The following is a 72089-nucleotide window of genomic DNA, read 5'->3' on the forward strand; positions in this document are numbered from 1 at the left end:
AGCACCAGGAACCAGAGCACAGCAGAGTAGCACAGCAGAGTAGCACAGAGTGTCAGGACCTCAGCAAGGCGAGAGGATGTCTCTGGGCAGGGCTGGCTGGCCTCGTGCGAGAACATCCAAGCAGAGTGGGGAAGACGTCAATGCAGGGGGCAGGGGGTCAGAGCCCAACCAGGGAGAGGAGGGCCTCTGAGTGGGGGGCAGTGCCGCAAAGACGGGGGTCGGTAGCATCCAGGAGATGGGTCAAGTAAGCAAATTAGTTAAAGATAATGAAAACAGGTTTCCTATTGTCACAGAAGGGAGTTAGAAATGTGGTGTGTTCATCTGTTCTTGTGTTGTTATAATGGAATACCCGAGGCAGCATAATTCATAAAGAAAAGGGGTTTCTTTGGCTCATGATTCTGGGGCAGCTGAATCTGGAAGGGTCTCAGGCTGATTCTACTCATGGAGGAAAGTGGCAGGGCAGCCTGCGGGTGCAAGACCACATGGCGAGAGAGAAAGCAAGAGAGAAAGGGGAGGTGCCAGGCTCTTTTTAACAGCCCCCTCTCATGGGAACGAATCCATTTCTACCATTTCACTCACTCCCCAGGGAGGGCCTTAATCTATTCATAAGGGATCCACCCCCATGCCCCGAACACCTCCCACTAGGCTACCTTTCAACACGGCTACATCGAGGATCAGATTTCCACATGAGCTTTTGGGGAACAACATGTCTAAACTATATCATGTGAAGAGTGAGAAAATTAGAATAAAACAGGTGGGGTTAGATTGGAATTAGAGGTATTAGTGTGAACTCATGGTTTTCAATATGTTTAGATACAGAAATAGATATAGAAATAAAGAAATATAGAAGTAAAGGTAGAGGTAAGTATGTAGGGTGCGTGTGTGCGTGTGTGTGCGTGCGTGCGTGTGCGCGTGTGCGTGCGTGCGTGTGTGTGTGCGTGCGTGTGCGCGCGCGTGTGCGTGTGTGTGCGTGCGTGCGTGTGTGTGTGTGTGCGTGCGTGCGTGTGTGCGTGCGTGTGTGCGTGCGTGCGTGCGCGCGTGTGTGTGCGTGCGTGCGTGCGTGTGTGTGCTATGCAGGAGAAAAAGGAGTTTGGGGGATATTAAAAGAAGGAGGATCATTCAGGAAGAGCTGAGGGCAGAACATCTGAGTGTGAGCTGGGAACAAGTCTGTGGAAAGATTCTTTATGAAGGATTTAGATTTTGGAGTGTTTTCCTCTTGGCTTTTGGAAAAAGTCATATTTAGCACTCAGTTCAACTTTATCCCTTTCTACACTGTGATTTCATTTTCCCTAACTGTGAAAACATAGTCATGTGTACCTGGATGGCCTTTTGTCGAGGTGGTGTGGAGATCAAAGGACTAGAGAGGTGTGGGGTGAAGACTAGCCTCCTCCTGCAGCATCCAGTAAAGAGAGCTGCTTCCAGGGGTTCTGCTGGTGACTGGTAGCAAAATGAATGGAGATTCATGAGGAAGTTAGTTACGATGAACAGGGAAAAGCAGAGAGCATGGAGAGCATCTTCAGAAAGCGTCAGATTTACTCGTGCTTTTACTAGAGGACTCTGACTCTTGAAAACGGGAGGCCGATGTGAGTTTGGTGTCAATGAGTCTCTTAGAATGTTGTGCCAAGAAGTTACCTGATCAGCAAAAAATGATGAGATGAATGCGATGTGAATGAGTGTTTGCTTAGGTTGCCTGGTTTTTTAACAATTATGTTTGCATGTGGAAGTGCGTGAGTTTTATATTTGCTGGTGAGTTCAGAGAACACGGTTCTCAGAAAAGACTTCCCCAATTGTTTGGTTCCTCTTTTCCTTTCCTTCCCCCTTCTTTCCTCCACCCTTTGAGTTCCCCCTTTTATGACCTTTGCTAGCATATGTTTAAAGCCGTGATTCTCACTTTGTTCCTCCTGGGGCTTGAACCTCTTTCTGTGGACTGAGTGGCTCTGCATTGCAGTTTTTAGTTCTCATGAGATACCTCTCAGAGTACTTGTCTATTCGTTGCCTCTGTTTTCATCCAGTTGAGTGATAGAAAGTAGACAATTTACCACATGCTTGGTTATCATTCATAAGATATTTTAAGGAGGGGATAAAACGATTTTCTGAAGAAGGCAGAAGGTATCTTCTGAATATGGCTTTGGAAATCACTTATGCTGAAGTGACGTTCAAAAATGAATCCAAGTCCTCAGGCATCAACTCAGACTCTGCTGCAGGTAAAATACATTTTCTGATGGTCAGAGTTAGTGATGAAGGATGAAGAGAGGGTTTACAAACAAGGCGTGGGTGATGTTGGAGACATAGGAGTCTCTCAGAAGGTTGAGCTGCTTGTAGATAACATTGAGGAGTTGTAGAGTTGTACAGTGGGGAAGAAGAGATTTCATGATACTGTTTTTACCCTCAACTCTGCTGAGTATAAGAAAACTGAGGTGTGAGAAATCAACTACTGTCCTGAGCTAAGGAGAGTGCTATGAGGCTGAGAAGTTGTGCTTCTGCGTCTTCCAGGGCTGAGTGAGGCTGGAGTCAAGAGGTTAAGTATGGCTTCTGAAACCTTCAGCCCAGATTCAGGAGTTACGGATGAATTAGCGAGATCTGTTTCTCAATCAGTTAGAGGGGAAGAGTTTGGGTGGAAAGGGTGTATTTGTTAGTACTGGACTGATGTGGAACAAAACACCAACACAGATTAGAGACTAGAAAGTCTTACAGAGAAAGTCCCTTAAATTTCCAGGCAATTTTTCCTGAAAAGAGAAAATCTACTGCATATAGCATCTCTGAGACAGACTCAATTGAATTTGGGAGTGGATAAAAGGTAGTTTGGGGGGCATGTGTGATATCACAGATACAGAGCAAGAGAGAGGAAAAAAGGCATGTAGAATGCAAGAAGTTATGGGGGTTCAAGGGGCAGGACTGCTCACTCTTTTAGAACACCTCTGTGTTAAAGAAAAAGTTAGAAAAAGTGCCCCCCCCCTTTAAAAGCTGTATGTAATTTCTTTATTATACGAGTAGTAATGCTCATTAGAGAAAAATTTAAATTATACTTGCTCTTACCATCTACAGAAAAATCATAATTTGTATTTTTGTGTATATGGTTCCATATATAAATATACATAAATGTGTTTATGTATTTTTTTCTAAAAATGAAATTGTATTATATAATACTGAGGGCTTTGTCCCTCTGTGACAATATATCATAACTTAAAGACATGATTCCTAATCATGAGATAGTGACTAAAAAAACTGATCTTATCTTAAAGAGAGATAATTATAAAGATTTATCTGCCATAGTATTGCTTAAAGTAAAGCTGGAAACAATCTGGAAGATTATTTAAATATATAATAAACTACTATAAACCGTAATAAAGAGTATTAAAAAATGTGATGGTATGAAAAATTTTCATGATATAGTGTAAAAGAAAACAGTAGGTCAGAAATTAGTATTTATGGTATGTCAGTCATGTGGGAAAATGTACATATATGTAATATTCACTTTTAAAATTGCTGGAATGATACATACCAAAATAAAAGTTATCCTCAATGGTAGGAATTTGTGCTTGTATGTACTTGTATTTCCTAAGCTTGTAAAGTAAAAATTATTATTTTCTCTCTACTTCTATTTTGGTATTTGATGGAGTTTGGATGTGTCGTCCCCTCCAAAACTCATGTAGAAATTTGATCCCCAAAGTGGCAGTGTTGGAAACTGATTGAGTCATGGGGGTGGATCCCTCATGAATGGATTAATGCTCTCCCTGGGGGAGGGGGGATTAATGAGTGAGTTCTCGCTCAATTAGTTCCCGTGAGAGCTCGTTGCTTAAAAAGACCCTGGCACCTTCTCTCTCTCTCTCTCTCTCTCTCTCTCTCTCTCTTCCTCTCTCGCCATGTGATCTGCTTGTACCTGCTGGCTGCCTGCCACTTTCCACCATGAGTAGAAGCAGCCTGAGGCCCATGCCAGATGCAGCTGTCCCAGAATCATAAGCCAAATAAATCTCTCTTCTTTATAAATTACCCAGTCTCAGGTAATTCTGTTATAGCAACACAAAATGGACTAAAACAGAAAATTGGTACTGAGGAGTGGGTGTTGCTAAACAGATTCCTGAAAATGTGGATGCATCTTTGGAGCTGGGTAATGGGCAAAGGTTGGAAGAGTTTGGAGAACTTAAAAGAAGAGAAAAAGATGAGGGAAAGTTTGGAATGTCTTAGAGACTTATGTGGTTGTGAGCAGAATGCTGATAGAAATGTGGACAGTAAAGGCCATGCAGATGATGAGGTCTCAGATAGGAATGAGGAACTTACTGGGAATTGGACAAAAGATCACCCTTGCTACACCATAGCAGGGAACCTGGCTTGCACTTTGTTGAAGTTGGAACTTAAGAGTTGTGAACCAGAACATTTGGCCAAAGAAATTTCTAAGCAGCAAAGCATTAAGGAAGCTGCATGGTTACTTTTAAGAGCCTACTCTGAGTTGGCAGCAAAACCATGATGTAAAGCCAGAATTTAAAAGAGAATCAGAGCATGAAGATTTGGAAAATTTGCAGCGTGGCCATGTGGTAAAGAAGCAGAGAGCCAGTAAAAAATGCAATGGCGAAGCAGATAAACTGGTTGCTAAAGACATTACCTTGGCACTGAGGCAGCTAGATGCTAATAGAGCAGAAAATGAGAGGAGAGCCCTGCAGGCATTTCAGAAGTCTGGAAGGGGGCCCTACCCATCACAGACCCTGAGGCCTAGAAGGTGAGTTATCCTGGAGGAGAGACTTGGAGCACAGCTGCCTTCAGGATCCTGCTCCCTGCATCCCAGCTACTCCGGCTGGAGTGGCCCCAAGTGTGCTTCATGCAGCAGCCCTGGAGAGTAGAGGCCTGAAACCTCAGTGGCATCCATGTTGTGTTAAGTCTGCAGGCTGGCCGGACACGAGAACAGTGGAGGTGTGGCAGCGTCCACCTAGTTTCCAGGGTCTGTGTGGAAAAGCCTGGGGGCCCAGGCAGAGACTTGCTGCAGGGGTGTAGCCACTGCAGAGACCATCTATTAGAGCAATGCTGAGCAGGCAAGTGGGGTCAGAGCCCCCACAGAGAGCTGCCACCAGGGAAATGTCTAGTATAGCCAATGCAGCAGGGCTGCCACCAGGACCCCAGAACTTCGGGGCCACTGGTAACATGCAACACAGGCCTGGAAAAGCCACAGGCACCAGTGTGGCCCACTGAGCTGTGCCTGGCAGAGCTGTGGGAACAAGGCTGCCTGATGCTTTGGGGGCCCAAATGCCCCATTGTGTCCAGGACACAGGACTTGAAATCCAAAAAGATTATTTTGGAGCTTTAAAATTTAATGTCTGTCCTGCTGGGTTTTGGACTTGTTTGGGGCCTGTTTCTCCTTTCATCGGCCTATTCCTCCCTTTTGGAATGGGAATGTGTACCCAATGTCTGCTCCACCATTATTTCACAGCTGGAAGGACTTTTGGTTTTGGTCTCAGAGGAGACTTTGGACTTTGAATTTTTAAGTTGGTGCTGGAACAAGCTAAGACTTTTGGGACTGTTGGGATAGAATTTTGGGATTGAATTTTGTATGTGAGAATGACATGAGTTTGGGGGGCCAGGGGTGGAATGATTGAGTTTGCATGTGCTGTCCCCTCCAAAACTCATGTGGAAATTTGATCTCCAGTGTGACAGTGTTGGAAACTGATTGAGTCATGGGGGCGGATCCCTCATGAATGGATTAATGCTCTCCCTGGGGGAGGGGGGATTAATGAGTGAGTTCTCGCTCGATTAGTTCCCGCGAGAGCGTGTTGCTTAAAAAGACTCTGGCACCTCCTCTCCCTCTTGCTTCTCTCTCTCGCTTCTTCTCGCCATGTGATCTGCTTGTACCCGCCGGCTGCCTGCCGCTTTCCACCATGAGGAGAAGCAGCCTGAGGCCTGTGCCAGATGCAGCTGTCCCAGAATCATAAGCCAAATAAACCTCTCTTTATAAATTACCCAGTCTCAGGTAATTCTGTTATAGCAACACAAAATGGACTAAAACAATATTATTTTAAGTGTCAGACCATTAGTAATTGCATGTCATCCAAGACAAGGGAGAAGAGGAGGAAGAGGAAGTCAGGACAGAACTTATTACTGATGAAACTAATTTGGTTTCTCCTTCAGCTCCCAAAGAGAAGACTACCCCTCATGAAAGTAATCACAGCTTTTCTAAGCTGCTTTGTACTTCACTGCTGATATTTCTCCTGCTATCGGCAATCTCATTCTTTACTGCTTTTATCAGTAAGTATTCCAACTGAATCAGTAAGCAGTGTCTGCCTTACACAGAGAGAAGGTATCCATTAGAAACTGACATTTAACAATGGGTTTATCCAGAAATCTGAAAAATAAATTTTCTCTGGGGGATGCCATTTGTGGGAATCCATTGGCAATTTTGCCCTTTATTTGGATTATTCTCCTATAAAAATAATAGAATTCATTTTCTTTAGAGAAGTTGAAGAGTATGAGAGTATGTGAGTATACGTGTTTTTGTCGGAAAGTAAAATCTATGGGGCATTATCTCTATACTAGACATTGTGAACGTGAGGACAAATCTATATTTCCTTAATAGCATTTATAAGGCCTGTCTTATGTGAGTGCACAGGCACTTATATTTTGAGATGAGCAGGTGGACAAGAAGGAGATGGGAAAAAATATTCCAGGAAGAGTTCTCCATTGAATTTCATTCTAATTTTTTCAGTCGTGCTCAGGACTGTGTGAGATATAAAAGCCAATTTAGCAAACAGGTGTATTCTACATATCTTTGGCTTTCAGAATTCAGCAAATTTTTACAAGGCATAAAAAATAGTATATATTTGAGTAGATATTTTATTCATTCATTTGGCTGTTCAATAAATAGTAATGGCCATCTGCTATATGTCAGGCACTGTCCCAGAGAGTCCAGACAGAGCCACAGCCCCTGCCTGGTCTCAGGAAATTGAGAGAATAGTCAAATAACCCACTGGTTACAACATTATATGATAAATCTTGTGCAGGTAAGAAGTAGGCACAGGAGACTGAAGTAGGCTTCTTGGAGGAGGTGACGTCTAGAGCTGTGTGTACTGATAATGACACAGAGATATGACGAAGCATGGAAAAATCGGGGGAAATATAAGTATGCATGACTGGAACATGTACTAACGAAAGAGCTAAGAAATGGAGTTGTAGGTGGTAGAAATAAATAGGACTCAGGTTATGAAGAGTGTTGTGTTTGGACTTTTTCCCCTAAAGTTTATTTTATCAATTATTTTTTGCTGCTTAGTGGATTAAAAAAACCAATTATTTATTTAGCTCATGATTCTGTGGTTTGGCCATTTAGACTGGTCTCAGTTGGGAGTTTCCTCTGGTCCTGACCAAACTTACACACGTGTAGTCAGGTACCAGTCACAGGTAACTCAACTTTTGAGGAACAAGATGTCAGCTGGAAGGACAGGAGCAATTTGGCCACATTTCTCTCAACATTCATCGTCTAGCCTGAGCTCATTCACATAGCAACTTTCAGACTGAGAGCAGAAGTAAGCAAAGCCTCTTGAAGTCTTGATGTGGAACCAGCACAGAGCTGTTTCTGCACATTCTATTGGCCAAAGGAAGCTTTAAAGGCAGCCCAGATTCAACTGGTGGGGAAAAAGACCCTATTCCTTGATTGGAGAAGCTCCAAAGTCACATTGCAGATGAATGTGCATACAGGGAGGCCTGAAAATTGTGGCCATTTTTGCAATATGTCACAGTCATGGAGAGCCACTGAAGAGTTTGAAACAGGAATCATAATAAACTTGACTGACAGAAATATGTTTTTGCAGAGGTGTGGAAAATGGATATATGAGGACAAAACTGGAGGCAAAGAGTCTAGTGTTAGTGAAAAAAGAAGAGGACGTAGCTTTGAGTGATAAAGGAAGCAGAATAAAGAGCCGCTTGATGAAGATTTACATCTGGGGAGTAAGGGACCCAAAGAAATAAAGAGTGACTCCAATATTCTGAGTTGGTTAACTGAGAAATCGTGAAGTTATTTAAAGAGGTAGACAATAGAGGATGGGTAGTAGGTTTGATTTAGAAGATGATTTAAGTTTTGGGCATGTTGAGTTTTTGTATGACTGTGGGAACTTTAAATGCATATGTCTAATGGGAGACATTTGTCTGGATTTCAGAAGAGAGCTCTGGAAGTCATTTACATATAAATAGCAGGTGACACCATGAGATATATGATGCCATTCAGGGGGAAGATTTATTATGAGAAGGAGGGATAAGGATGGAACTCTGGGGAATGTTACATTTTAAAAGAGGTGGATGGAGGAAGAGGAGCATATAAAAGAATATAAGAAGCAGCAGCAAGAAAGATGAGGCCAAACCAGGAAAGAGCAGTGTCCCAAGAGTTGAGAGGAAAGAAACTGGGGTCAAATATTGTAAGAGGTAAACAGGAGGATGACTAATAAGTGGTCCTAGGATATTACTGAGGATCTATTTCAAGGATGGTTTTAGTGAGGTGGTGGAAGCAAAAGCCCAAATGTAGTGGGACAAGGAGCAAATGGGAAGTGAGGAGGAAAGAAAAAAAAAACAGTGTCTACAGGGAAAGGTAGGTTAGTTTTAAACTGGGAGAGACATGAGAGTGTTAGTGTGCTGAGGGGTAAGAGCCAGTTGAGATGGAGCGAGCGAAGGAAAGAAGAGGAAGGGAGTATTGTGCTCTTGATCAATGTTGGGTTTTGTTTTTAAATCCTCCATTCATCAAAGTAACACAGAACTCCTCAGAATTAGCTCATTTCAACCCCCACAAAAGTCCCAGCCTGTGTGCATCATTAAGTGCAAGTATTTATCCACCCTCTACTCTGTCTTCCCAAGGTTTAGCCTCTACATGCATCCTACATTAAGTATTGAAGGGAAATATGGATAAGTCCCTTCAGACTCATTATGATGGACCTGTCATGTCCTCTTTCAACTACTGATCTTTCAGCTATTCCTGGGCGTATTTATGGTTTCAAAATCAGTAGTAGTAAGATTACATTGACTGTGGGGTGATGGGAAATCTTTTCATTCAGGATGAATCTACTCAAATAATTGGACATTTGTAGATTTTGTTTCTATACAGAATGCAAGAAAATAACAATAAAGAGCAAAGTCATAATGCTATCAGGAAAATGAATGGTCTTTATTCTCTTTTCCAGTATTCTTTCAAAAATATTATCAGCTTCTTGAAGAAAAAAAGACTATAGAAGAACTGGTTCACACAGAATTGGAGTGTAAAAAAGAAAATTTGACCACAGAAGGTAAAAATTAATGTGTCTAAAATTCAGTTGTTGATTACACTCTGTAAGGATCCCAAATCAATAGTTATAGTACGATTTCCAGGTAGATCATACTAAGAACTTAAGTCTCATGATCACTTTAAGCTACAAGTGTACAGATATATAGGACATAAAATTCTTATATGTAGAGCCTTAATTTCTCTATGAAAGGAAATAGAGGCTCACTTGTGAAAAAGTCTACATTGCTTTTAGATTTCTTCAGCCTTTGCTTCTTTCTGAACTTTTTGTTTTATTGGCAGCTGGCCAGTTTGGGGGATCCGAACCCTTGACCTTGGTGTTATCAGCATCGTGTTCTAACCGAGTGAACTAACCAGCCTTATTTTCTATTGAACCCTGGACATTTTTGTATTATGTTTTCGGAGTCTGGATCTTGTTTCAACATTGTATTTTAGCCGGTTTTCCTGATACCACTCCAGTAGGCAAAAGAGGAGCTGCATCAGTACTGCTTGCTGGAGGTAGACTTGGCCTCCCTGGCATGTGATGGGCAGGGGCTTCTTGTTACAACTGAGCGGGGATGTGAGTTCCAGCTTCTGTTTTAATAACACACACACTTTTGAAAGTGATTTGCTTATACTGTGCTTTTATGCTCCTCTCCCCAATACAGAGCAAGTCTGGAGCTGTTGCCCCAAAAACTGGAAGCCATTTAGTTCCAACTGCTACTTTATTTCTACTGAATCAAGATCTTGGAACGAGAGCGAGCAGAACTGCTCTGCATTGGAGGCTCATCTGATGGTGATCAACTCCAAGGAAAAGCAGGTGCTTCCTCGCAGACAACGGAGTCGCGAGCCCTGTCTGATTTTGTACATCTCTCTCGGCTAAGGAAATTTTTATTGTTTTGGGATATTGGCGCTATGGTAGGAGGCTTTCATTAAAGTAGATAAACTGTCCCCTAGGCCTTTACATTCCACATCTTCTTCCTGCTTCAATAAAACTAACCCTCCCCAAAAGAAATTGTGGCATTAAAAATATAACATGTGAAGGTTAAGTGGAAAGATGAAAATATTTTGGCCTGAAATATGAGTTTGTCACTTCAACATGCAAATGTTTTATAAATTATTAACTACTTAATAGAGAAGGAGTATTAAGTTGAATGGAAAATCAAGTTAAATCATGAAGAAGCACAATCAATAATCAGGAATGAAATTAAAGAATCTCTGAAGAAAAATGATTAAATCTTCAAAAATTCTTGTACCCAACTTTGAAGAATGCCATCTCTTTGTAATGAGGAAGAGAAGGGAGTCTGAGATGAGAATTCATTACGGTCGTGGGTAGAAATTGCTCCATGTGTGTTGCCTGTGACCTGCTCACAGGCAGAGGAATCTGCCATCTCGCCCTGCTCGGTCAGGGAAGACCTGCCCTCCAGGCTGGGGCCGCCTCCTGGCTGGTCCTCAATCTTCCCCCTTTCTTGTCATTTACCTAAGATTCAAGCTGAGTACTCTAAAGACTGCAACTCTCTTTTCATCCCTCAGGATTTCATCACCAGTCAGCTGCGAAAACAATATGCTTATTATGTGGGGCTGTCAGACCTGCAGGGAAATAGCCAATGGCAATGGGTTGATCAGACGCCATACAACAAAAATGTCACGTGAGTATAGAATTAGGTGAAAAAAATGTGAGTGCTCAATCACGCGGGGCTTTTAGGGTGTTTCAGCTGTCAGTACGAAGCTAAAATAGTTCCTCTTCTTTTTAACTCTTGGGCCCTGGGTTAAATAACTTTAGTTATTATCTCATTTGATCATTACAAGAACCCCATGGTACACATACTAGTTTGCCACTGGAGATGAAAAAAATCGAGTTTGGAGATAGTTCAGTTAAAGTCACCCAACTGTGGCAACACTAGTCTTCAGATCCACGTGGATTTGACACCAAACTCTGTGCTATTAAGCAGTACATTTATATCTCTAAATAGAACAAAAATTCATGTCAATTAACATCATAACCAATTATTAATATTTAATATCTTTCATAAAGCGGAAATGCTAAATTCTGAAAGTCATGATGTAAGTCCTTTAGTACGTTACCAGCACTGATCCTCAGAGCTACTGTGTGAAATATATAGTGACACTGCTGTAGTCCCCATTTTTTAAATAGGAAGACTGAGAATCAGGGAAATGAAATTCCTTGTCCAAGATAACAGGATAAGTAGAAGATCCAGAGATTTTAACTACTTCTTCAGACCCTAAAAGCAGTGCATTAAAAAAGGAGCAAACTGTTGATACGTTGACCGGGGTGAATCTTTTTATTATTTAAGGAAGCCCTACAGGTTGACAGTCCTATCTGCCGGGAGGATATTAAATGCAATAAGGCGAGAGAGTGCCAAGCAATGTGAGCACAGTTTCTAAGGGAAATACATGGCAGAGATGCAGGTGGAGGAGAAACCGCATGAGAAGTGGGCAGAGTTGATTTGGGCACATCTGACCCTGATTTCCACAAAGTTTAACCCCATCCCCCCACTCCTTACTGTCTCTGACCTTATTCAAAGCACTGTTTGAAGAAATACTCTAATCCTTTTTCTTCCTTTCAGATTCTGGCATTCAGGTGAGCCCAGTAATGTTGAAGAGCATTGTGTTATGCTAAATATTCGTTCACAAAGATGGGGCTGGAATGATGTCCATTGTGATGGTAAACAAATGTGGATTTGTGAGATGATGAAGATCTACTTATGAACTGAATTATTCTCTATGGACATGTGGTTGGATTGGCATCCATCATTAAAAAGACAGCTGATGAGCTCTTTTTATTTATGTGTAAGGGGGTGCCCATAGAATTATTAGCAGGCTGTCAGCTATTCTACTTATGATAGAGAGGTCCACACACTATTTATTTATTCATTAATAAAGTGAGCACTTATTGAGTGTTTTTCGTGTGCCGGAGATGATACTGGAGACCCCTTCTGTGCACACATGGAGGGAGCACGAGCCTCCTCTCCTAAGTTCTGTCCGATGGCTCAGGGGTTGTTTCCCAGCATAATTATATGATGTGTTTCCTCCACCTGTCTGGTTTTCATCTCTTCCCCAGCTTTACTGATGCATAATTGATAGATAAAACTGTATATATTTAATGCGAACAATATGATGATTTGATATATGAGGGTACTTCAAAAAATTTGTGTAAAAATTGAATTAAAAGTAATACAAATCCTTCCATGAACTTTTTGAAGACCCCTTATACATATATATTGTGAAATGATACCACCATCAAGTTAGTTAACACATTCGTCACCTCAGTTACCATTCTTGTGAGAACGTTTAAGATATACTCCCAGGAAATTTCTAGTGTACAATATGGTACTATTTGCTGTGGACCCCATGCTGTGCAGCAGATCCCCAGAACTCATTCCTCTTATAATTGAAAGTTTGTGCCCTTTGACCCACATCTCCCACTTATCTGAAGCCCCAGCCCTTGGCAACTACCATCCCACTCTTTGTTTCTACAAGTTTAATTTCTTTTTTAGATTCCAGAAAGAAGTGATATCACACAGTATTTGTTATTCTTCCTGTGACTTATTTCACTTAATATAATACCATGTTTTTGACAATGGCAGGATTTATTTTCTAATGGCTGAGTAATATTTCATTGTGTGCATATACTACATTTTCTTTATCCATTCATGCAGGGGCAGACAGTGTGTTTTTTCATGGCTATAGTGAGTAATACTGCAATGAACATAGGAGTTAAGGGGTTCTAAGGCCCTGATTTCATTTCCTCTGGATACATACCCAGAATTGGGATGGCTGGATCACACTGTAGTTCTATTTTTAGTATTTTGAGAAAACTTCATACTGCTTTTCATAATGGCTGTACCATCTTGCCTTCCCACTAATGGTGTAGGGGATTTCTTTTTCTACACATCCTTGCCCGAAGTTGTTTTCTTTCCTTTTTCTGATATATCTATCCCAAAAGGTGTGAGGTGATGTCTCATTGTGGTTTTGATTTTCATTTTGTCGTGATGATTAGTAATGTTGAGTACTTTCGTGTACCTGTAGGCCATTGTATGTCTTCATTGGAAAAATATCTGTTCAGATCTTTTGCCCATTATTTTTTTTACATTTTTTTTATTGAGTCATCATTGATTGTACATATTTTGGGGGTTCAACATTGATGTATGTTGATCAAGTCAATATTATTACCATACACACTATTACAAATGATACCTATTCTTTTTTTTTTTTTTGGTTTTTGCATATCTTTTTAAAAATTTTACTTCTCAAAATACATTGTAGTTGATTTTCATGCCCCTTTACCCATTCCTCTCCCCACCACACACACACATTGTATCTGTTCACTTGACTTAAATAGTTCAAGGAATTTTTGTGGTTATTCTGTCTTCTTCCACCCCAACACCCTTTATTTGTTTCTATGTTTATTTATTTGTTTGTTTTTAGTTCCCACAAGTAAGTGAGAACATGTGGTATTTCTCTTTCTGTGCCTGACTAGTTTCACTTAATATAATTTTCTCTAAGTCCATCCATGTTGTTGTAAATAGTAGTATTTCATTCTTTTTTATAGCTGAGTAGTATTCCATTGTGTAGATATACCACATTTTCTGTGTCTACTCATCTGATGATGGACATTTGGGCTGGTTCCAACTCTTAGCTATTATAAAGAGTGCTACAGTGAACATTGGGGAACAGGTATACCTTCGACTTGGTGATTTCCATTCCTCTGGGTATATTCCCAGCAGTGGGATAGCTGGGTCGTATGGTAGATCTATTTGCAATTGTTTGAGGAACCTCCATACCATTTTCCATAGAGGCTGCACCATTTTGCAGTCCCACCAACAATGTATGAGAGTTCCTTTTTCTCCGCAACCTCACCAGCATTTATCATTCAGTCTTTTGGATTTTAGCCATCCTAACCGGTGTGAGATGGTATCTCAGTGTGGTTTTGATTTGCATTTCCTGAATGATGAGTGATGTTGAGCATTTTTTCATGTGTCCTCCTTTGAGAAATGCCTATTCAGCTCCTTTGCCCATTTTTTAATTGGGTTATTTGTTTTTTTGCTGTAAAGTTGTTTGAGTCCCTTATGCCCCTTATCAAATCTCTCCCCATCCCCCTTTTCCTCCCCACTCCCACCTCTGATAACCCTAGATGATTTCTTTCCTTCTGAAAGAGTAACAGTTACTCTGTTGATTTGTTGCCTAGATGATCTGTCCAGTGCTGACAAAGGTGTGTTCAGGTCCCCCACTATTATGGTAGAGCAAATGCTTCTTCTATCACTCTGGAATGGGCTTTGTGGAGAGAGACATACACCTCTTTTCTTAGTCTCCACTGGTGACTCTCCTTGTGTCAATGCACTCAGTGGCTGGCAGACCATCTGCATGGTGGTTGTGGCATGTAGCTGCTTTTGTGGCAGCTGTGGTTATTGTGGTGGCTGTGGTGGGCCACCCACATGGAGGTGATGTTTTTGGTGTGCTCCTTGTGGTTTCAGGAGGAGGGGTAGGGCCCCAGATCCATGGCTGAGGATGCTGGGTGGGCCTTGTGGCAGCAATGGCATGCCTGGTTGTGGGCGGAGGGGTTGGTCCCTGGCTCCGTCTGGTTTTACGTTCTCAGTTGTTGTTGTGGAGCAGTTGGGTGGGAGGGCGAGAGGGGAAGGGAGAAGACAGTAGGATGGGAGAAGGAGGAAGGAGGGGTGGTGTGGTTGAGGCCCGTGGCACAACCCTTATTCCTTCAGGGGAGACCAGGGGGCTTCCAGTGGTGGCTTGGTCATTGCATAGCTGAATGCAGATGTCGGGTGGGTCTGTCTGCCAGCACCACACTCAGCCAGTGAGTGAACCGGCCATCCGTATATGGGATCCGAACCCGAGGCCTTGGTGTTCTCAGCACCGCACTCTCCCGAGTGAGCCACGGGCCGGCCCCTGATGTCGGGTGGGTCTGGTTGAAGCCTTTGGACCCCCCACTTCCCTGGCTCAGGAGACCAGGAGGCTTCCAGTGGTGGTTCAGTGGTTGTTGCTGGGCTGGGTGCAGGTGTTGGGGGGGTGCTAAGGCTGGGGCCCTCAGCCCCCCACTTCCCCAGCTTGGGAGCCCAGGGCACTTCCTGCAGCAGCTCAGTGGTCACCACGGGGCTGGTTGTGGGTGTCAGGGGCATGTCTGAGGCCTCCAGTCCACCCACTCCCTGGCTTGGGGGCCCAGGGGGTTTCTGGTGCATCTAGGTTTTATAGGTGTTCTTTGGTGAAGTGAGACCTTTACTAGTTAATATCAAACTTTGTCTCTGGTCTTTGGGTATTTTGTTTTTTCTCAGTTCTGTGTTGGGTTATTTGCTGTTCCCACCATTAAAACTCTGCACTGGAACTAATTTGTTGTCCTTTACTTACTTCTAAAATCGGGGAACTTCCTGTGGGGACCAGCACTTGAGCCTTGTGATTGAGCTAAGTTGCTGCTTTGCTGCTGATTCCCTGGGGAAGGCTTTTTGTGCAGCTCAGGTTTCAATGGTTGACTTTGCAGGTACTTCTGGGTCTCACGAGATCTAGTGTACCTGGGTTATGTAGAAACTCTCCAGCAAACTGCACCCCCTGAAGTTCTATGTTCCTGACCAGTCTAGACAGAGTGGTCCTGTGCTGATTGGGCGTCAGATTAGCTGTCCTTGCTGTGCTCAAGTTCCCTCAGTGGGCCTGACTCCCCCACCACCCACACTCCAAACACTTCCCATGGGACAGACCATGCCCTGGTCCCTTGCAATGGCTCACCTGCCCCCGAGTGGCTCCTTTTTTCCATTGTCTGTGGCCCCTCACTATGTGGGTCCACAGGAGCCCTGTTAGTGGTCTTGCTGGCCTGTGGGCCACCAAGGCCCTCTTCTCCCCTGCTGTCTCCAAGCAACTTCATAGGAAGGGAACAGCTGAAGTTTTGCCATCTCTTTCTCTGTGTGCTCAGCAGCTCCAGCCTTGCAGTGGCTGGGATTTGAAATGGTGGGAGCAATCCTTTCTCTTATTGTGGCTTCTCCTGCCTTCATGCACTCCATAGGTCTCTTCTCTTCCCCAGAGCCCTAGCAGCTCCTGTTTGGCTGTAGTTGCTTTTTAATAGTTGTAAATTGGTTGATTTGTGGGAGACAGTGACTCTGGCAACTGCCTATTCCACCAGCTTGACTGGAAGCCTCTTTTGCCCATTTTAAAATTAGGTTATTTGCTTTTTTTGCTATTGAGTTATAATAGTTTATTACATATTTTGGATATTAACTCTTTATCAGATATATAATTTGCAAATATGTTCTACCATTCTATTTTTTTTGAAACATATTGATTATACATATTTGTGGGGTACAGAGTTGAATATCAATGCATGTATACAATGTGTGATGATCAAATCAGGGTAATTATCATGTTCATCATTATAAAACTTAATCATTTCTTTGAAATGAATTTGCTCAATCTCCTCTCTTCTAGCCATTTGGTAACATGCAGAAAATTATTGTTAATTATAGATGTCCAGCTCTGCTGTACATCTGCAGAACTTGTTTTTCCTATGTGACTGTTACATGTCCATTAGCCAATCTCTCCCTACCCTCCCTCCTGCTTCCTCTTTCCTGCCTCTAGTAACCACAGCTCTGGTCTCTCCCTCTAAAAGCTCGACTTATTATTATCTTCCTTCCTTTTTCCCTCCCTTTCTTCCTTCTGTCCTTCCTCTCTTTCTTTCTCTCCTCCTTTCCCTTTCCTTCCCTCTCCTCTCCTTTTCTTTCCTTCCCTCTCTCTCTTTCAGCTTCCACTTATGGCGTTTCTCTTTCTGTGCCTGGCTTATTTCACTTAACGTAATTTTCTCCAAGCCCATCCACGTTGCTGTGAATGATGGAATTCCATTATTGTTGATAGCTGAGTAGTATTTCATTGGGTATATATACCACATTTTCTTTTTTTTTTTTTTTCCTGACTGGTAAGGGGATCACAGCCCTTAGCATGGTGTTGTCTGCACCATGCTCAGCCAGTGAGCACACTGGCCATCCCTATATAGGATCTGAACTCGCAGCCCTGGCGCTACCAGCACCACACTCTCCCGAGTGAGCCATGGGGCCGGCCCTATACCACATTTTCTTTATGCAGTCATCCATCAGTGGACATTTAGATTGGTTCCAAATTATGGCTATTGTAAATAGTGCTGTGATAGACATGGGAGTGCAGGTGTCCCTTTGATACGATTATTTCCACTCCTTTGGGCATATACCCAGTATTGGAATTGCTGGATCATATGGTAGTTCTATCTGTAGTTGTCTGAGGAATCCTCATACTGTTTTGTGTAATGGCTGTGCTAATTCCCAATGTAAGGGTTCCCCTTTGTACACATTTTCACTAACATTTGTTATTTATTGTCTTTTTGATAATAGCTAGTCTAACTGGGGTGAGATATCTCAATGTAGTTTTGATTTGCATTTCCCTGATGGTTAGTGATGTTGAGCATTTTTTCATAGACCTGTTGGCCATTTGTACATCCTCTTTTGAGAAATGTCTATTGAGTTCCTTTGTTCATTTTTAAATAGAATTATTTGTCTTCTTATTCTTAAGTTGTTTGAGTTCCTTGAATATTCTGGATATTAATCCATGGTCAGATGCAAAGTTTGCAAATATTTTTTCCCATTCTTTAGGTAACCTTTTCACTCTGTTGATTTTTTCCTTTGCTGTGAAGAAGCTTTTTAGATCAATAAAATGCCATTTGTTTATTTTTTCTTTTGTTTTTTGTGTTTTTCAGGTCTTGTTCATAAAGTCTTTGCCAAGTCCTACATCCTGAAGTGTTTTTCCTATGTTTTCTTTTTGGAGTTTTATAGTTTCAGATCTTCTACTTAAGTTTTTAATCCATTTTGAGCTGATTTTGGTATATGGTGAGAGGTATGGGTCTCGTTTCATTCCTCTACATATGGAATTCCAGTTTTCCCAGCACCATTTACTGAAGTGGCAGTCTTTTCCCCAGTGTATGTTCTTATTGCCTTTGTCAAAGACCAGTTGGTTATAAGTACTTGGATTGATTTCTGGGTTCTTTATTCTGTTCCACTGGTCCAAGTGTCTGTTTATATGTCAGTACCATGCTGTTTTGGTTACTATAGTTTTGTAGTATAATTTGAAGTCAGGTAGTGCAATGCCTCCCATTTTATTTATTTATTTATTTTTGCTCAGGGTTGTTTTGGCTATTCAGTGTCTTTTCTCATTCTATATGAATGCTAGGATGTTTTTTTTCCTATTTCTGTGAAGAATGTCTTTGATATTTTGAGGGAGATTGCATTGAATCTGTGGGTTGCTTTGGATAGTATGGACATTTTCACCATGTTAATTCTTCCTATCCATGAACAAGGAATGTCTTTTCATCTTTTGGTGTTCTCTTTAATTTTTTTCAGCAGAATTTTGTTATTCTTATTTTAGAGATCTTTCACCTCTTTGGTGAGATTTCTTCCAAGGTATTTTATTCTTTTGGTGAAATTTCTTCATAGGTATTTTATTCTTTTGGTAGCTATTGTAAATGGGCTTGCTTTCTTGATTTCTTTTTCTGCTTGTTTGTTGTTGGTGTATAAGATCACTACTGATTTTTGTGCATTGATTTTGTATCCTGCAACCTTACTAAATTCATTTATCAGCTCTCACAATTTTTTAGTAGAGGTTATGGTTTTTCTAAATATATGATCACATCATCGTTGAACAGAGACAAGTTGATTTTGTCATTTTCAATTTGGAGGCCCTTTATTTCTTTCTCTTGCCTGATTGCTTTGGCTAATACTTCCAATACTATGTTGAATAAGAGTGGTGAGAATGGGCATTCTTGTCTTATTCCTATGCTTAGAGGAAAGGCTTTTAGTTTTTCCCCATTCAGGATAATGTTGGCAATGGGTTTGTCATATGTGGCTTTTACTCTGCTCAGATATTTTCCTTCTGTTTGTAATTTGTTGAGTCTTTGTCATAAAGGAATGCTGAATTTTGTCAAATGCTTTTCTGCATCTATTGAGATGATCATATGGTTTTTGTCCTTCATTTTTTGGATGTGGAGTACCACATTACTGAGTTGTGTGTGTTGAACCATCCTTGCATCTGTGGAATGCATTCCGCTTGATCATGGTGTATTATTTTTTTGATGTGCTATCGAATTCTCTTTGCTAGTGTTTTGTTGAGAATTTTTGCATCTGTGTTCATCGAGAATATTGGCCTATAGTTTTCTTTTATTGTTGTCTTTGTTTGATTTTGGCTCAGAGTGATGCTGGCCTCATAGAATGTATTTGGGAGAAGGGTCTCTCTTTCAATTTTTGGAATAGTTTGAAATTAAGTGGTATTAATTCTTCTTTAAATGTTTAGTAGAATTCAGCAGTGAAGCCATCCATTCCCGGACTTTTCTTTGTTTGGACTGGTGATTACTGCATCAATCTCATTGCTCATTATAGGTCTATTCAGGTTTTCTATTTCTTCCTGGTTGATTCTTGGTAGTTTTTATGTGCCCAGAAATTTATCCATTTCCTCCAGGTTTTTAAATTTGTTGGTGTACAGTTATTCATAATAGTCTCTAAGGATTCTTTGTATTTCTGTGGTATCAGTTGTAATGTCTCCTTTTATATTTTTGATTTTGTAATTTGGGTCTTCTCACTTTTTAGTCTAGCTAATGGTTTGTCATTTTTGTTTATCTTCTCAAAAACCCACCTTTTTGTTTTGTTAATCTTTTGTGTCACTTTTTGGATCTCTATTTCATTTAGTTCTGTTCTGATCTTTATTATTTTTTTCCAATCCAATTTTGAGATCGGATTGGTCTTGTTTTTCTAGTTCTTTGAATTATAACGTTAGGTCATTCATTAGAAGTCTTTCTATTTTTTTAATGTAGGCACTTATTTTAATAAACTTCCTTCTTAATACTTTTTTTGTAGTATCCCATATGTTTTGGTATGTTGTGCTTTTCTTTTCATTTGTTTCAAGAAATTTTTTGATTTCTCATTTAATTTCTTCTTTGACACAGGTTGTTCAGGAGCATGTTTAATTTTCATGTATTTGAATAGTTTCCAATGTTTCACTTGTTGTTGATTTCTACTTTTATTCCATTGTGCTCTGAAAAGATACTTGAAATGATTTCAGTTTTTAAAAATTTGTTGAGACTTGATTTGTGACCTGATGTGTAATCTATCCTGGAAAATGTTCCCTGTGCTGATGAGAAGAATTTAAACCCTGTAGTTGTTGGATGAAATATTCTGTAAATGTCTGTCAAGTCCAATTGGTCTAAAGTGTAGTTTAAATCCTGCGTTTGTTGATTTGTTGCCTAGATGATCTTTCCTATATTGAGGGAGGAGTGTTTAGGTCCCTAAGTATTATTGTATTTGGGTCTATCTCTCTCTTTAGGTCTAATAATATTTGATTTACATATCTGGGTGCTTCAATTTTGGGTGCATGTATATTTATGATTATTATATCCTCTTGCTGGATTGATCCCTTTATCATTATATAATGGCCTTCTTTGCTTCTTTTTGTAGTTTTTGGTTTAAAGTCTATTTTATCTTATATAAAATAGCTGTTCCTGTTAGTCTTGGGTTTCCATTTATGTGGTGTATCTTTTTCCATTCCTTCACTATTAGTCTATGTGTGTTTTTACAGGTGAAGTGAGTTTCTTGTATACAGAAAATCTGTGTGTGTCTTTGCAGGTGAAGTGGGTCTCTTGTAGACAGCATATAGTTGGGTCTAGCTTTTTAATCCATTCAGCCAGTCTGTGTCTTTTAAGTGGGAATTCAATCCACTTACATTCAGAACTGTTTTTGAAAGGTATTGCCTTACTCCTGCCATTTTATTTATTTATTTATTTATGGATGTTTTATATATCTTTTCTTTCTTCCTTTCCTCTTTATTTTTTGTCTTCAGTGTTTGTTGTTTTTTTTGTAGTGATAATATATAGTTTTTTTTTCTCCTTCTTATTTGTGTATTTGCTCTACTAGTAGGTTTTATTCTTTCTCATGTATTGTTGACAGTGATTATTGTTCTGTTTCCAGATGTAGTACTCCCTTAAGGATTTCTTGCAAGGCTTGTCTTGTGGTGGTGAATTCCTAGAGCTTTTGTTTGTCTGGGAAGGAAACTATTTCTCCTTTGTTTGTGAAATATAGCTTTTCTGGGTGTATTAGTCTTTTTTTGTTGCTTATAACACAAATACCTGAAACTGGGTAATTGGTAAACAAACAGTAACTATTGTTTACAGTTTCAGAGGCTGGGAAGTCCAAAATCCAGGCAGCATATCTGGTGAGAGCCTTGTTGGTGGGTGGTGACTCTTCACAGCAAAGCAGGTTATGTTATGTGGCTAACATGGCATGGCAGAAAGAGAGCTAACCTCCTCACTGGCTGTCTTTTTAAGGCCCCCAGAACCATGCCCATGACCACCATTAAACCATCAACTGGAGTAATCATTTACTAAGGCATGGCCCTCATACTTTAATCACCTCTTCAAGGCTGCACCTTTCCATTACTTATTTAGGATTTTCCACCCTCTTAACACTGTCATAGTAGAGGTTAAGTTGCCAATACATGGACTTTGGGGGACATAATTCAATCCACAGGTCTGGGTATAGTATTCTTGGCTGGGAGGTTTTTTTTGTTTGTTTTTTGTTTTTCCTTTTAGTACTTTGAATATGTCATTACATTCTGTCCTGGCCTGTAATGTTTCTGCTGAGAAATATGCTGTTAGTCTAATGGGGATTCCCTTATAGGTGACTTGACATTTTTCTCTTACTGTTTTTAGAATTCTTTTTGTCTTTGACTTTTGATAATTTGACTACAATATATTTTGAGGATTTAACCCCTTTTTGGGTTAAATCTGTTTGGGGATCTTTGAGACTCTTAGATCTGGAAGTCCATATTTCTCCCAGTACTTGGAAAGTTTTCAGCTATTGTTTCATTAATAGGTTTTCAATGCCTTTTCCTTTCTCACCCCTTTCTGAAACACCCACTATTAGGATGTTTGTATGCTTAAGGTTGTCACATAGATCTCTTAAGCTTTCTTGATTTTTTTAAAATTATTTTTTTGGTCTGCCTTGGTTATTTCATAAAGGCTGTCTTTGAATTCAGAAATTCTTTTTTCTGCTTGCTCTAGCCTGTTGCTTGAGCTCTTGGGTTTTGTTGCTGTTGTTGTTGTTTTGTTTTGTTTGTTTGTTCAATCATTTGTTTTTATTTTGTTGAATGAATTCTTCACTTCTAAGAGTTCTACATGGTAATTTTTAAAGAAATCTATCTCCTTGTTGAGTTTCTCCTTTAGATCCTGGATTGTTTCTCTCATTTCATTGTCTTGTCTCTCTGACTTTTCTTGATCTCATTGAATTTCCATAAGATTAATTTTTGAAATTTTTTTCAGGTATTTTATAATTTCTTTTTGTTTGGGGTCTGGTACCATAGAATTATTGCATTCCTTTGGGGGGCTTATATTTTCTTGTTTTTTCATATGTCTGGTTGTCTGGGTATCTGGTGGAACACTTGTTTCTTCTAATACTCTGGAGTAGCTTTTGAGGGGAAAGATTCCCTCCTGTAGATGTGCTCTATAGTGACAGCTGGGCAGGGTGTTTTAGGTTGGAGTTCCAGTAGATGCAGTGGTGCAGTCTCTGTGTGATTGCTTTGACTGTATTCAACATCAGAGTTGTCTGTGAGTGCTTCTATGGGCTATGCTCTGGGGCACTCAGCAATTTCTTGCTGACGTGAGTGACACTGGGCTGGGGTGTTGGGGTCATGGGTGAGTTGTTGGCTTCTTGTGAGAAGCACTGGGTCCCCATCACTCATCAGATGAAGTGGACGATCCCGAGTGGGCTTGCTGGCACCCTGCCCAGAATTCTGTAGTCCTTTAGAGGCACTGGGGTGCTCTGAAGCTCCTCAACTTAAGTGGGTGACCATTGGCTGGATTTCTCAGGCTTGAGATTAGGGCTCGGACAATGAGATGCTCAGAAGTGCCTCAGCTAGAGTGGGCAACTTAGTGGAGTCACTGGGACTTCAGGCTAGTCCCTATACTCCCGCAGGAGACGTTAGGGCTTTGCATCTCCATAGCTGAAGTGGTTGACACGAGGCAAGGTTGTTGGGGCCTGCTAGGACCCTGTGCCCCCAGAAGAAATACTAAGGTATTCTGCAGTTTCACCACTGAAGTGGGCCACTCTGGGGAGGTCACTGGGTTTGTGGGTGGGGTTGTGTACCCTCCAGAGTGACACTGGTTGCTTTGAAGCACCACTGTTAAAGTGGGCCACTGTGCATGAGGTGGTAGCAGTTGTGTGTGAAATGCTTTGCCCCAAAAAGAATGTTGGGGCCCTCTGTAGCTGTTCAACTGAAGCTGCCACTCTGAGGCTGGTGTGATCATGGGCAGGATCCTATATCCCTAAGGGATGTTGGGTTTCTCTGCAGCTCCTTGGCCTGAGTTGGCCACTCTGGGTAAGGTTGCTGTGGTCGTGTGCAGGACTCTGTGCACCTGAGAGACATACTAGGGTTCTTTGTATCTGTTCGATTGAAGTAGGCCACAATGGGTGAGGCCACTGTGGTTGTGGGCAGGCCCCTGCAACTCTAAGAGAGGCACTAGGTCACTATGGAGCTTCTCAGTTGGGATTGGCTACCCCATGCAAGGTCACTGGGGCTGTGTGCAGGCTGCTGTGCCCCCAAAGGAGATGCTGAATCTCTGGGGTTGTGGAGTTACAGAGGCACTTCACCAAAGAGGGTGGGGCTGTTGGAAGTGGCAGTAGGCTCTGATCAGTTGGCTCTTAGGCTCCAGGGAGTTTGCACCCCTGTGTCCTTAAGAGATATTCAGGGTACCTCTGCAGTCCTCTTGCTGGAGCTGGGAGCCCTGGGCAGGCTTGCTAGTGCTGCAGGAGGGGTCTGTGCCCCCAGAAAGAGGCATGCAGGGCCTCCAGTACCTCTCCATTTAGGTTCATGAGTTTGTACCTGCCCTCTGGGGCCATGGAATAACCGTGTGGCTATGAGAATTGCAAAGGCACTTCACCAAAGAGGGCAGGGCCACCAGCAGTGGCCAAAGGCCCCAATTAGTTGGCTTATGGTTCCAGAAAGTGCACACACTGACACTGACCTCCTTTGTCCTGAGGGTGGCCCCCTCGCTGCACTGGACCACCTGTTCCTAAGGCACATGACATGGTGTGGACTTAGGAATAGTTCACCCAGTGCGATGAAGGGGTCTCAGGGCTACAAAATCGATGGGGCTATAGGGACCCAAAACAAAATGCTCTTGGGTGTTGTGTCCAATCCTAAAGTGGCTACTGCTGCAGCAGCCTGGGACCCAGTTCACAGCGTGAACTCCTTCCCAATATCAGTGCACCCACATAGGCTCCCCAAAATTCCTGACACCAGTCACAGCCTACAAGAGCAGTGCTATTTTTCCATGGTTTGGGCCACAGACCCACAGTGCTGTGCTTGCTCACCTCTCTCCTGCAGGCCACTGTCACATTAATCCAGACAGACAAACTCACTCTGGGACAAAATATCAATGTAAGGTTCCCACATGAGGTCATCACTCTAATGAACAGTCGGGGATATAACTGGCTGACTAACTACAGGATGACTCACTATCAAGGACTCCTCTGTGAAAACCCCCAGGTGTGCTTTGAAACAGTGCAGACACTGAATCCAGCCAGGCTCCTGCCTGCTGAGTCCAGCACCCTGGACCATGATTATAAAAACCTGATAGATAAAATATATTCCAGCAGGCCCCATTAGACAGACTCACCCTTGACTGACCCAGACATGGAACTGTTCACAAATGGGAACAATTATATTAAAAAAGGACAACAAAAAACTGGATATGTGGTAACAACTCATATAGAGATTATAGAGGACAAAATTCTTACCCCAGGGTTAGTCAGTGCAGCAGACAGAGCTATAGACACCTATTCAGGCACTTAGGCTCTCAAAAGGATAGTGGGTCAAAATTTACACTGGCTCTAAATATGCCTTTGCAACGTTACATGTCCATGGGGCCCTATACAAAGAAAGGGAGCTCCTAACAACAGGAGGAAAAACAATCAAAAACAGGAAAAAAATTCTTCAGCTCCCTGAGACAGTTTGGGAGCACACCCAAGTGACCATTATACACTACAAAAAACACGAAAAGGGCACTGACAGGATCAGTAAAGAAAATGGTCTGGCTGACTGACTGGCTATGACAAGGGCTACTGTGAGGCTAATGTCTCGAATCCTGCTCACAGCACCAATTGTCTAGCTCTTAATCCTATTTGTGACGCCAATTGTAAAGCTAGGCGACCATGCTAGTTGTCGTGGCTCTTTTACCTGCTGGTAATCCTGCATTGACTGGGCCAATGGTTGAGCTAGAGCTGGGTCTGGAGCTCCCAGATCCCTCAAGCCCATTCACGGACTGGGTCACAAACCCTTCACATGCCAGCCTGAGTCACCAGACCCCTTCACTCAGGTCTATAAGCTAGGCAACCGGCTACACGGTCCTTGGAAGCTGCAGGTCTGGAAAAACATGGCCACTCAGGGCAGGGGCCTGAGGCAGTAAAACACCAGCCAAAGTGGTGCTGCCGTGCAGGTGCACTTACTCCACCCACACAATGTTTACCGAATGACACTGAACTGGCTCCAAGGCAAGGGGAGCCTGACCAAATTGTTCTATTTTCCAACAATCCACCCCTTCAGGGTCCCTCACCATACAATCTATGCATCCAGAATCTTCCACGATTTTCCCTTAGTGAGGATAAGTAACACTTACATTTACATAACCTATTGGCCATTCATTATGCCTTAAGGCTTGCAGTTCTGTCCTTTTAACTGTCAGCCGCATATATCAAGTTAGTAGTAACCATTGGTGTGATCCTCCATGCAAATCCTGCAGTCATACCAATGGGCAGTTCCATGCATATTCAGCAGGCCAACACATTGATCACGTGACTCTGGTGCGGTGCCTGCAGCCAGGACACTATGGGCAAAAAGACAGAAGAGTTATTGGTACCAATAGGAGAAGTTCTCGCCCCTCTGGTACGATACATGACAGTTTGCCATCCTGAGAAAGGATGGTTGCAGGAGTAGGTATCTTACTTGACTTATGATACCATACTTTATCTGCTAACACTGTTGGATCTGTAGGTTCTACGTGGAACATTATAGGGAAAGTCATCATTGGCCATAATGATAATACAAATGTGCCCTTTGGAATAGAGTGCTCATTTGTTCCAGGCCATGTCACCTTTACTCGAGGAGGCCAGGTACCTGTCACCCAAGGTGAAACTTGCAAGTTTTCTTCTAATCCTTTTCCCCAAGGCCCTATTAAACCTACCCAGCATATGTGGGGGGCTTTTATTCTCCAAGGCCATTCCCATTGTACTGTCTGTCCCTGTTGCAAACAGGTTGGGGCTGTTAAGAGAATATTTCCATTCTTGCCATATCCTGGCTTCAAAAGCTTATCTTTAGTAGTGATTTGCAGCTGTATAGGTGCTGCAGCCCTATGCAACAGAGCTTCCACTGGAGAGGGTCTGCCCTTGTGGGGTCTCTCATTTAGAATTCTGACTGTCGGCCATAATCACCATGCCCACTCCTTCATGGATGGGGGTTGGGGAGATAGACTTAGTCCCTTTTTTAAAAGGCCATTGTACCATTCGATCATTCGCACTGCCTGGGGATGATAATGGCACATGTAACTTCCACTGAATGGACAACTGTGAAGCCCACCTCTGAACCCCATGTCCAGTAAAGTGGGTTCCATTATCACTTTCTATAACTACAGGCCAGCCATACATAGCAGTAAGGCTATTTAATGCCTTCACAGTGTTTACCTGGTCTGGGGCCTTACAAGGCCATACAAACAAAAGACCAGTAGCTGTATCAACAGCTACAAAGGTGTATCTGAAATTTTCCAACCTTGGCAGTGGTCTGACAAAGTCCATTTGCCATTGAGTCAGGGGCACCTTTCCTCGAGTTATTTGCCCATCTGTACAGGGCACCTGCCGGAGGGTGTGGACTCTCTTGAGCATGTACTGGACAAGCATGACAGGCACTCACTACATCTTTCCATTTTATAGGCAAGCCCATCTTTGAGCTGCCATCCATATGGTTTTACTGCCAGCATGCTGCATTCGTCAACGTAACCACTGGGCTACATCAGTAGCTGGGGCTCTCTTCAGCCATCACACCTTAGCCAAGGCATCAGCTTCATCATTTCCTGGACTGGCTAAGGGGAAATGTCTTGTGACATGAAAAAGAGCTACTTCTTTCTCATGCCCCAGTTCCCATAATACTTGCCACATGGCTTGTCCCAACAGGGGACAGTGGCCTACCATCCACCATTGATACTTCCAGTAGAAATCCATAGGGTTAAACCTTTGTACACAGCCCAGCTGTCAGTACAGATGGTTAAGGGCCCAGGCTCAATTTTTGTTGCATCCATACTGCTCTCAATTCAGCCCATTGACTGCTTTTCCCTGTACCATTTTCATACCACACAGTATCTGTTAAGGGCTGGACAGCAACTGCTGTCCACGATGCTGAGGGTCCCATGCTAGAGCCATCTGTATACCAAGCTTGCTCTGTGATGGGTCCCTGTCCCTCATGGAAAGGTGTAACCTCCACCTCCATGGGCAATGGTTGTGTCAAAGTTTCCTCCACAACCTCTACTGGGCCTAGTACAGTTTGCAACTCTTTGGACATAGTACTCATTGACGCAGTGCTCCTTTGTTCTATATATGCTCTCTACTTAGACAGAGTGAAAGTCTGAGCTACACCCATTTTAGGGTTGGTTGCCCACATGTGCAGCCAACCTATTATGGGGTATGTCATCCTTACTAGGACTTTGGCAGTTCCTGTGATACCTTCAGTGGCTATCAAGACAGAATACACACCTGCTAACTGCTTTTCCTTTAGGGTGTAGTGTGCACGGCAGCACCCTTCCAGAACTGAGACCAGAATCCTACAGGTGTGTGGAATCAGTCTTGTCTCTGCCACAAACCCCATCCTAACACCTCCCGGGTTAAATGTATGTCTAACTCAAAAGGCTTGGTGGGGGCAGCTGCTTGTAAAACTTGTACTTTCTGTATTGCCCTTTTCACAGCCCGAGAAGCTTGTTCTACTTCCTCAATCCAATCCCAGAGGGCTCTTTTCTTTGTCAATGCATATAGTGGGCATGACATTTGGGCCATATGGGGTACAAAAGCTCTCCAATACCCCAAAAGTTCCAAATACATCTGTAGCTGAGCTACCATTGTGGGTCAAGGGTATGCCTGTATCTTATCTATAATAGCTTCTGGGATGACCCTCATCTTACCCGACCAGACCACCCCCACGAATTTGTCTGACAGCCCAGGTCCTTGCACTTTGGCTGTGTTCACGGCCCACCCACATTGTTCCCAATGACTTAGCAGCATTGGAGCTGCCTGGGTTAAATCTGCAAGAGAATCAGAGGTTAGTAACACATCATCAATGTAGTGAAAGATTGTAACCATGCTGGGCCTAGTCCACTTGGCTGGGCCCCAACCACCAAGCCATGACAGATGGTTAGGCTATGCAGATGACCTTGGGGCAATGCTTGAAAGGTCCACTGTCTTCCTTCCCATGTGAAGGCGAACTGATCTTGGTTATCAGCCGAGATTGGAGTGGAGAAAAAAGCATTTGCAATGTCCAATACATAATGATTAGTCCCCAGCTGAGTCATCAGCTGATCCATCAAATCATGAACAGAAGGCACAGCTGCATGCAAAGGAGGCACTACTTTGTTCAGTTCTCAGTAATCTACAGTAATTCTTCAGATACCATGAGGCTTTTTCACTGGCCATACTGGAGCATTAAATGGGCTCTGAGCCAGATGAACAATGCCAACTTTCTCTAATTCCAATATAATGGCACTTATCTCTGCATGTCCTTCTGGTAGGCGATACTGCTTTCCATGAACTACACATCTTGGCTTGGGTAACACCTGTGGGTCACCCACTGGTTGTCTGTCCAGTCCCATAGGCTGCTCATGCCTCAATTTCTCATGCACAACAGGTCATACCTGGAGTTGCATGGTTTCCCTCAGCTCACCATTGGGTTGGTCTTCTTCCCTGATGTGAGGGGCAGGTGTGGCCAGTCACCACATGTCATCCTCCAGGACATTTATCCATGCTTCCAATGACTCTGCTTTCTGCCTTGAATCTGCCAGTAGCTGCACATCATCTGACAACAACTCTGCTTTCTGCTTCAGCTCTCGATCAGTTTGCAGCAGAGTGAGCAAAAGCCAGGCTCTGGTCAGCAGAAAAGTGGCCACTGGGCACCACATGCTCAAAGACAGCCACATTTCTTCCCCCTCCCAAGGGGTTTTGCATTGCAGTACCTGGTGTATGCTGCCTTGCAGTACAGTGTGCAGCAAGCAGGTCCTGGTCAACAGAAAGGTGGCCATAGGGCACAGCATATTCACAAATAGCTACATTTCTTCCTTCCAAGGGCTTTCTGCTCCTGTATCTGCTCAGAGTCCTGTTGCAGGCTATGCCGAATGTGGCATAATCCTGCCCAACTACACCAATTTGTCTGGCTATGACAAGGACTACTGTGAGGCTAATGTCTCGAATCCTACTCACAGCACCAATTGTCCAGCTAATTGTAAAGCTAGGTGACCATGCTAGTTGTCGTGGCTCTTTTACCTGCCGGTAATCCTGCACTGACTGGGCTGATGGTTGAGCTAGAGCTGGGTCTGGAGCTCCCAGACCCCTAAAGCCCCTTCATAGACTGGGTTACAAACCCTTCACATTCCAGCCTGAGTCACCAGACCCCTCAAAGCCAGGCTGGGCCACCAGACCCCTTCAATCAGGTCTATAAGCTAGGTAACCAGCCACATCGTCCTTGGAAGCGGCAGGTCTGGAAAAACATGGCTGTGCAGGGTGGGTGCCCGAAGCAGTAAAAAACCAGCCAAAGTGGCGCTGCCCTGCAGGGGTGCACTTACTCCACCCACACACACAATGTTTACTGAACAATCCTGGACTAGCTCTGAGGCAAGGGGATCCTGACCAAATTGTTCCATTTTCCCAACACCGACCAAACAGCCAAGAGAGCAGCCACCCAAATGGAGCCTGCTAAAATCCTAAAGGAAACTGTCAAAATCATGCTGGTGCCAGAGATGGCACAGCAGATAATGTACACAAAAGAGGAGGCACAATGGACAAAAAGACAGATGAAACTGAAACCCTTAAAGGATAATTGAAGCTCCCAGACCACAGACTGATGCTTCCTCAATGGGTAGCCCACGAACTAGTCCTGAAATATCACACACTGACACACTGGGGAAAAATAGCTCTGGAAACCACACTGAGTCACTACTACTTCATCCCCAAATTGGCCTCTCTTTGCATGCAGGTCAGCATACAATGTCTAACCTGCATCCAGAATGGCACCAAGCAAGGACTCTGGCCAGCCCCCAGAGCCCAGCCAGTTGAGACATTGCTTTTCAAGGATCTGGTAGTGGACTTTACTGAAGTAAAGTCCTGCAGAGGCTGTAAGTCCTTAGTGGTGATGATATGTACATTCACTGCATGAACTGAGGCATTTCCCACATGGTCTGAACAATCCCAGGAGATCACAAAAACCCTTTTAAGGGAGGTGGTCCCAAGATAATGGGCTCCCTCTGACTATAGGGTCGGACGGGCCAGCATTTGTCACAAAAGTCATTCAAGGACTGGCCAAAATGCTGGGAATAAAATGAAAGCTCCATACAACATATAGACCACAGAGTTCAGGGAAAGTAGAGCATGTGAACCGGACCCTAAAGACCACATTAGCTAAGCTCTGGCAAGAGACAGGGGCTTCCCTGGATAGATATGCTTCCCTTAGCTTTGCTGCTGGTCCGATGTGTGATGGGACCAACAGGATATCCCTCTTCTAAGGTTATATATAAAAGACCACCTCCACTTATAGCTAGACTGCACAGGGACCCTCACCAGCTGGGAAAGGTCAAAATATCACAGTACTTATAGTCACTGGCTAGGACTTTCAAACAAATAACCAAGACGATTTTAGAATGAGCTCCCATCCCTTTAGGAAGTTGGGCTCATCAGTCTCAGCCCGATGACACAATGTGGGTAAAAGATTAGAAAAAGGCTCCTTTAAAACCAACCTGGATGGGGCCACACATAATTGTGCTAACCACCCCTACTACAGTTAAGGTTGCAGGTCTGACTCCCTGGATCTACCATACACAGGTGAAGCAGGCAGACTCCCTAAATGATGCCATCTCACGGTTCGTGAAGGCTAATCCCTCTGACCCGCTTAAGGTCAGGTTCCAAAGACATCCCACTAATCGTCACTGCCCTGCACCTGCACATGGCTGAAGCTTGAGGATTTGACAAGCCCTGCACCAGCCACTCCAGAGACTGGCTGATGCTGTGCACAGCCAAAGATAGAAGATTTTGTCACCACAGAAAATAGCAAGTACAATATTTTATTTTTATGAAATGATAAGCATATGCCACACCTTGCCTTTAATTTTTGTTATATTGCTTGCTTTGGTTTTTGCTATAGGATTGATGGCAGTAGCCCCAAAAGATTAAAATAGGATAAAAAAAGTTCTTATTAACAGTCCTTTATCTCCCGACAGCAGGTGTTTCTTAAATGTCTCATGGTGGCAATGTACATTCATGCCATCATAGAAACTTTGGTCAAAAAAAAAAAGAAAAAAGCCAGTAGTCTGCTAGTTTTAACAGACTATGCCTCCCTAAAAACCTCTCTTAGTCCCCCAAAACAATATTAAATAAGGCTATGCTCACTCAAGAGTTTAGAGAGGGCATAAAAGAGAGAAAATGATGGGGAAAATGCAGAAATAATTTTCTTGCAAGCCTGCTTTGTTCTTGAAGTAATATCTTGTCATTGAAACTATGTTTGCTTGCTCTTTTGGCTTTTGTAACAAAAACTTATCTGCACAGACCACATATGCTAGCTAAAATGCTAAGTAAAAAAAAAAAAAATGTAAAGAGACCTGGAAAAGTCTGCCTATGAGAAGCCTTGTCAGATCTAGGTTCGGGGACCAGATTTTCAGGGCAGGAGCTCATCTAGTCCCATTAGCATAATAAACACCTGGCTCTCCAGCATTCTGAGTGTTCGACTGCTTCCTTGCTGAGTTCATCTCCACAACATGCAGATGACATGATCCTATATATCAAACAGCCTAAAGCCTCTACAAAAAAAACTCTTAGAGTTGATAAATGATTTCAGCACAGTAGCAGGATACAAAATCAACACACAAAAATCAGTAGCATTTCTATTCTTCAATAGTGAACATGCAGAGAAAGAAATCAAGAAAGCTACAATAGCCACCAAAAAAACCAAACCAAAACAAAAAACTTAGGAATAGAGTTAACCAATGATGTGAAAAATCTCTATGATGTGTACAAAGCACTGATGAGAGAAATTAAAAAGAACACATGAAGAAGGAAAGATATCCCATGCTCTTGGATCAGAAGAATTAACATTGTGAAAATGTCCATACTACCCAAAGTGATCTACAGATTCAATGCAATGCCCATCAAAATTCCAATGACATTTTTCTCAGAAATGGAAAAAACTATCCTTACATTTATATGAAACAACAAAAGACCAGGAATAGCCAAAGCAATCCTGAGAAAAATAAAATAAAATAAAGCTGGAGGCATAACAGTACCTGACTTTAAGCTAAACTACAAAGCTAGAATAACCAAAATGGCATGTACTACCATAAAAACAGACACACGGATCAATGGAATAGAATCGAGAATCTGGAAATCAACCCACACACCTACAGCCATCTGATCTTTGGCACCAGCTCTACACACTGGATAGGAGACTGCCTCTCAGCAAATGGTGCTGGAAAAACTGAATATTCATATGGAGGAGAAAGAGATTAGACCTGTTTCCCTCACCATATACCAAAATAAACTCAAAATGGATTAAAGAATTAAATATACATCCTGAAACAATAAAACTCCTTAAAGAAACATAGGGGAAACACTCCAGTAATTAGGAATGGGAACAGACTTCATGAATATGACCCCCAAAACACAGGAAACCAAAGGAAAAATGAACCAATGGGATTATATCAAACCAAAAAGCTTCTGCACAGCAAAAGAAACAATGGCATGAAAAGACAGCCAACAGAGTGGGAGAAAATATTTGCAAAATATACATCTGACAAAAGATTAATATCCAAAATATATAAGGAACTCAAATAACTTTACAGCAAAAAACCAAATAACACAATTAAAAAATTGGAAAAGGAGTTGGATAGGCATTTCTCAAAGGAAGATATACAAATGACCAAAAGACACATGAAAAAATGCTCAACATCACTCAGCATTGGGAAATGCAAATCAAAACCACTTTGAGATACCGTCTCACTCCAGTTAGGATGGCTAATATAAAAAAACCTGAGAATAATAAATGCTGCTGAGGTTGCAGAGATAAAGGAACCCTCATACACTGTTGGTGGAACTGCTAAATGGTGCAACCTTTATGGAAAATGGTATAGAGGTTCCTCAAACAATTGCAGATAGATCTACCATATGACCCAGCTATTCCACTGCTGGGAATATACCCAGAGGAATGGAAATCATCATGCTGAAGGGATACCTGTACTCCCATGTTTATTGCAGCACTATTTACAATAGACAAGAGTTGGAACCAGCCCAAATGTCCATCATCAGATGAGTGGATAAGGTAATTGGTATATCTACACAATGGAATACTACTCTGCTATAAAAAAGAATGAAATACTACCATTCACAGCGACGTGGATGGACTTAGAAAAAAATTATATTAAGTGAAATAAGTCCGGCACAGGAAGAGAAATACCACATGTTCTCACTTATTTGTGGGAGCTAAAAATAAATAAATAAATATATAATGAAATAAATTGGGTGGGGTGAAGAAGACACAACAATCACAGCAATTCCTTGAACTTATTAAGACAAGTGAACAGATTTGATGTTGATGGAGTGAGGGAGGAGGGGGTGGGGGAAAGAGGAATTGGTAAAGGGACACAAAAATCAGCTACCCTGTGTATTGATAAGTTAAAATATCAGTCAATCAATCAATCATCCTTGAGATTATCACATGAATCCTACTTTGTTGTGGATGTATTTCAAATATAGAAAATAATAATAATAATAATAAATTAGATAAAATGCAGAATTGTTTATTTTTCATAGCATTAATTCCTGCTCTTGTATAATGGGAATCTTGCATTAGCTTATATATATGCGATACTTAAATAAGTAAATGTTCAATATTAAGTGTACGTAAGCTTTTTTTTTTTTTTTTTACTATTAAGTTTGTGCAATTAAATTTTTTTTGAGATCACTATTGTAGAAGATGGGTCTTGAAATGCCTTATTAATGTATAGGTAAATGTTCTCTTTAAGGCAAAAGAAAAAGACAGCTACATACAGAACTATTTGAAGAAAGCATGTTTATGTGTTGGTTTATTTAATGGATATATTTGAATTCATGAATGACATATTTCTTAGAATTTTAGTCTCTATATTCATCTTAACAGTTACTATTAAAAACAAATAAAATATAAGCAAATAAGTCTGTTAATACTTCCAGCTCTTTTGGCCAAGCTGCCACCTAGCAAATGGAAGAGGAGGTAGGAACAGTGAAATGTTTAGTAATGGTGAAAATATTTTTGCCCATTGGAATTAAAATAATGAACCTAGATGATTTCTCTTAATGTGGGAATCTGTTGACACCTAACATTCATTCAGGGACCATTTGATATTAATTTTTTTTTTAAAGATGACCGGTAAGGGGATCTTAACCCTTGGCTTGGTGTTGTCAGCACCACACTCACCCAGTGAGCTAACCGGCCATCCCTATATGGGATCCAAACCTGGAGCCTTGGTGTTACCAGCACCACACTCTCCCGAGTGAGCCATGGGCCGGCCCAATTTTGTTTAAGTGATTACTATGGTTTGAATGTTTGTCTTTTCCAAAGCTTATGCTGAAATTTAACCTCTAATATGGCAGTACTGAGAGACGGGGCCTTTAAGAGATGATTGTATCATGAGGGCTATGCTTTCATCAATGGATTAATCCACACATGTATTAATGAATTGATGGGTTAATAAATTAACAGGTTATCATGGGAATGGAACTGGTTTCCTTGTAAGAAAAAGAAGGACCTGAGATAACACTTGAGCATTCTCTTGTACTCTCGCCATGTGATGCCCTGCATTGTTTTGGGACTCTGCAGAGAGTTCCCACCAATAAGAAGATCCTCAGAGGATGCGCTCCCTCATCCTTGGACTTCTCAGCCTCTAGAATGTAAGAAATAAATTTTGTTTCTTTGTAAATTACCCAGTTTCAGGTATTCTGTTATAAGTGACAGGAAATGAACTAAAAATGTGATCTTTTACTTAAACATGAATTAATAGTTTTGTCTTTGCCAGTATTGAAATCATCAATGGTGCACACTTTGTCAAAGTTGAAATCAATGACTCAAGGACAGAAGAAATAATGTGACACAATTTAACCATATTAAACTAATTGTTCAGCATGAGGGTTAGACTAAATGTTACATTATGTACACAGAATGAAATCCTCTGTAGCAGTTAAAATTGTTGCAAATGGAATTTTATGATGAGAAACAGTGTTTAGGACTGTGGTGTATATTGATTGCCTATTTATCCCTTCTTCCTTATAAACAAAACTTCAACATTGTTTAAAGTCACTTTTCTTCATGAAGCCCAGTACCTTGGGATGTTGACATTGCATTCAGCTGCGTGAGTAGATACTGATTAATCGAGAGCACTAATCTTCTTCTGGTTTCTATGGTTTTGCCTTTTCCATATTGCCAAAGAGTTGGTATCATGCAGTACACAGACTTTTCAGATTGGGTTCTTTCACTTAGTAACATGAACTTAAGTTCTATTTTTTTTTGGGGGGTGTGGTTTGATAGCCTTTTAAATTGCAGTAAATATTCCATTGAAGTGCCCAGGGCTCTCCTGACCCAGGACAGCAGGGGGCCTTGGGCCTTGGCAGTGCCCCCCTGACACCTAGAGCCAGCACAGTGGTGACCACCGAGCTGCTGCAGGAAGCACCTGGGGTTCTCCCAACCTGGGGATGAGGGGGGCTGAGGGCCTCAGCCACATTCCCCAGCACCTTCAGCCAGCCTAGTGGTAGTAGTGGCCACCAAGCTGCCGCAGGAAGCACCCCAGGCTCTCCTGACCTGGGGTGGAGGGAGGCCAAGGGATTCAGCCATGCCCCCTCCTGATGCATGCAACCAGCCCAGCAATGACCACCAAGCTGCTGCAGGAAGTGCCCCAGGTTCTCCCAAGCAGGGTCAGTGGGAGACTTTGGGCCTCGGCCACACCACCCTGACACATGCAACCAGCCCAGTGATGACCACCAAGCCATAGCAAGAAGAGCCCTGGGTTCCTGAGCTGTGCCAGTGGGGGCTGAGGGCTTTTCCACATGCCCTTGACATCTGCACCCAGCCCAGCAATGACCAAGCCATCACTGGAAGCCCCATGCTCTCCCCTATGGGAATGAGGAAGGTGCCACAGCCCTCAATCCTGCCCCTCCTCCTCTCTCCTTCTTCCATCCATTTCCTTCCCCTTTTTTCTCTCCCCCTCCCTCCCAACTGCTCTGCAACAACATCCTAGAATGTAAAAAATAATACTAATGAAATTTCATTTTCTTAAAAAAAAAAAATTAAAGAGAGAACATGTTTGGAGCATGTGCTAGATAAAAGAGCTAATATCATCAATGTATGAAGGGCTACCATAAATTAATGAGAAAAAAGATAACTCAGGAGAAAAAGATGTAATTAGGAAATCCAGTGACTAATGACATAAAAAATATCCTATTCCTTGGTAGTAACCAAGTCATTGCAAATTAAAACTATGACTAGTTACCATTTTCCATCCATCAAATTGGCAAAAATTAAAATTTGATTATATCCACATGCCAGGATAGAGGAAAAGAGGAGAGAGGAAAACAGGCATGATCACCCACTGCTTGTGGGATGAGGACAGTTGACCCTTAGGAACAAATTCTAGTAGTTCCTATTAACACTAAGCATCCATACCATTTGGCCAACAATCCCACTTGTAAGATACTGTCTTACAAAAATAAAAGCATCAATATGTAAAGAAAAAACAGAAAGGAAAGAAAGAAAGAAAATATTTCATCGTATGATGTACCAGTTTATCTACTAAGCTACTGAATGACATGTGGGTTGCTTCCAATTTGGGGCAATTATGAGTAAAGCTGCTATAAAGAGTCATGTGCAGGTTTTTGCATGGACATGTTTTCAGCTCATTTGGGTAAACAACTAGGAGCATGATTGCTGATTTGTATGGTAAGATCATGCTTAGCTTTGTAAGAAACTGCCAAGGTGTCTTCTAAAGTGACTGTATCATCTTGCATTACTACCAGCAGTGAATGAGAGTTCATTGTTGTGACAGGTACAGCCACACCAGGGCCCACTGAAGCCATGACTGGAACAACTGAGGGGTACTGCACCAGAATTTGGGGAGTAGAATCCAGAGGGTGGTGCAAGGTAGCAAATGTTGAGTTCTTATGAGCACCTCCTGAAAACCTTGCCTTCAGGGTCCTAGCTTACATTGAAAATCTCTGAAATGCTTTCTAGGTCATTCTCTTATCATTTTGTTGAACAAACATAGTGTCAGCAACCTCAGCAAGGAAATACTGTGTCCCAGGGACTAGGTCACAAAGGCACTCTCATGCAACTCCAATGCCGAATTTGGCCAAAGTACCTGCACAGAGACTACACTACTGTACCTATCTGGAACCAATACAAAAACACTCCATTCAACCATCATTATAAAACATATCCACAGGAGGAATGCTCTCTCCTCTAACCCACTCCAAAGTAAGGAAAAAAGCAACTTCTCTAAAGATGACTAAACACCAATGTAGAGATACTAGAAATATGGGGAAAAGAAGAAGAAGAAGAAGAAGAAGAAAAATATGACACCACCAAAGGAATATAGTAATTCTCAAATACCAGACCCTTTAGAACAGGAACTCCTTGAAATGTCTGAAAAGGAATTTCAAGCATCAATTCTAAGGAAACTCACTGAGATACAAGAAGACTCATTTAGACAACAGAACAAAATGGGAAGAAGTATCCAGGATCTTAAGGAGGAAATGTACAAAGAAATCAATGCCCTGATAAAGAATGTAGCAGACATGTGGAGCTGAAGGACTCATTCATCAAAATAAAAAACACAGCAGAGAGCTTAAACAGCAGGCTAGAACAAGCAGAAGAGAGAATTTCTGATCTTGAAGACAGCCTTTCTGAAATAACCCAGGGGGACACACACACACAAAAAAAATAATTTTAAAAAATGAGGAAAATCTAAGAGAGATAGCAGATAGCCTTAAGCACTCAAATATCAGAATCATGGGTGTCCCAGAAGGGGAGGAAAAAGGAAAAGGTATTGAAAACATATTCGATGAAATAATAGCAGAAAACTTTACAAGTGTAGAAAGAGATACAGATCTCTGATCCAGGAGGCTCAAAAATCCCCCCCAAATTCAACCCCAAAAGGTCCTCTCCAGGACACATTATAGTCAAATTGGTAAAGATCAAAACAAAGAGAGAATCTTAAAAGCTGCAAGAGAGAAGCATCAAGTCACCTATAAGGGAGCCCCAATCAGATTAACAGCAGAGTTTTCAACAGAAACACTAAAAGCCAGAAGAGAATGGGATGATATATTCAAAATACTAAAAGACAAAAATTTCCAGCCAAGAATACTCTACCCAGCCAGGCTATCCTTCCAAAATGAAGGACAAATAGTATATTTCACAGACAAACAAAAACTAAGGAAGTTCGTTACCACACAACGAGCCCTACAAGAAATTCTGAAGAGAGTACTGAGCCTTGTACCTGAAAAACAACCATCAGTACCATGAGTACTCAAGGAAGAACAAAATCCACCAGTAAAACAAAAATGCAAACAATAAAGAGAAAAGAACTTTATCTACCAGCTCAAGAAACCCAAAAATACAGAAGACACATAGTAAAACAGAAAGAAAGGAACAGAAGATATTTAAAACATCCAAATGAAAATCAATAAAATTCCAGGAGTAAATCAACACCTTTCAATAATAACTCAAAAGACACAGACTGACTGGATTAAAAAGATTGACCTAACAATATATTGTCTTCAAGACCATCACCTCACATGTAAAGACACACACAAGCCAAGTGAAAGGATGGAAAAAGATATACCATGCAAAGAGAAACCAAAAACTAGCTGGAGATAAAAAAAGGCCTCTATGTAATGACAAAGGGATCTATCTGGCAAGAAGACATAACAATCATATTATATATCCACCCAATATCAGAGCAGCAAGTGCTATTAGACCTACGGAAGAGATAGACCCATATACCGTAATAGGAGAAGACCTGAACACTGCACTCTTAACATTGGACAGATCATCTAGCCAAAAAAATCAACAGAGAAGCATAAGACCTAAACAACACTTTAGAACAATTGGATCAGGCAGACATCTACAGAACATTTTATCCAACAATCACAGAATACATATTCTTCTCATCAGCACAAGGAACATTCTCCAGCATAGACCACATGTTAGGTCACAAATAAAGTCCCAACAAATTTTTTAAAAATGGAAGCTTATCATTTTTTTTTAGGTGCAATGGGTTAAAACTAGAAATCAATAATAAATGAAACCCTGGAAACTATACAAATACATGGAAATTAATCAATATTCTACTTAATGACATAGGGGTCTAAGAAGAAATTAAACAGGAAATCAAGCAAATTATTGAAACTGATGAAAATGATGATACATCATACCAAAACCTGTGGGATATTGCAAAAGCAGTGCTAAGAAGGAAGTTTATCACAATAAAGCTTTCTTCAGAAGAATGGAAAGATGGTAAGTAAGCAACCTAACACCTCAAAGAACTAGAAAACAAAAGCAACCCAAACTCCATTAGCAGACAGAAAGAAATAATTAAGATTAAAGCAGAACTAATTAAATAGAAACACCAAAAAATCAATGCAAAAGATCAATGAAACAAAAAGTTGGTTTTTGACATGACAAATAAAATAGACAAGCTGTTAGCTAGGCTAACTAAGAAAAGGAGAGAAAAGACACAAATAATAAAAACTAGAAATGAAAAAGGAGACACTACAACCAATAACACAGAAATACGAAGAATCATTGGAAACTATTACAAACAACTGTACACCAACAAATTTGAAAATCTGTAGAAAATGAACAAATTTCGGGATACACACAAATTACCAAGACTGAACCAAGAAAGCATAGAAAACTTGAACAGACCAATAACAATCAAAGAGTTTGAAGCTGTAATCAGGAGTCTCCCAACAAAGAAAAGCCCAGGACCAAATGGCCTCACAGCTAAATTCTGCCAAAGCTTTGAAGAAGAATTAATACCAATTCTCTTCAAACTATTCCAAAAAATTGAAACAGAGGTCATTCTCCCAAACTCATTCTACGAGGCAAACATCATCCTGATTACAAAACCAGACAAAGATACAACAAAAAAAGAAAAGTACAGGCCAATATCTTTGATGAATACAGATGTAAAAATCCTCAATAAATTATTAGCAAATAGAATACAGCAACACATCCATAAAATTATGCACCACAATTAAGTGGGATTCATCCCAGGGATGCAAGGATGGTTTAACATATGCAAGTCAACAAATGTGATACATCACATCAATAAAATCACAGACAAAAACCACATGATTATCTCAATAGATGCTGAAAAAGCATTTAATGAAATTCAACATCCCTTCATGATAAGGACTCTCAACAAATTAGGTATAGAAGGGAAGTATCTCAACACAATTAAAGCCATATATGACAAAACCACAGCCAATATTATATTGAATGGAGAGAAGATGAAATCTTTTCCCTTAAGAACTGGAACAAGGCAAGGATGCCCACTCTCACCACTCCTCCTCAACATAGTACTGGAAGTACTAGCAGGAGCAATCAGGCACGACAAAGAAATAAAGGGCACCCAGACTGGATTGCATTGAATCTGTAGATCACTTTACAACAACATGGATGAGTCTGGAGAAACTTATGTTGAGTGAAATAAGCAAAGCACGGAGGGATAAGTACCATATGTGCTCACTCATATGTGGGAGCTAAGAGAGAAAGAGGGAAGGAAAGAAAGACTGCAGTAGTGCATTGGTCTTGCAGAGGGAGAGACCATTCCTTGGGCAACAAAGTGGAGTGGGGGGTAAAGGGGTGGGGGAGGAGGTGGGGCATAATTGAGTGGGGGACATGGGATACAAAAGCAATTTCTGGTAATGGGAATGCTGCCAGTATGAATCTGGTCCTCACATCACGGTCACGAGGGGTGACAATCAGCTTTGTATTTCATGAATATTCATAATAAATAAATAAATAAACAAATAAACACCCCCCCCCAAAGTTACTTTCCCCCTTTTCCTCTTGGAAGCATGAGGGGAATTTTCTCCAGTCATCACAGTGAAAACCTGATTGGGCTCCTGTTCATAAAACTCATGGAAGTATAGGGTATCCCTAAAACTGGGCCCTTCAGAACTTGAAATTCTCAAGTTACTCTACATTCAACCTTCATCAATTCTTCAATTATAGTTTAAAGTGTTTCTTCCTGTCCTGTCTTCTGCTGGGGACTTGCACTCTTGTGCCTCTGTTTCTGCTAAGCTGTGATACTCTTTATCCAATTGTCTATCTTTCTAATTTGGGAAGCCATGTTTGCCCAGTAAACCCATTTCTCTGATGGATCTAAAAGAGCTGTTGACCAGTCACGAAAAAAAAGGCAAAAAAAATAAAAAATAAAAAATAAAAGAGTTGTTGATTTTCAGTTAGTTCAGCTCTTTTCTTATTGCGATGATGGGAGTCATGACTTACAAGCTCTTTACATACCAGACTGCAAAATGTTCATATGTTTACTTTTCACTGAATTTGTGAATGTTACGGAGTTGCTGCACTGCTGAAACCATGCTTGAGAATTCAAACAAAAAATGTTAAAATGGAGAGCCTCATTGACTCATCATATGCTACGTTAAACTTGATTTATGTGCATTTTGATTATTTCACAATCTTCTAAAAAGTTGTGACAAGAGTAAATGTTAAATCTGCTGTCAACTTTTAGATTTCTGGTAAAATATGCCATTATATAATAATTTTATATATTGATCTCAGTTCATTCCTCAATTACATAACTCTTAATGAGAGTTTGCTGGAAAAGATGCATGATTTACAAAGAAAATGCCAGACTCTATACTCAAGAGATTATTTGATAACACTTTTTTGTTCCTTAATGAAGTCTTCAGTTTAACTAAGTATCTCTTCCTTCTCGAGATTATCCAACCTCCTCTTTGCTCAGCTACTCATTCCAATGCATCAGAAGGCAGGCATTCTTTCTGCCACCTTAAATTATGTCAACACTATTGCCAAGAAGTAGGCAGCAGGTCCTGTCAGGAGACATTACAACCCTCCAGTGAATCCAATTCCTGCATTGATGCTTTTATCAAGAATTAACTCTTTTAAGAAAATGCTGTCACATCAGGATAGCTTAACTCATTCATTTGATTCATTCTTACCAGTAGCAAGGTTGCAACTCCTGCACTTAGTAGAGGGATTTTTACAGTCTGGAGTTCTACTCTAGACTCTGCATCAAGTGATCACATACTTCTTTGAAATATGTCTGTGTAGTGGATTGAACTATTTCCCCCCAAAACTCATAGAAGTTTGAATTATGTTACTCAAGTTTTATGTATTAGAAACTTAGTCCCCACTGTGACTGTTAAGAGGGCAGGAAATCGTGTTATCATAGTTGAAGGGTGGAGCCTTGAAGAGGTGATTGGATTGTAGGACTGTGCAGTGGTGAATGGATTAAAAATGGTGATCAAGGGTGTGGTTCTGAGGGTTTTAAAAGAAGAGAGTCTGTCTCTCTCTGCTCTCTCTGCTTCTACCATCTTGCAATGTGAGGCCCCTGCATTGCTGTTGCCACCACCAGATGGACTTTGGACTTTGTAGCCTCAGAAACTGTAAGCAAATAAATTTCATTTTTCTTTATAAATCACCCAGTTCCATGTATTCTTTTACAGCAACACAAAACAGACTAATACAGAAAATTGGTACCGAGAAGTGGGGTGTTGCTTATAACAAATACTTGAAAATGTGGAAGCGGCTTTGGAACTGAGTGTTAGGCAAAGGTTGGAGGAGTTTGGAGGACTCAGAGGAAGACAAAAAGATGAGGGAAAGTTTGGAATATCTTAGAGACTGGCTACGTGATGGCGAGCAGAATGCTGATAGAAACATGGACTGTAAAGACCATTCTAAGGAGGTTTCGGATAGAAATCAGAAGGAGTTTATTGGAAACTGGGGCAAAGATCACCCTTGCTCTGAACTGGCAAAGAACTTGGCTTCATTTTGTCCATGCCCTAGGACTTTGTGGAACTTGGAACTTAAGAATTGTGAACCACGGTATTTGGTGGAAGAAATTTCTAAGCAGCAAAGCATTAAGGAAGCTGCATGGCTACTTGCAACAGCCTATGCTGTGTTAAGGCATGATGTAAAGCCAGAATTTAAAAGGGAAGCAGAGTGTAAAGTTTTAGAAAATTTGCAGCACGGCAATGTTTTAGAGAAGCAGAGAGCATGCAATGGTGCAGCCCAGTGAATATTAGCTAAGAAGATTAGTACAAATGAAAGGGATTATCAAGAGAAGGAGAAAAAGGCCCTTAAGGCATTGCAGAAGCCTCCGGAGCCAACCTTCCATTTCAGGCCCAAAGACCTAGGGAGAGAGAATAGTCTTGGAGAACAGGCTTGAGAAGCCCTCCACGGGCTCCCACCCAGGACCACCTTGGGAAGCTGCTTCCAGCACCAGCACCCCAGCTGCTTTGGCTACTCTGACTGTGGGTAAATTGTCCCCAGGTATGGCTGGACCCAAAGCTTTAGAAAATACAAGATGGAAGCCTTGGCAGCATCCACGTGGTGTTAGGTCTGCAGGCTCACAGAATGCCAGAGCTGGGAAGGCTTGGGAAGCCTCCACCATGATTTCAGAGGATGTATGGAAAAGTCTGGGGGCCCAGGAAGAGATCTGTTGCAGGGGCAGTGTCACTGCAGACAACCTTTGCTAGAGCAATGCTGAGTGGAAACATTGGATCAGAGTTGCAGCCGAGAAACCCCATCAGTGCCATGCCTAGTGGAGCCATGAGAGTGAGACTGCCGTGGAGACCCCAGACCTATGGAGCTATCAGAGTGGAACCGCAGCCTGGGAGAGCTGAAATGTGGCCTGCAACCAGGAAAGCCATAGGACTGGAGCTGCCCAAGGTCTTGGGGACCCAACCCCCACTCCAGCATGCAGAGGACATCGAAAAGGATGTCAAGATACCTGATTCACCGGCTTTGATTTAATGCCTGCCCTGCTGGGTTTTGGACTTGTTTGGGACCTGTTACCCCTTTCTTTCAGACTTTTTCTCCCTTTTGGAATGGTTATATGTACCCTATGTTTGTCCCACAATTGTGTCTTGGAGGTAGACAGCTTGTTTTGATTTCACAGATGGGACTTTGAACTTTGGAATTTAGAGTTGAAACAGGTTAAGACTCTGGGGATGAAATGAATGTATTTGCATCTGAAAAGGACATGAGTTTTGGGGGACTGGGGGCAGAATGTAGTGGATTGATTTATGTCCCCCCAGAACTCATTGAAGCATGAATTGTGTCCCCCAAGTTTTATGTATTAGAAACTTAGCCCTCACTGTGACTGTTAAGAGGGTGGGAAATCCTGTTATGGTAGTTGAAGGGTGGAGCCTTGAAGAGGTGACTGGATTGTAGGACTGTGCAGTGGTGAATGGATTAAAAATGGTGGTCAGGGGCGTGGTTCTGAGAGTTTGAAAAAAAGAGAGTCTCTCTCTCTCTCTGCTCTCTCTGCTTCCACCGTCTTGCAATGTGAGACCCCTGGTTTGCTGTCACCACCACCAGATGGACTTTTTTGGACTTCCTAGCCTCAGAAACTGTAAGCAATAAATTGTATTTTGTTATAAGCAACAAAAATGGACTAATACAGTCTATAAAAACAAAGAAATAAAACTATAAACTTACCAGAATACTTCTCATTAGATAAAAAGGAACTTTTCATGCCTTGGCAGTAATTGGTTAGATTTTTCTAGTCCCTTGCAAAAACTAAAATGTGCTGGTTAGTTTGCTGATCCCTGTGTTAGAGAAGCAGCTTTCACAGCTATTGGGGGTCTCCATCAGGGTATCCTTCTTTTTGGCATCTGGAGACCCAGGCCCTGGGGCTCTCCTCCTCTCTCCACCTTGCAGTGGGAACAATCTGTTATGGGCAAGGAGTAGGGGAAACAGGCACTCCCTGTACTTCTGGAAAGAGAATGGACGCTGCTGGGCTGGCCGGTCATTGGAGGATCCACAAAGACCTTAAAAGGCATGCTGGGATTTTGCTTCCAGTAGCCCACCTAGTGTTGGGGTTGTGGGTGTCTGTAGAGACTGACCTACAGGCTACTTCATCTGCAGATTGTCCACAGGACAATCTTGGGAGCCCTCCAGCTGGCAGAAAAGGACAAGCGGGTGAATGGGCTGTGTGCAGGAGTAACCACATGCATGGTGCCATGGCTCCCACCCTCCAGGAACCAATGCGTGAACCAGAGAAGCCAGAGATGCACCATCCAGGCAGCTGGACTCACAGCGACATGCCCAGTCAGGGCTGTGCCAGTCAGCCTGCTGCCTCAGTTTCCCATGTGGATGTGGGCCTGGGACCTGCTGGGGACAGACCCCCAGGCCAGCCTGCCGCGGGCCACCCTGTATCCCTAAAGTACTGCAGTCTTCTGAAGATGAATATTATATCATTTCACAACTCATACTTCTGAAATTTAAGAACTTTACAACAGTATACGTCCATTAATTTCCCTCCCTCCCTAATCTTCGTGCAATTATTGTCATATATTTTACTTCTGCATATGTTTTAAATTCACCTTATAGAGCACATGTTTGTGTTAAATAGTTATTTGTCTTTCAAGAAAAAAAAATTTAAGGCCAGTCTTTTATATATATTCACTTATTTACAATTTCTGTGCTTTTCATTTCTTTCTGTAGATTTTTTTTCATATATCATTTTTCTTCACCTTATAGAACTGCCGTTAGTATCTCTTATAGTGAAGACCTGCTGTTAACAAATTGCTTCTACTTTCGTTTATCTCAAAATAATTTTATTTCACTCTTACTTTTGAAGTATACTGTAGCTATTAAAAACTAAACCATAGCGTATTGCAGAAAAGGTAATAAACATGAGCTTAGGAAATAAATGCAAACCAACACCAAAGAATTTCTCTGGAATAGGTTTGGAAATCTACACAAAGAAACTCGATTCCAAAGGAAATAGCTTGGTATTACCTAACGTACACAAACAGAAGTATAGATCGTAGAAATGAGCTAAAGTAGCAACGGCCCAATCTGCAGAACTGACCACAGAGTGGTATTTGATTCTCCCCTTTCTCTGTCTGGAGGACACAAAGATAATATTATAACAAATCAATAGCTAATGCAACCTTTCCCCCAACTTCTCAAGACCCTTATGATAAATTTGTTATTTTAATTTTCATATTTTATTTTCATTAGAGCAATAAAACTTTTTTTGTTATTTTATTCAAAAAATTTTTATTGTAACATAGTTGATTGTATATATCTGTGGGGTACAAAGTTGAATATCAATACCTGTGTGCAATATGTGATGTTCAAATCACGATAATCAGTATACTCAACAATATGCAATGTACTGTTCTTCATTGCCTTTTACTAATCCTTCCTTTATTCCCCACCGCCCCACCTCTGGTAACCTCAGTTCTGTGCTCTCTATTGAAAGTTCAGTGTATTATTTTGATTGCTGTATCTTTTTGTCTTTTTTAAAAAAAAATTTAATTATCTTTATTTTTTAGCTTCCACTTGTCAGTGGGGACATGCAGCATTTCTTTTTCTGTGCTTGGTTCGTTTTTCTTAACATAATTTTCTCTAAGTTCACGCATATTGCTGTGAATGGCAGTATTTCACTCCTTTTTGTTTATGGCAGAGTAGTATTCCATTGTGTAAATATACCACATTTTCCTTACCCAGTAGTCTGATGGTGGACATTTGGGTTGTTTTCAACTCTTGGCTACTGTAAACAGAGCCACAATAAACATGGGAGTGCAGGTATCCCTTTCGACATTATAATTTCCATTCTTTTGGGTATATACCAGCAGTGGAATTGCTGGATTGTACAGCAGTTCTAGCTGTAGTTGTTTGAGGAAACTCCATATCATCTTCCATAATGGCTGCACCAATTTACAGTCCCACCGACAGGGTACGAGGGTTCCTCTTTCTTCGCATTCTTGCAGGCATTTGTTATTCTGTCTTTTTGATAATAGCCAGTCTAACAGGGTGAGATGATATCTCGGTGTGGTTTTGATTTGCATTTTGGGATGCTGAGTGATGTTGAGCATTTTTTCATGTGTTTGTTGGGCATTTTTTTTCTATTTTTAATTTAATTTAATTTAATTTTGTCAATATACAATGTGGTTGATTAATGGGGCCCATTACCGAAACCTCCCTCCCTCCTCCCCCTACCCCTCCCTCCTAACAATGTCCTTTCTGTTCACTTGTCGTATCAACTTCAAGGAATTGTGATTATTGTGTTTTCTTCCCTCCCCACCCACCCGGTTTTTCTGTGTATTTATTTATTTATTTTTAGCTCCCACCAATAAGTGAGAACATGTGATATTTCTCTTTCTGTGCCTGACTTGTTTCACTTAATATAATTCTCTCAAGGTCCATCCATGTCATTGGAAATGGCAATATTTCATTTGTTTTTATAGCTGAGTAGTATTCCATTGTGTAGATGTACCACATTTTCCGTATCCACTTGTCTGATGATGGACATTTGGGCTGGTTCCAAGTCTTGGCTATTGTAAAGAGTGCTGCGATGAACATTGGGGAACAGGTATACCTTCGACTTGATGATTTCCATTCCTCTGGGTATATTCCCAGCAGTGGGATAGCTGGGTCGTATGGTAGATCTATCTGCAATTGTTTGAGGAACCTCCATACCATTTTCCATAGAGGCTTCACCATTTTGCAGTCCCACCAACAATGTATGAGAGTTCCTTTTTCTCCGCAACCTCGCCAGCATTTATCGTTCAGAGTCTTTTGGATTTTAGCCATCCTAACTGGGGTGAGATGGTATCTCAGTGTAGTTTTGATTTGCATTTCCCGGATGTTGAGTGATGTTGAGCATTTTTCATATGTCTGTTGGCCATTTGTATATCTTCCTTAGAGAAATGCCTGTTTAGCTCTTTTGCCCATTTTTTAATTGAGTTGCTTGTTTTTTTCTTGTAAAGTTGTTCGAGTTCCTCATATATTCTGGATATTAATCCTTTGTCAAATGTATATTTTGCAAATATTTTCTCCCACTCTGTTGGTTGTCTTTTAACTCTGTTAATTGTTTCTTTTGCTGTGCAGAAGCTTTTTAGTTTGATATAATCCCATTTGTTTATTTTTCCTTTGGTTGCCTGTGCTTTTGGGGTCATATTCATGAAGTCTGTGTCCAGTCCTACCTCCTGAAGTGTTTCTCCTATGTTCTCTTTAAGAAGTTTTATTGTTCCAGTGTGTATATTTAATTCTTTAATCCATTTTGAGTTGACTTCAGTATATGGTGAAAGGTATCGGTCTAGTTTCATTCTCCTGCATATGGATATCCAGTTATCGCAGCACCATTTGCTGAAGAGGCAGTCTCTTCCCCTGTGTTTAGGCTTGGTGCCTTTGTCAATGATCAGATGGCTGTAGGTGTGTGGGTTGATTTCTGCATAAAATTTTACTATTTTTAATTTTTAAAAAATTTTTATTGAATCATAATGAAAATTCTCAGGTTGTTGGGTGGAATGTTCTGTAGATATCTGCCAAGTTCAATTGGTCTAAAGTGTCGTTGGATCTTGTGTTTCTCTGTTGATTCTTTGCCCAGATGATCTGTCCAATATTGAGAGTGGGTGTTCAGGTCTCCTGCTATTATGGTATTAGTGTCTATCTCATTCTTTAGGTCTAATAGTGTTTGCTTTATAAATCTGGCTGCTTTGATGTTGGGTGCATATGTATTTATGATTGTTATGTCTTCTTGATGGATAGATCCTTTTATCATTATATAGTGGCATGCTTTATCTCTTTTTATGGTTTTTAGGTTAAAGTCCATTTTATATGATATAAGAATAGCTACTCCAGCTCATTTTTCATTTCTATTTGCATGGTATATCTTTTTCCACCCTTTCACTCTTAGTCTATGTGTGTCTTTACAGGTGAGGTGTGTCTCTTGAAGGCAGCATATAGTTGGGTCCACCTTTTTAATCCAATCATGAATCTGTGTCTTTTGAGTGGGGAATTTAATCCTTTTACATTGAGCTGTTTTTGAAAGGTATTGGTTTCCTTCTAGCATTTTATTGATTTTTGTTTGGATGTCTCAAGTATCTTTTGTTGCTTTCTTTCAGATTTAGTATTTGTCTTCTGTGTTTGTTGGTTTCTTGGGGTGGTAGATAAACTTTATTTTCTCTTTATTGTTAGCATTTTTATTTTACTAGTGGGTTTTGTTCTTTCTTATTTATGGCAGTGGTGGTCGTTTTTCTGGTACCAAACCCAGTACTCTCTTGAGAATTTCTTGTAAGGGTGGTTGCATGATACTGAACTCCTGTAGTTTTTGTTTGTCTGAGAAATATACTATTTGTCCTTCATTTTGGAAGAATAGCCTTGCTGGGTAAAATATTTTTGGCTGGCAAATTTTGTCTTTTAGTATTTTAAATATATCATCCCATTCTTTTCTGACTTTTAGGGTTTCTGATGAAAAGTCATCCTGGTAGGTGACTTGATGCTTCTCTCTTGCAGCTTTTAAGATTCTCTCTTTGTCTTTGAGTTTTACCAAATTGAGTATAACATGTCTTAGAGAGGACATTTTTGGGTTGAATATGTTTGGGGATATTTGAGCCTCTTGAATCTGATGATTTGTGTCTTTCATTATACCTGGGAAGTTTTCTCCCATTACTTCATTCAATATGTTTTCAATGCCTTTTCCTTTTTCCTCCTCTTCTGGAATGCCCATGGTTCAGATATTTGAGCCCTTAAGGTTCTCTAATCTCTCTTAGATTTTCTTCAATCTTTTAAATTCTTTTTCTTCCCACTTGTGTTATTTCAAACAGCCCATCTTCACGGTCAGCAATTCTCTCTTCTGCTTGTTCTAGCTTGCTGGTTAAACTCTCTGTTGTGTTTTTTATTTTGTTGAATGAATTCTTCAGCTCTGCAAGCTCTGCTACATTCTTTTTCAGGGAATTGATTTCTTAGTTCATTTCTTCTTTCAGGTCCTATATACTTTTTCTCATTTCATTGTGTTGTCTAACTGAGTTTTCTTGTATCTCATTTAGTTTCCTTAGAATTGTTGCTCGAAACTCTTTGTCAGTCATTTCAAGGACTTCCTGTTCTGTAGGATCTAGAGCTTGAGAGTTATTATTTTCCTTTGGTAGTGTAGAGCTAGGGCTAGGGTCTGGAGCTCACAGACCCCTCGAGCCCATTCACAAACCCTTCACATGCAGGTCTATGAGCTAGGTAACTGGCAAAAAGGTCCTTGGAGCCTTGGTTGAAGAAGGAATATTCTTTATTCAGCACACACAGCACTAATACCTAGGCAGTCCAAAGAGAAACTAAGAAACTCAACTGCTACTGGCAAAGTCCAAAGAGAAACTGAGCAGCTGCTAGCAGAGTAAATATGCTCTATTTTTTGATGAGAGCTCTGCCAGCTAGTGCTGCTTCACAAACTCAAGAACACACAATAGCAACAAAACTAAAAATATGCCTTGGTGCACATGTGCACTAACTCCACCCACACACAACTTGATTACAATTAATGTGTTGCTTGACCCCCTACCAGACCTGAACTGAGGGAGCCTGACTAAATTATCCTATTTTCCCCACAAGTGGTGTCATACTTTCTAGATTTTTCATATTTCTGATATCTTTCCTTTGATGTTTTGTCATTGTGGCAGGGGATTTCATGGTCCACTCGTTTGACCCTAGTGTCTGGCTTGGATCCTGCAGGGACTGCTAATTTGGTGCAGCTGCCTCGGGTCTTGTGGGCTGGTGGCTCAGGCCTCTCTGGGCAGCAGGGACTGGCCTGGGCTGGGAGTCCCATGGTGGTGCATACCTGTTCCACTGTGGGTGGCTCAGGATCCTGTGGGCCCGACAGCTCTTGGGCCTCTGGGCAGCATGGACTGGCCTGCACTGCGAGTCCTGTGGAGTGGCACCTGGCCATTCCACTGTGGGTGCCTTGGGTCCTGTGTGCCTGTGGTCCTGGATGTTCTCGGGCATCTCTGGGTGGCATGGACTGGCCTGGGCTGGGAGTTCCGCAGTGGCACCTACCTGTTCTGGCACTGGTGGCTCGGGGCCTGAGGGCCCATCCCTTGAGGGTTTCTTGTGGGGCTCATTGTGTGTTGGTGAACTCTCATAGTTTTTGTTTATCTGGAAATACCATAAGTTCTCTTTCATTTCTGAAAGATAGTGTTGGTGGGTATAGTATTCTTGGCTGATAGGTTTTTTTTCTTTCTTTCTTTCTTTTTCTTTTTTGTGATGGCCACACCACACTCAGCCAGTGAGTGCACCAGCTATCCCTATATAGGATCCGAACCTGTGGCGGGAGCCCTGCTGCGCTCCCAGCACCGCACTCTCCCGAGTGCGCCATGGGGTCGGCCCAGGATTTTTGTCTTTTAGTATTTTGAGTATATCATCCCATTCTATTCTAGCCTTTAGAGTTTCTGTTGTGAAGTCTGATGGGGACACCCTTATAGGTGACTTGACTCTTTTCTCTTGCTGGTTTTAGGATTCTCTCTTTTTGTTTGAGTTTTGCCAATCTGATTATAATGTACCTTGGAGAGGACCTTTTGGATTGAATCTATTTGGGGATCTTTGAGCCTCCTGAATCTGGAGGTCTGTATCTCTCCCTATACCTGAGAAGTTTTTTGCTGTTGTTTAATTGAATATGTTCTCAATGCCTTTTCCTTTCTTCTCCCCTTCAGGAACAGCCATGATTCAGATATTTGTATACATAATGTTGTCTGCTATCTCTCTTAGATTTTCTTCTTTTTTAGAAATTCTTCTTTCTTTCTTTTTTTTGTCCACCTGAGTTGTTTTGAAGAGACTGTCTTCAAGATCAGAAATTCCTTCTTCTGTTTGCTCTAGTCTGCTGCTTAAGCTCTCAGTTATGTTTTTTATTTAGCTGAATGACTTTAGTTCTATGAGTTCTGCTACATTCTTTTTTAACATATTGATTTCTGCAAAGGTTTCCTTCTTTATATCCTGGATAGTTTTGCTCAGTTCATTTTGTCATCTGACTGCATCTCCTTTTTATCTCATTGAGTTTCCTTAAGATTTTTACGTGGAATGTGGAGTTTACGCTGATGGAGTTTGGATGTGTCGTCCCCTCCAAAACTCATGTGGAAATTTTGATCCCCAATGTGGCAGTGCTGGAAACTGATTGAGTCGTGGGGGCGGATCCCTCATGATGGATTAATGCTCTCCTTGGGGGAGGAGGGGTAGTGAGTGAGTTCTCGCTCTGTTAGTTCCCGTGAGAGCTGGTTGTTTAAAGGACTCTGGCACCTCCTCTCTGTCTCTCTTGCTTCCTCTCTCACCTTGTGATCTGCTTGTACACACCAGCTCCCTGCCACTTTCTGCCATGAGTAGAAGCAGCCTGAGGCCCATCCCAGATGCAGCTGTCCCAGAATTGTAAGGCAAATAAACCTCTTTCCTTTATAAATTACCCAGTCTCAGGTATTTCTGTCATAGCAACACAAAACGGACTAAAACAATACCTTTTCTGTCATTTCCAGAGTTTCATGCCCTATGGGGTCTGGTTCTTGGGAGTTATTGTATTCCTTTGTTGGACTCATGTTTTCTTGTTTGTTTGCTTGTTTTTCATATTTTTAGTATCTCTATGTTGATGTCTAGCCATCTGGTACAACAGTTACTTCTTCTATTACTTTCCTTCCTTGGACTCTGCTGGTGACCCTCCTTTTGCCAATTCAGTTGAGTGGTCAGTTCTTTACCTGCACAGCAGCAGTGGCTGCTGCTGTGGTAGCAGTCTGCCTAGTTGTGGCACTGGCTTTGGCAGGCTGCCTGTATGGCAGCTGTGGCTCCAGACATGGCAGGATGCTTGTACAACAATGGTGGCTGCCTGGAGGCACTGGTGGTAGCAGTGGCTGCAGCAGCTGCCCTCTTGGATGCAGTATCCACAGTGGCAGCCCATGCACCTATGCCGTCAGCAGCAGCAGTGGGGTTGACTCGTAGCAGTGGCAGTGGCGTCAGTAGCTGCAACTGCCTCCCTTTTGTCTGTGGGGTCTGTAGTGACAATGGGATTATCTCACAGGGATGGTAGTGATGCTGGTGGCTGTACTTGCCTATCTCATGTCTACAGTGGCTGTACTTGCCTACTTCATGTCTATGGTTGCAACCTCTGGTACTACTGCTGTGCCCCCAAGGTAACCTCTCTGCTACCAGAGGCTGCAACCACCTCCTTCAGGTCTACAGTGTCCTTGGCAGCAGTGGGGTTAAGCTGCTGCAGTGGCACCAATGGCTCCAACTTCCTCACTCATGTCTGAAGTGTCCTTGGCAGCATCAGGTTAACTAGAGATTGTGGCAATGGTGGTGGTGATTGCAGCTGTCTTTCTCATGTCTGCAGAGTTTGCTATTGCAGTGATGGGCCACCCACAGGATTGCTTCTCTGCAATGGGCGATGGTTCTGGGACTTGACAATGGCTCTGGTGACTGAGGTACTGATGGCAGCTGCCCGTTTCAATCTCCTTCTGTGGAAGTAATGTGCCCTGGACATCTCTAGGCTGCCATCTTCCCAAAAGTGCCACAACTGTCTAAAGCTTTAACTACTCTTTTTTAAAAAAAATTTTTAAAAAATTTTTTTAATTTTAATTTTAATTTTTTTAAATTTTATTTTCTCGATATACATTGTGGCTGATTATTGCTCCCCATCAACAAAACCTCCCTCCCTTCTCCTTCCACCCCTCCCCCCCAACAATGTCCTTTCTGTTTGCTTGTCGTATCAACTTCAAGTAATTGTGGTTGTTATATCTTCTTCCCCCCCCCCGGTTTTGTGTGTGTGTGTGTGAATTTATATATTAATTTTTAGCTCCCACCAATAAGTGAGAACATGTGGTATTTCTCTTTCTGTGCCTGACTTGTTTCACTTAATATAATTCTCTCAAGGTCCATCCATGTTGTTGCAAATGGCAGTATTTGATTCATTTTTATAGCTGAGTAGTATTCCATTGTGTAGATGTACCACATTTTCCGTATCCACTCATCTGATGATGGACATTTGGGCTGGTTCCAAGTCTTGGCTATTGTAAAGAGTGCTGCGATGAACATTGGGGAACAGGTATACCTTCGACTTGATGATTTCCATTCCTCTGGGTATATTCCCAACAGTGGGATAGCTGGGTCGTATGGTAGATCTATCTGCAGTTGTTTGAGGAACCTCCATACCATTTTCCATAGAGGCTGCACCATTTTGCAGTCCCACCAACAATGTATGAGAGTTCCTTTTTCTCCGCAATCTCGCCAGCATTTATCGTTCAGAGTATTTTGGATTTTAGCCATCCTAACTGGGGTTAGGTGGTATCTCAGTGTGGTTTTGATTTGCATTTCCCGGATGCTGAGTGATGTGGAGCATTTTTTCATATGTCTGTTGGCCATTTGTATATCTTCCTTAGAGAAATGCCTGCTTAGCTCTTATGCCCATTTTTTAATTGGGTTGCTTGTTTTCTTCTTGTAAAGTTGTTTGAGTTCCTTGTATATTCTGGATATTAATCCTTTGTCAGATGTATATTTTGCAAATATTTTCTCCCACTCTGTTGGTTGTCTTTTAACTCTGTTAATTGTTTCTTTTGTTGTGCAGAAGCTTTTTAGTTTGATATAATCCCATTTGTTTATTTTTCCTTTGGTTGCCTGTGCTTTTGGGGTCGTGTTCATGAAGTCTGTGTCCAGTCCTATTTCCTGAAGTGTTTCTCCTATGTTTTCTTTAAGAAGTTTTATTGTTTCAGGGTGTATATTTAAATCCTTAATCCATTTTGAGTTGATTTTAGTATATGGTGAGAGGTATGGATCTAGTTTCATTCTCCTGCATATGGATATCCAGTTATCCCAGCACCATTTGCTGAAGAGGCAGTCCCTTCCCCAGTGAATAGGCTTGGTGCCTTTGTCAAAGATCAGATGGCAGTAAGTGTATGAGTTGATTTCTGGATTCTCTATTCTATTCCATTGGTCAGTGTGTCTGTTTTTATGCCAGTACCATACTGTTTCGGTTATTATAGCTTTGTAGTATAGCTTAAAGTCAGGTAGTGTTATGCCTCCAGCTTTATTTTTTTTGCTCAGCTTTGCTTTGGCTATGCGTGGTCTTTTATTGTTCCATATAAATGACTGAATAGTTTTTTCCATTTCTGAGAAAAATGTCTTCGGAATTTTGATGGGGATGTCATTGAATTTGTATATCACTTTGGGTAGTATGACATTTTCACTATGTTGATTCTTCCAATCCAAGAGCATGGAATATCTTTCCATCTTCTTGTATCCTCTCTAATTTCTCTCAGCAGTCGTTTGTAGTTCTCATTATAGAGATTTTTCACCTCCTTGGTTAACTCAATTCCTAAGTATTTTATTTTTTTGGTGGCTATTGTAAATGGGCAGGCTTTCTTGATTTCTCCTTCTGCATGTTCACTATTGGAGAAAAGAAATGCTACTGATTTTTGTGTGTTGATTTTGTATCCTGCTACTGTGCTGAAATCATTTATCAATTCCAGCAGTTTTTTTGTAGAGGTTTTAGGCTGTTCGATATATAGGATCATGTCATCTGCAAACAGGGACAGTTTGACTTCATCTTTTCCAATCTGGATGCCCTTTATTTCCTTCTCTTCTCTGATTGCTCTGGCTAGTACTTCCAACACTATGTTGAATGGGAGTGGTGAGAGTGGGCATCCTTGTCTAGTTCCTGTTCTTAAAGGAAAAGCTTTCAGCTTTTCCCCATTCAGGATGATATTGGCAGTGGGTTTGGCATATATGGCTTTAATTATGTTGAGATACTTTCCCTCTATACCTAACTTATAGAGGGTCTTTGTCAAGAATGAGTGCTGAACTTTATCAAATGCTTTTTCAGCATCTATAGAGATGATCATATGGTCCTTGTGTTTGAGTTTATTAATATGGTGTATCACATTTATTGATTTGCGTATGTTGAACCAACCTTGCATCCCTGGGATGAATCCCACTTGATCATGATGAATAATTTTTCGTATGTGTTGCTGTATTCTGTTTGCTAGTATTTTAGTGAGGATTTTTGCATCTATATTCATCAAGGATATCGGCCTGTAGTTTTCTTTTTTGGTTATATCTTTACCTGGTTTTGGTATCAGGATGATGTTTGCTTCATAGAATGAGTTCGGAAGAATTACGTCTGTTTCAATCTTTTGGAATAGTTTGTAAAGAATTGGTGTCAATTCCTATTTGAATGTTTGGTAAAATTCTGCTGTGAATCCATCTGGTCCTGGGCTTTTCTTTGTTGGGAGCCTTCTGATAATAGCTTCAATCTCCTTTATTGTTATTGGTCTGTTCAAATTTTCTACGTCTTCATGGTTCAGTATTGGGAGCTTGTGTGTGTCCAGAAATTTATCCATTTCCTCCAGATTTTCAAATGTGTTGGCGTATAGTTGTTTATAGTAGTCTCGAATGATTCCTTGTATTTCAGATGAATCAGTTGTAATATCGCCTTTTTCATTTCTAATTTTTGTTATTTGAGTCTTCTCTCTTCTTTTTTTTGTTAGCCATGCTAATGGTTTGTCAATTTTATTTATCTTTTCAAAAAACCAACTTTTTGATTCGTTGATCTTTTGAATTGTTTTTTGGTTTTCAATTTCATTCAGTTCTGCTCGGATCTTAATGATTTCTTTCCCTCTGCTAACTTTAGGTTTGGATTGTTCTTGTTTTTCTAGTTCTTTAAGGTGAAGTGTTAGGTTGTTCACTTGCCATCTTTCCATTCTTCTGAAGTGAGCGTTTAATGTAATAAATTTCCCCCTCAATACTGCTTTTGCAGTATCCTACAGGTTTTGGTATGATGTATCATTGTTTTCATTAGTTTCTATAAATTTTTTGATTTCCTGCTTGATTTCTTCTTGGACCCTTATGTCATTGAGTAGAATGCTGTTTAATTTCCATGTGTTTGTATAGTTTCCAGGGTTTCGTTTGTTATTAATTTCTAGTTTTAATCCATTGTGGTCTGAGAAGATACTTGGGATAATTCCAATTTTTTTGAATTTATTGAGACTTGATTTGTGACCTAATATGTGATCTATCCTGGAGAATGATCCATGTGCTGATGAGAAGAATGAATATTCTGATGTTGTTGGGTGGAATGTTCTGTAGATATCTGCCAATTCCAATTGGTGTAGAGTCTTGTTTAGATCTTGTGTTTCTCTACTGATTCTTTGCTTAGATGATCTGTCTAATATTGACAGTGGGGTGTTCAGGTCCCCTGCTATTATGGTATTAGTGTCTATTTCCTTCTTTAGGTCTAATAGAGTTTGTTTTTTAATCTGGCTGCTCCAACATTGGGTGCGTACATATTTATGATTGTTATGTCTTCTTGATGGATCAGTCCTTTTATCATTAAGTAGTGTCCCTCATTGTCTCTTTTTATGGTTTTTAGTTTAAAGTCTATTTTGTCAGATATAAGAATAGCTACTCCAGCTCATTTTTCTTTTTTGTTTGCATGGTAAATCTTTTTCCATCCTTTCACTCTTAGTCTGTGTGAATCTTTATGGGTGAGGTGGGTCTCTTGTAGGCAGCACATAGTTGAGTCCTCCTTTTTGATCCAGTCAGCCAGTCTGTGTCTTTTGATTGGGGAATTTAAGCCTTTTACATTAAGAGTTGTTATTGAAAGGTGTTGATTTATTCCTAGCATTTTGTTGGTTGTTTGGTTGTCTTAGGTGTCTTTTGTTCCTTGCTTTCTGATTTACTGTTTGGTTTCTGTGTTTGTTGGTTCCTTAGGTTGTAGATAGTGTTTTTGTTTGCTTGTTTTCTCTTCATGGATGCCATTTTTATTATTAGTGGGTATTGATTTTTCTTGGGTTTTTATGGCAGTGGTAGTTATTTTTCAGGAACCAAACCCAGTACTCCCTTGAGGATTTCTTGTAAGGGTGGTCGTGTGGTAGTGAACTCCCGCAGTTTTTGTTTGTCTGAGAAATATACTATTTGCCCATCATTTCAGAAGGATAGCCTTGCAGGGTAGAGTATTCTTGGCTGGCTATCTTTGTCTTTTAGTATTTTGAAAATATCATCCCATTCCTTTCTAGCTTTTAGGGTTTGTGATGAAAAGTCTGATGTTAGCCTGACTGGGGCTCCCTTATAGGTGGTTTGACGCTTCTCTCTTGCAGGTTTTAAGATTCTCTCTTTGTCTCTGATTTTTGCCAATTTGACTATGACATGTCTTGGAGAAGGCCTTTTTGGGTTGAATACGTTTGGAGATCGTTGAGCTTCCTGGATCTGAAGATCTGTGACTTTTCCTATACCTGGGAAGTTTTCTGCCACTATTTTTTTGAATATGTTTTCAATGGAATCTCCATTTTCCTCCCCTTCTGGAATACCCATGACTCGGATATTTGAGCGCTTGAGGTTGTCTGATATCTCTCTCAGATTTTCTTCCATGTCCTTGATTCTTTTTTCTTTCTTTTTGTCTGCTTGTGTTATTTCAAACAGCCCATCTTCAAGTTCATAGGTTCTCTCTTCAACTTCGACAAGCCTGCTGGTTAAACTCTCCGTTGTGTTTTTTATTTTGCTGAATAACTTCTTCAGTTCAGCAAGTTCTGCTACATTTTTTTTCAGGACATTGATTTCCTTGTACATTTCCTCTTTCAGATCCTGTATACTTTTCCTCATTTCATCATGATGTCTAGCTGTGTTTTCTTGTATCTCATTCAGTTTCCTTAGAATTATCACTCGAAATTCCTTGTCAGTCATTTCAAGGGCTTCTTGTTCTATAGGATCTAGAGTTTTAGATTTATTAACTTTTGGTGGTGTACTTTCTTGATTTTTTGTATTCCTGGTATCTCTTTTTTTTTGGTGTTTATTCATTGTGGCAGGGGGTTTCACAGTCCACCAGTTTGAGACTAATGAATAACTAGGATGTTGCTGTGGTTGCCAATTTCTTATGGCTCCCTCCGTGGCTGCTCAGTTGGCCTCTAGTGCCTTGTGTGTGTGGTTGCCTCGGGTCTTGGGCTTCTCCGTGGAGCCACCTTTCTGGTCAGCTTGGACTCTGCTGGGCTGGTGGATCACGTACCACAGGGTGTATGATCGCTGTTGAGCTTTCACTTCCTGTGCAGGACTTCTCCCTATTCCGTGTGCTCTGGCCCAGGCTGTTGGATTGTGCAGTGGCGACCCCACAGGGTGTGTGATTTCTGTCCAGTCTCCGCCTCCCTGGCCCCACGTCTCCCCACTCTGTCCGCACTGTGCTGGGCTGGGGCGTGTCTTCTGCACCCCTCGTCTATCAGCTGGGCCTTCAAGACCCTGCTCGGCACCTCCTCGCCCAGGAAGTCTACCAGGTTTCTGCTAGGCACAGACGACCGGTCTCTCTGGGTGCCTTTGTAGCACTGTGTAGACCTTTCTCGGGACTTGTTCACCTCTGTATCCCCTCAGCATAAACCGAGTCTAGTGCCCGCCTGCAGCCAGCTCTCTGGCAGGTTCCAGCGGACCTGGGAACTCTCCTACCACACTATTCCCAACCAGAAATTGGTTAGGCTTTTTTTCCGAACTGGTGGCCGCAGAGATGGTATCTGCCTCCCAGTAACAGGAAGTTTACCCGGGGCGGAGTCCAGGGTGCAGTGGAGTGACAGTCAGCCCGCCCTTACTTCCTTGCCCTCCCAACACTGGCCAGGGATGCCCCACGCCAACCCGCCAGAGAACTGCGGAGGAAGTGGGAGGGGAGGCCGGTCCGCAGGCTCTGGAAAGCCCTGCGCCGGGCCAGGCAAGTGGGAAAGCTCAGTGACGGCCGAGCTGGGCGGAGCTGCCTGGACCTGGGAAAATGGAGGCAGCCCCAGGGCGGTGAGTGGCCTGGTGATGCAGGCGGGAGCCGGGTGGGCATCTGTCTCCCACAGGACTGGTCCAGGGATCACTCACAGTGCTGTGCCAGGTCGGGCGCTCACTCTCTGTCTCTGGTTTGCCGCCTTCCCTGTTCTCGGCCGCTGCCGCCTCGGGCTGTTCAGTCGTGGCAGGGCTCGGGCGTTCCCAGGAATCTTCTTTAATGCCAGCCTGAAACCTCGAATCCTGAATAGGGCAGCTGGCCGCCTTCAGCGCGGCCCCGGCCTCCGGGATCCTGTCTGCATCCACAGCAGCCCTGGCGCCGTGTTCCCTGTTTCGAGACTCACTTTTGCAGCTAAGAAACAGTTCTTTTCCTGCTCCACACTTCAAAGCTGTTGCCTGTAAATGAGGCAGCCTCTCCTGCCGGGGGCAAAGTGGCGGTCACCCCCCACGACCGGCCACCAGCAGCGGTCCTCCTTTAAGAGATGGCAAGAGGAAGGTCCACAAGTTTCCCGGCTGCCTGAGGCCCAGTGGCCGCCTTTTCCACCTCAGCTACTCCGCGCCAGCTGCCGCAGCCACCGCCATCTGGAAAGTCCAAACTTTAATTATTCTTATAGTGATTATTCTACGGATAAAAACATACATCCTTGACCTACTGAATCTAGCATGGGCATCCCATGTACTCTCCTTTTGACTGGTTTTTGCTATTTTTGTTATGTATTTAAATTCTGTATATATTTAATTTTCTAATATCTTATTTTATTGTTTTGTACACAAAATTTTCAACATGTATGCTCTCTTTATTGCTTTCCATTACTTTCTGAATCTCTGGCTTTTGTATGGGTTAATTTTCCTTCTGCTTGAAGAATATCCTTTCATATTTACTTTGGTGACGGACTTCTGATGATGATTTTTCTCTCAGTTTTGTGTATCTCACAATCAAAATCATTTCATTTTTTTATTTAGTAGTATTTTCAGTGGGTATGAAATTCTAGTTTGGTAGTTGTTTTTCCTTTAGCAGTTTAAAGACATCATTCCATTGTCTTGTGGTTTCCATTGTTTAATTGTCAAATGTTTGGCTAGTTGTTGATCTTTTTAAGGTCATCAGAATTTTAAAGTCTTTATTATAAGATATTCTCTTTGTCTTTCATTTTCCCTATTTTCACTCTGATGTGTGTAAGTGTGTGTGTGTTTTAAAAGGTTTTTCTGCTTCAGGTTCACAGGACTTCTTGATTCTGTGGTTTAATATCTTTCATCACTTTTTGAAAATTCCCACTTATTTTTTCAAACACTACTCTACTGCATTCTTTATATTTTTTCATGGATTTGAATTACATGTATGTTTCATCCTTTCACATATTTTACTCTCTGTTCCGTATTTTTAATCATGTTGCTTCCTCAGGTTTTATTTAGATGTTTTCCCACCTTTCTTCCACTTTCTTTTTTTCATGTGTCTAATTTGCTTTTTTCTTATAAGAATTTTATAACAATAAAAAAAACAGTTAGAATGACTTTTTTTTTGGTATTAAAATACAAAAGGAATCAAGGATTTTCACGCAACTTCCAATATTAACTTTGGTATACCATCTCTTTGTAAAAAGTTCATTTTTTGCATAACACCTAGATAAATGCACTTTTCTTATATATTTATAAGTACATTTTATTTGAAAAGTATCAATAGTGTATGTAGCCTATAATTCAGTTTGAGAAGTGTGGGTTTATATGGTAATGATGTATTATTTTGGATTACTTAAAATTAAATGAGAGTGAAATTAGAAGCCCGAACAATGATCAAAATAAAGATTCTATCCTCTAATATCTTTTCAAATGGTAACTCAGGCTCAGGGTGAAGGTGCGTCCAAGTTCAGAGGATCAAGGAAAGAAGAGAAACTTAACCAAAGTTCTTGATTAAACAGTCAATTCATTCTGATTGATGAGTGGGGACAGAACAGTTCACCTAATCATTTATGGTACAAAAAATTGGAAATTTGGAGGGTCTCTATCTGGCATTTATGGGTAATTAAGGGGGAATCTGTGAGACTTATCTAGTCATATGGTGAAGGAAGGTGGTTCTTTGCAGTAAGCCATTCCCAGAACACAAAAATTTAGGAGGATTTCTTATATTATTACTATTTTCCAAGAGTACAGAGCTTAGGCACAATTTAACATTGTATTTACTTATACACAAAGATTATTCCTTTCAGCAGCCCAGCTGAAGGAAAAGAGAAAGGAAAAAATTTTACAGAATTCTGAGACCCAGAGCCCCCAAGGAAGGTGTTGTAAAAAGCAACAAAAAATAACAAGCTCTGAGAGCAGAGCAGATAGGAGAATGTTTCATCCCTAACTCTCTGGTTACTAAACTGGTAACAAGAGAGAAACCAGTTTCAATACACTAGGTCCAAAGTAGAAAAATGCATACTAGGCTTTGCATATTAAACAGGGGAGAAACTATCAACCTGATTTGCAGAATTATGTCAGGAAATGAAGGCTGCCAATAAGTTATTGTTTGGAAGGCTAAGGACACATTATCAATCAATGCTAAGTCCGAGTAACACTCACTTCTAGGATGTGTAATAAGGGGGAAAATAAGAAATATAGAAAATTCCAGAGTGACGAACATTGCCCTAAAAATACAAATGAAAATGAAAATTGTGTCTGGGAAAATGGTTTTCTTCTAGAAATGTACAAGTATTAAAATTTTCAAAAATCTGCTTGGCATTCTTGACAGGTTTTTAAAAAATATTTTATTTTTTATTTTATTTTTTATTGAATCATAATTGATTATACATATTTTTGAGATTCAATGTTGACATATGTTGATCAAATCAATATTACTAGTATGTATACTGTTACAAATCGTACTTGTTCTTTACGCCCCTTTCCAATTTCTCCCCATCCCCTTCTCCCTCCCCCCTCCCACCACTGATAACCCTAGATTTCTTCTCTCCTTCTGAAAGAGTAATGGTTACTCCATTGATTTGTTGCCTAGATGATCTGTCCAATGCTGAGAGGTGTGATCAAGTCCCCCAATATTATCATACAACAGATCCTTCTTCTGTCAGTCTGGAGTGGGCTTTGTGGAGAGAGACATCCTCTTCTTTTCTTTGTTCTCATCTGTTGACTCTCCTTGTGTCAACGCACTCCAGTGGCTGGTGGACCACCTGCATGGTGGTTGTGACATCTAGCCACTTTTGCAGTAGATATGGTTACTGTGGTGGCTGCGGTGGGCCACCCACATGGAGGTGATGTTTTTGGCATGCTCCTTGGTGCTGGTGGTGTGCCTGGTTGTGAGTAGCAGGTCTGCTCCCTAGATCCATGCCCTGGACCCCTGTTTGAGGCCCTGAGGCACTGGCAGTATGCCTGGATGCGTGTGGTGGGTCTGGTCCCCCTCCATGCCTCGGGTCCCCGGGTGGGCCCTGAGGCACTGGTGGTTGCTTGGGCCAGAACTAATTTTTTGTCCTTTGCTTACTTCTAAAACAGGGGAACATCCTGTGGGAATCAGTACTGAGCTATGTGGTTGAGCTAAATTGCTGCTTTTCTGCTGTTTATCTAGAGAAGGCATTTTGTGCAGCTCAGAGTTTAATGGTTGACCTAATAGGTACTTCAGGTTCTCCCAAGACCAGGTATACCCGGGTTGTATAGGAACTCTGTTCTGGGCCTGAATCTTTTCATCAAACTGCACCCCATGCAATTCTATATTCCCGATCAGTCTCCTCTGAGAGGTCCTGCACTGATTGGGGGTGGAGGCAGATCAGCTGTCCTTGCTGTGTCCCAGTGTGCACCCAGTGGGCCTGTCTCCCCCACTGCCCATGATCCAAACACTTCCCATGGGATGGGCCCAGCACTGCTCCCTTGCAATGACTCACTGGCCTCTGAATGGTTCCCCTTTTTCAGGTCTTCTGGCTCCTTGCTCCTGCATAGGTTCACGGGAACCCTATTAGTGGTCTTGCTTTTTGGGGGGCTACCAAGGCCCTCTTCTCCCCTGCTGCCTCCAAGCAACTCCATCTAAGGGCACAGCTGCAGCTTTTGCCAGCTCCTGCTCCATGTGCTCAGCAGCTCCAGCTTTAAGTGGCCATGGCCTGAAATGCTCTGAGCAGTTTTTTCTTTCTTTCATCATGGCTTCTCCCACCTTCATGAATTCCTTAGATCTCTCCTCTTCCCCTGAGCTCCAGCAGCCCCAGTTTGGCTGTTGTTACATTTTTATAATTGTAAATTGGTTGATTAGTGGGAGAGAGTGATGCTGGGGACTGTCTATTCTGCCATCTTGACTGGAACCCCTTGACAGTTTTTTTAAAAGCATTATACAGTTTTAATAAAATTCAAGAAGCTTAGCCTTAAGGATAATATAAGAAAGAATTATGGAAAAGGTAGCATTGCATGAAAAGAAAAATGAAGGAATTTAAAATTCAATAACAAGGTAAATATTCATTGAAGGCTCTAAAAACTAAAAACAGCTTAAAATTGAATTGCTAATATGAAAGACAAAAACACAAAATTTATTAATTATTCAGAGAGAAAAGAAAAAACAACATAAGTAAAAAATAATTTTAAGCTATGAATTGTAGATGTCCAAATAGAAGAAGAATATTTGGACACAAAATAAAATAAAAGTCTTCTTACATAAAGAAAAGAGATATTCTTCAATCCAAAGTCTCACTAGTTTCCAGGAAATTTTAGTGAAATAAAAATTCTCAAACTTGGATCTAACCTAGTAATTATTTACTTAAACATTACTTTTGTCTTAATCTTGAAATCATCCAGGCAGAGAGAACCAAAAAATAAAAAAAGTAAATAAACTACGAAAGAGAGAGAGAGAAAGAGAAAGAAAAATAAAAAAATAAAACGAGAACTCACTAAATTTAGAACAAAATAAATGAGACAAAATGTATTTTTAAGAAACTTGTACTGCAGATTTTCTATTCTTATAAAAAACATTATTAAATTTCAAGGCTATATTTTGGGATTCAAACAATTAATTTTAAAAGTATTTTTTCCCTATCTAAAGGGACATATATTTGCTGTTCACTATATTATGAAAAAACTACTTTTATAATTAACTGTCTTTTTTTAATGAAAAAATATCAAGCTTTGCTCTCCCCAAGTCTTGCAGAGTAGCTTTTCAAAGTTTCAGAATTTTATAAAATATTTTGAATAGCCCAGTTTTCTAAAAATGATGTAGCCTTTCAAAATATTACAAAGGAAAATCTTTTTTTTTTTTTTTCTGGTGGCTGGATGGTATGACGTTGAGAATTTTTTAAATGTCAATTTTATTTTATAGAGTGCTAACTTTTCATTGGAAAATAATAGTGAACATTTCGTAATGAAATGTAAGGAAGTTAAAATAAGTTTTATTTGTTTTTGAAGTTAGTTTCAATGGAAGGGGCAATCATTGTAAGGTAACAAAATATTTGAGTGTATTTCCTGAAAAGAATTAATACGCACACACACACTTCAAGAACAAAATTACAAAAAATGCAGCTTTTTTTTTTTTTTTTTTTTTGGCAGTAAAAACAACCTCAACTTCAGTAAGACAGGGTCATTCTGCCTGAAAATGTAATAACCTGAAAACCTTGCCTAGCTTTAGTGATTGAAACTGAGTTCTGCTTAGCTCATTTAATGATCCTGACCTTCGCAAGAGCTATTTTATTCCTTATGGGCAGTTGAGTTCAAGGAACATTGAGTCAGGGAATGTGGGATGTAATGTATGTCCCTGTCTAAAGAATTTCAGGAAGCAGTGACTGGAAATGTGGCAGTTTGTATGGAATGAAATTTCTTTTTTTAAAAAATTTTATTTATTTATTAATATTCTTCTTTCACATTCTATGATGTGGTTGTGTAGCAGTTGTGGGGGGGAGGGATGGGGGAAAGAGGAAGGAAATAGGGTGGAAGAGGGAGGAAGGAGCAGAGGCTGGGTTGAGGTCTATGGCACGTCCCTCATTCCCTAACATCTCTAAGACTTCCTGTCAAGATGGTGGAATAGATGGTACCCAATGCAAAAAGCTTTTACTGCCCACAGTTCTATCAGCATTCTGGTCACAACCATTTAACCAATCTCTAAAATGTTCAAAACTATCCCTCATCTTTTTATCACCTTCTGAGTCCTCCAAATTCCTCCAATCTTTGCCCATTACCCAGTTCCAAAAGCATTTCCACATTTTCAGGTATCTGTATAGCAACACCCCACTCCTCAGTACCAATTTTATGTGTTAGTCCATTTTGTGTTGCTATACTGGAATACCTGAGACTGGGTAATTTATAAGGAACAGAGGTTTATTTGCTTATGATTCTGTGACAGCTGCATCTGGCATGGGCCTCATGCTGATTTAACTCATGACAGAAAAAGGCAGGTCAACCTGCAACTAAAAGAAGATCACATAGTGAGAGAAAACAAGAGAGAGAGAGAGGGGTGAGGTGCCTTTAAATAACCAACTCTCATGGGACCTACTAGAATGAGAAATCACTCACTGCCCCCCTTAGGGCATTAATCTGTTCATGAGGCATCTGCCCCCTAACCCAAACCACTCCCAACATTGCTAAATTGGGGATCAGATTTTGACGTGAACTTTGGGGCAACAGCACACCCAAACTCTAGCACACACTAAACAAATGACTTGAAAGTGCAAAAGTTGGTGCAAGGATTGGAAGATTTATTCAGATAACTGGTATCTGGGGGGTGACTAGGCTAAAATCATCCCAACTTCTGATGCCTGTTCTGGGGTTTATAAAGGGGAAGAGGTGGGAAGGTGAGATAAGTAAGGGTTTTGTTCTGCAGGAAAAAGGGGAAGGCTGGTCACAGGATCAGTAGAGGGTCTGAGTCAAATATCAGGGTCCCATGATACCCTGGGTGCTTTGTCATCAGGGTGTCTGCAGTCGGTGGACTGGTCAGCTTCAAGCCCTTGATGTTATTTCAGGGTTGTGGTCCACATCTCCTAGGGTGAGCTCAAAAACAATAACCTCAGTCAAACATCACTGGGACATAATAATACCTGACTCGGGTCCAACTAATGTGGATGTAATTTTCCTTTAAGTAAGAAGGTGAGTTAATAATCAGCTAGGGTGCTTTGCCTTCTCTTATATTTCCACTGTTTGCAGTTGATTTAGGGAGGTAAGGAAAAAAAACAAGAAAACTTAGTTTCAATCCTTAATTGTAGTATTATAGAATGGATTCAGCAAGGAAGCAGCAGACGCTTGGGGGGCTGGAGAGTCAGAAGTTTATCACGCTAGCGGGTCCCAGATGAGCTAACCGCTCTGAAGTTCTGGACCCCAAACAAAAGTTTTGTGGGTCCCTTTATAGTCAGGTTTAGGCTGCCTTTTTAAGTTTCCGTTTCTAAGCATGTATCTTAAGCAGGCAGTTGCTGGTTTCAGCCTCTCTGAATTCATGTGACCCAAGGAGGCATACAAGTGAGATTACAAAGAAGAGGAATGCAGGCAGGCAGTTGATTATTAAGGGGCCTGAGTCCTGGGGGCCTTGGTAGATAGGCACATTTAGCTACAGGAGCACTTTTCAAGCACAGGACAAACAGTAGGTGCACAACATCTAAAATAAATCAGCATCAGAGAGTGTAATGTGAGGTAAACAGAAATAAACCTTTGAGAAGGATCCTTTTGGAGCATGATTTCATCTCAGAGTAGTTTCAGTCATACGACCAGTTTCCTATTTCCTCTCCCAACTCAGGAATTGATGATTTTCAGTTCCCAACTTAATGGCTAGCTGAAATTTTCTGCTTGCTCTTAGTTACCCTAAAGATTGCTGTTCTCTGGCTAAGGTCTCATTCATGAGGACATTAGTACTCTTCAACCATCTAAATCTATTTTTGGAGATTTAGATGATTCAGAATGGAGTTGCTGGATCTGGCATTTTCAGTCTACTTCTATTTTCTCTTTACTTCTATGATGTAGGAATATAATTGACCTTTATTTAAGCCAAATGATGGCAATTCACCATTAGGATGTATGTTTGATGAAAATAATTATTTAATTTTGCTCTGTTAATACAGTATAGTACTATGATTAATAGTACTATGAATATAAATTCATTTATATTTTTCTTTAAGGAAGGACCTTAATACTTGCATAAAAATTAGAATGAGACACTTATCTTTGGCAAAAATAGCTTACACCATTATGTTAAGGAAATTCATTTTCAATAAAAGTATATAAAATTTTTGTGTTAATATATTTATAAAAGAAAAATCTGTTAATGGGTCTAAAGTTTCATCAGAATTTCAAATGGTGATTGGTCCATAAGAGTTTAATCATGATTTATCTAGGTTGATTTCAACTTTTCAACACCCCAGCTCCACTGATCAGCCCAAGCCCAATACTCTGATCAAGACTAAGAAAAAATGAAATTATTTAGGGTTGCATAAATGAGCTGTTCCACTTCCAGTAATGGTGAGCTACCTTGTTGTCGACCAATCATTGTATGAAGAACTAGCAAGACAAAGTTGGTTTCAGAGTATTGGAGAGATAAGTACGGCACTGAGGACTTAGGGCACATGAGGATAGAGCCATAACCAGTGTAATTCCATGAGTAGTCACTGGCTGCTTTTCCCAGAATCTTGATGTACTCCTAGGAACAGAGGAAACTACCATGAATGACTTATAAGGAATTTGTTAGCCAGTGGTGACAGGAAACAACAATAATCTGATAAACTGAAAATAATGTGACACTACCTATCCTGTATATCTGAGTCCATAGAGTGAGAATATTTCATACAAATTTGTGTGGATCTCATCTCTGAGTGTAAACATCTCCTAGGGGCAGTGTTTACCACCAGCAACCGATTTAGTTGTTTTTATCTAAATTCCTAAACAACAGAATCAAATTGTGTCTAATTTTCAAAAGAACAACCCAACGTTGCTTGTGGGAAAGGAATTTGATTCAAATTGCTGATTTATGTCTTATATCTCCATTAAAAGAGGTCAAGCCAAAACAGAATGATATTTGTTGCAGGGAACCCTAAGCATTTTCTAATTGCTAAGCTTTCCCTTTTCCACTGAGAAACTGTTTTAGGAACTCTATGCTCCATTGCAGATTCTGGCCCCTGTGATTTACCCTGCTTGCTTCCTGGGCCCGCAGTCTCACATTCCCCCAGGGGCCAGAAGCAAATTAGGCTCCTAAAGTGACAAATGGACTGTGTCCCACAATCAGCCAATCCAAATTAGCAGGACAGCATACGTCATTTACATAAAAGGACCTGAATGGGAACCTGTGAGGGAAAAGGGTGGGAATTTAGACTATATAAGGGGGTCTCTTCCTTTGTTCTGGGAGACACTTGTTTAGGAGTTCTTGCTCCCCAGTGCTCTCCTTGCTTGCCAGCAAAAAGAGGCACTGTAACACTGAACAAAGAGCTGCAATGCTAAGATAAAAGCTGTAAAACTACAACACTGATGCCAGTCTTGGATTCCTCTGTGCATTCGCCGCACAACATTTCACTTTCTCTTTGTCTAATAGTACATCTTTTATTTTCAGTCCCTACTAGTTATCATCTTCAGTGCGCATTTTTGCATTACTCTTTGTACGGGCATGCCATTGCAATAAAGGAAAGCAAAATACTTCAGCCCAAATATACATCCAAGACTCAGAAAGGCTGGAAAATCAAAAATAGCTAAAAAGCTGTCTTTTGTGGAAAATAATTGCATTTATACAGGAAAAAGATATGCTCTAGTGAAGTAAACAACCAGGCCTCTGCTGATACCCACTTTTCCTTGTCTACCATCTATTCTGTCTGAAGGCAGCTGCTAGATTACCTGAGATGTTTTCATCTGCATAACAAGACAGCCCTTGCTGACTGCTTTCCTCCCTTCACCCGTGACACCACCTCCCCCAGAGCTAGGTCCCAGGCAGTTGCTCTTTGAGTTCATTCATTGGTCCTGTAAATCATTTACCCCTGTATTCCCTCCGCATCTCTTCTCTCCCCTATGAAGACCGACGACGGAGAAGCTTCTGTACCCTATTGTGTTATTGGGCAATCACTCTCCTGCAATTTCCTTGTGCATTGCTTTCCCTTACCCCCACCTCCATGACATTAAAATAATTTTTTTTAATGCCATTTCTCCTATTAATCTGCCGTTTTGTCAGTTGATTTTCAGTGAACCTTCAGGGGTTGAAGCAGAAGTTTTCTTTTGGTCTCTATAGTAATTAAAAACATACAGAACAAAGGAAAGGTAAGGAAATAAGCAAAGAGAATGAAGCTGCCAGTGGTCAAGACCAGAAAGTGGTTAGGGGAGCATAATTTAGACATGAGTAAGGAAGCAAAGAGGTCTTTACGTTGCTTTGCCTGTATACAGCTAAGGAGAATGTTTTCTTTTTCTGGCCCAGAAAGTGACTCAATCCTTGGGTTTGTGTTTCTTCATCTCCCAGGGGAACTGGAAACAGATGATGATGTCTTATAACCTCCTCCCACTTCTCCCCTGTGACTCGTTGCATCTTAACAACCCATGGACAACATTTTCTGGGCTTTTATCCTGTTTTCTCAATGTCTGTTTCATCACTGGTTACAGCTATAACTAGTCTATCACCTAAAAAGCCCTGTTCAGTTCAACCCCGTTGTTTAGGGTCTTTTATGGAGGTTTCATTACTCAGGCATCTTTGATTAAATCATTGGCCATTGGTAATTAAACTCAATCTTTAGGCCCTTCCCTTCCCTAGGGAGGTGGGGCTGAAAGTTCCAACCTCTAATCTCATGACTGGTTCCTCTGGCACCCAGCGCCCATCCGGAAGCTCTCAAGACCGTCAAGAGTGACCTCATGAGCATAAACTCAGGCACGGTTGAAAGGGTCTTGTTATAAGTAACAAAAGTTGCTTCTTCCATTTTGATTGCTCTGGAGCTGATTCATGAACTGGGAACTAAAAACAAATAGATAAGAAAAGATGTTCTTTCTACCTTTATTGCTCTGGAGAAAAGTTGGAGACAAAACCCAAATATAAGAAAAGATGTTCTTATCACCCCATCTCCCTGAAAGTTTCAAGGTTCTGTGCCATGAACTGGTGACAAAGACCAAATATATATTTCTTATTATATTCCAATATCATAAGCTTAATATTCATATGTCCATAGTAGATTTTCTGGTATTCGAGACTACTCATTCAAGAATGTGAGATGTTTGTGAGGTTAATAGAGAGAATGGTCTACATTCTAGAGACTGTATATGAATGAGGAAAGATCTGTGAACCTCTGAGTAATGACAGAATTCATGAGGCCTGCATCTCATTTTATACTACTTCAGGCTACCCTTTACCTAATCAGGGAGATTATAAAATATTGCTAACCTCTGGCCAATATTAGTCTTGCTGCAATAAGAATGCTTACACTTGCAGATAGATTGCAGAATATTCCATGTTTCAATCACATTCCTGAACAATGTCAATGGGTCTTTATGTTATTTACTATATTAAACCTTAATATCTAAACCATATCAATTCAACCAGACTACTTCTTAATCTCTAGTATACTATTCAACACATGAATTAAATCTTACATAAAAAAAGAAAGCAATGTAAAGGTTGGTTAGGTAGCACTTAATTTAATAAAAGCCTTCAAATAAATTTCTTTTAGCATGTATAAAATTTTCTATTTTGCATGCCAGAATGAATAGGAATCAGAGAGAGATATTTTATGTTAGGAACTGAAGAAATGATCTAAATTCTCTCACTAAAGTGCCCATGAACAGTTTTGGGCTTGTTTCTCAATTTCCTCTTTTGTTTCCCCCGTGTCTTGAAATCATTGGAATTGTAGTTCAAACTGTGACTTCTTCTTTGAGGAACACTCAATGTTGGAAG

General features: G+C 41.1%; 1 protein-coding gene across 4 annotated transcripts; it reads left to right on the forward strand.

The window, feature by feature from the left end:
- The first annotated feature begins 2115 nt into the window (after positions 1–2115).
- Positions 2116–11950, forward strand: CLEC4A (C-type lectin domain family 4 member A). Of its 4 annotated transcripts, XM_063076071.1 has the most exons (6): positions 2116–2204; positions 6115–6231; positions 9144–9245; positions 9889–10040; positions 10754–10869; positions 11809–11950. In XM_063076071.1, exons 1-6 carry the CDS (start codon positions 2123–2125, stop codon positions 11948–11950), a joined length of 711 nt encoding a protein of 236 aa, XP_062932141.1. In that variant the 5' UTR covers positions 2116–2122. The 4 variants fall into 4 exon arrangements, with proteins under 4 accessions (XP_062932141.1, XP_062932142.1, XP_062932143.1 ...); XM_063076072.1 differs by lacking the exon at positions 9144–9245; XM_063076073.1 differs by lacking the exon at positions 6115–6231.
- The last annotated feature ends 60139 nt before the right edge of the window (positions 11951–72089 follow it).

The sequence above is a fragment of the Cynocephalus volans genome, chromosome 12 (assembly GCF_027409185.1).
Source record: "Cynocephalus volans isolate mCynVol1 chromosome 12, mCynVol1.pri, whole genome shotgun sequence".
Taxonomy (NCBI): domain Eukaryota; kingdom Metazoa; phylum Chordata; class Mammalia; order Dermoptera; family Cynocephalidae; genus Cynocephalus; species Cynocephalus volans.

Bases quoted from the DNA above. Each gene is read 5' to 3' on its own strand.
- CLEC4A (XM_063076071.1), top strand. From the start codon at position 2,123: ATGGCTTTGGAAATCACTTATGCTGAAGTGACGTTCAAAAATGAATCC. The intron at 6,232-9,143 runs GTAAGTATTCCA...TCTCTTTTCCAG, and splicing joins ATTCTTTACTGCTTTTATCA to TATTCTTTCAAAAATATTAT. The intron at 10,041-10,753 runs GTGCTTCCTCGC...TTCATCCCTCAG, and splicing joins TCAACTCCAAGGAAAAGCAG to GATTTCATCACCAGTCAGCT.